The following is a 66,544-nucleotide window of genomic DNA, read 5'->3' as shown; positions in this document are numbered from 1 at the left end:
ACCCTCTCGAACTGGGTGAATACCAGTATATTAAGAACAAAAGAAAAGACTGTCAGGTCAGATCCATGATGCACCTAACCAAGTGTTCTGTTTCCAGTAAGGGGAGCAGAAATACTCTTTAAGGAAAACATGCCAGTCTGATCATTTCACATGATCCATTCCCTTCCTACTCTGTAAGCATACCAGTGCCATTCACTGCCTTTTATGTTTTCAGAAAATGTTTAAAACATTGTCTGAAAACTAATATAAACACACAGAGATACAAATATGTATATGTGTATGTGTGTGTGTATTAAAGGGAAATCACAACAGAACTTAAAAAGTATGTTGCAAACAAAACGACACAACATTCTTAGATGGTGTCTCTTATTGTTACATTAGTGTTTCACTACCCTAAAATATAGAACATAATCTTAAAATCCAACTTGTTTTTTTTCTGCAAATAAAACTTATTTCTTCTTCCTGAGTGTATACTGACTGTACAGCAATTGCACCCTCTCATCTTAAATATCTTTTCAAGATCTTAATAACAAAAGAAAAAAACAACACAAAAGAAAATCATCCTAAAGAATTCTAAAAATTCCAAAAAATATGTATTAAGGGTATCTGTTTAATTTATGAGAAAGATTATTTTAGTTAGAAAGAGAATGGCAACGTAAGTGTAGCATAATAAAAAATACATCTGTGCATAAAATCTTTATTTACCTTCATTTGTGAGGTTAGAAGTACTCTTCGAAGACCATCAGCATTACTTCCTCTCTTATGACACAGTTTCTGGGTTTTTGGTTCTGTAAACAAAGAGAAGTGAAAAACTGTTTAGCCTCAATAATATTGTCTAGACATTAAACAACATGCTGGAAACAACCAGAGGCATTTGGTTAACATTATAAACATATATATAACATATAAACAAATATAACATTATTCTCTCTCCAATCCAAAGCACAACTATTACGATTTGGTATTTACGGACATTTAGGAATGCACACTACACAGCCAATAATTTACCACACCTTATCTCTAGCATCAGAATGTTATTTACACTCTACATTTAAATGATGTTTGTAATATAACTTATTAAAAGCGATGTAACAAACAAGATTTTCAAATCCTCCAAGTTAAGCTATACTTTTAAATAGATTTTTTAACCAGCATTTTGGAGTTCAGACACTAAACAACACCAAGAAGCACAAGTGTGTTCTGCTACTAGACTTTTGTCATAATTAAATAGTTACTTTAACAACGATGTGCAGGCCTTTTCCTTTCCCAAACTAATTTAAATAAATTTTTGTGAAAATCTAGGCATTTTCTCAACATGTCAAAAGAAATGTATCTTATCATATTCAGGAAAACATTTTGAGTATCATTAAGATCAGTTAATGAATTTACCTGTTGATAAAGGAGTAAACCCCAAAACTTCAGGTATTCCATCACTATTTTTTCTTTGCATGATGGGTGTACTATGTAAGCAAACGGATTCAGAATTTCCAGGATCTTCACTAAGTGGAAATGGAGACATGTCAAAAGTCATCTTAATATCCTCTTGGGTGGACGGAGAATTTTGTGCACTTCCAACAAGTGCTACATCATTTTCTTCCACAGAAGACAAAAAACATCCTGACTTTTCCACTCTGCATCTTCTGCATTGGACTGCTTGGGATCTGGAGATGCTACTTGTTGCCAAGGTGGAAGCACTGGAGAATCTGGTGAACTATAATTGACATAATAATCTTCTTCCTCCTCCTCCTTATCCCGTTCTAGTGTTGAAGGAGTAAGCATCTTGCTTTCAGATGGAGTTTTATTGGAATCTATGTCACTTTTAATATTTATAGAATTTCCTATAGTACTTACAGACTTATCACACATTTCCTTGGTTTGTATTTTTGTAGGATCTGCCACAGAAGCAGGAGAATCCTTTGTAGGCACAACAGGTCTTTCATCTTCCAGGCTTGACAAATTTAAATCTTTAGCTGCTTTTACTACTTCTTTAGGTTTCTCTCCAGACAATACCGTGGAGCTGAAATTCTCAGCTGCCTTTTCCAGCTCAGCAGGATGATTCTTAGGCAATTTCTTGAAATGTTCATACTCTTCTTTGGCATGAAGCCATATCTGAACTTGTTGCTGGCTTGGAGCACACTTGCATGGCATTATAACTATTTTTTTGTCTTCACTAGTTTTATGGCTATTACTTTCTCTTTTATTAACAGTAGAGTGACCGTAATGAGGAGGTGACCCTGGTCTAGGACCTTCTGTCATTGCTGAAAACGCAGTCTTCCAGAGTCGTAGGCCTTCTAATGAGAAGTCTCCCTCAAACTCAAGCAGGTCATTTGGAAGTCTAGTTTCTACTGTAGAAGCCGTCCTCCAATCTCCCTGAAAAGAAAATAGTTTGAATTATTGCTTTGCTCTAAACTGAATTGCAGGCAGTCCTTAAGATAATAGACAAGCAGAGTCCTGCTAACTAGTCTTTTCACAATGCAATTCCTGTGGACAGTATCTCTCTTTTACAAATCAAGCAGGCAGACTTCCACTAACTACAAAAATATCAAACGATAAAAAAAGAAAGTGTCGTGAATGAACATGGGTATTTGCAGGAGAAGTACAATAATTTTCAGCTTCAAATATAGATATATCAGATGGAATCTTTCATGCATCTGTGCCACATAACAGCATAAATTTGTTTACAGGAATAAATTAAATTTAATGTAATCACAAGCATATGTAGACAGAAATGCCTTTAACACAGTACCTTGGCTTTTCTGGAGCATCGGAAGGATTACTGCAAAATGGTTCCTGATAAATTGTTTCTGAGAGATCATGATCCAGCAAAGTTGCCATGATTTCTTCACGGCTGGGTGGGGACATGAGCGGCTTAAGAATGTGAGCAGTACGAGGTGTAAAACTTCCATTCTTTGATTGTGAGGGAGAACTGGTAGACCTTGGTGAACTATCTGGAGTTGGAGTTAATGCCTCGTTGTTTCTCGAAACATATAATTCTAAATCCTCAGAGGCTGCGTCTATAAGTTCACCATCAGGAGAAGACAATATGGATGCAAAGGAGGTATTAACAGAATCAAGTGGTTGACAGGGTTCAAAAGTGGTTTCTTTTCTCATGTGGCTCTGAATCCAGTCTGAGCTGGTTGGCTGAGGAAGGTTAAGAAATCTCTCCTTATTTACCGTACTTCTATTCAATTTGAACTTTTCATTTAAACAAACCTCTGTCTCTTGCGTACAAGAGGTATCGACAGAGTTAGATCTAGAAGCTGAAGGATGAACATTTTTCCTCCATTGGCTATGGCAGTGGTTCTCGTTATTATCCAGTGACGTTTTCTCAAAAAGCTCAGGGCTCAGAGAACCAGATCTTATCCACTTACTTGTGCTTGACGAATGCTGTTTTTCTTCATCAGATTTTTGGTCATTATGATACAGAAAGTCATTTTCTGTTGTTTGTCCAGAACCAAGATCTTGAACTGCATCACTCAAAAATTTCTGGGGCAAATTTTGATCTGCTGGGACAAACTGGCTTGCAGAGTAAAAACTACAAAATCCAGTTTGCCCTATAGTATTAATATCAAAGTTGTAATTATGGTCTGGAGACAAGCTATCTTCTAGCGAGTAACAGCTTTCAAAACCAGGGTCTGAAAAAAAAATGGGGCTGTCATCAGAAACAGAATGATCGATGCGACTAGAGACCTGCTGGCTTAAGGACTCCATTTTGGAAAGTTTTGCTGATTTTTCTTTAGGTTTTGTATTCCTGGGAGCACGTGCTTTTCTAGGCGATGTGACTGTCCGTGACCTTTTGACTGCTTTATTCTGTTCCACGGGGCACGGCGTACTTCTGTTCAGCTGTGTTTTAACCGGTAATGTTCTTGTGTAACATTTGCATTCTGAGCTTTCTGCTGCCTCTTCTGGAGCAACTCTTTCAGAACAGCGAGGCCAGACTGTCCTTCACTGAACACTGACGGGGCCACTATAGTCCTGTTTTTATACTGAGAGATGGGTTTTGGCTGCATGGTTGTTTCTGAAAGAGGTTTCTGTTTTACCGTTTCAGGTTTAAAATGTGACATGTCGAAAATAAATCCTCTCTGGTTTTGATCCCAATTTAACTGTTTCACTGGACTCTTCAAAGAGGTTACAAAACAGTTCTTAGGCAACTGAAGAGGCCCAGGGCTTTCCTCAGATGACTTAAGAATAGAAGAACAAGGATCAGAATGCTTGGAAGCCTCTGGTAAACAAAAAATCTGCTGTTGATTATTGTCTTTACAATGCAAATAGTTAGTGGCATGCAACTGATCCATCTTTGTTGCGTCCAAAGAGTCACGAGCTTCATTTAATTTTCCAGCTGACGGTAAATACCTATTTTGCAAATTTTTTATCTCTTCTGCTTTTACAGAAGTCTTATCTTTAGAGATGCGCACATTCTGTGTTACCTGAGTTGAGTGATTAGATGGGTCAAATATGTTTTTAATGAGAGCAGGTTCCTTCATTCTAAATACAGCATTTTGAGTCCTAGGCCTTTGAGAGCTCATTTTTGGTACTTCCCTTCCAGATGCTGGAGGAGTAGACACGAGAGATGAATGAGGATCTTCTCGAGGAGCAGGTAAACACTGTGCATCTATAGGCTTATCAATTTCCATCAATGAATGAAAACAGCCTGACGAATTACCTTGTGCATCAGCTCCTGAAGGGAGCTGTGCCGATGGTAGATATCCTGCTGGATAGCCAGGAATAGGACCATCTTTCGGATTATGAAGTGGCTGTGCGCTGTAAGAAATCTCAGGTAGATCTTGACGTTTCAGCACAAACTTCACTTCTGTGGTAGAGTGAGTGTTTCCTTTTTCATCTTTAAATACCATGCGCTTTCTTGAGGACACTTTTTCTGTTGTTTTCTGTCTTTGCTTTGTTCTAGGTTTCTTCTTTCCATCATCTGCTGTTTTATCAGCCTGATTCATCTTTTTCTTTTTCTTGGTTGATACAGTGGGGCCAGCAAATTTCTTTTTACATTTCTTAACCTGAGTTTTTGCTCTACTATTTTTTCCTACACTAGAATTAACAGCCTTGCTGTTGTACATATTAGGGACTCTAGTATGTAAAGCTTCTCTATCCATGTTGGTCAAGATTTCTTCTGCTTTTGGATCAGTGGGAGACCAGCAACGAGGTGGGGATGTGTTTACTGGGCTTGTGCTTCTCTCAGAAAGAAAACCTAATTTAGACATAACATCACTATAGTTATAGTCACAGTCTTCAGCTTCAGCATTATATGACGGTGAAGGAGGAGAAAGAATTGTATGAGTCCTTTTCCTGAAAGATAAAGTTCTTTTAATATTTTTACTACCTGTTTTTTGCGGTTTTCCAGCTTTTTTCTTGGTGGACTTATGTTTTGCTTTCCTTTTGTGACTTTTCTTTGGTGTTAGTGGATAAATAGGATATTTGGTTGCAGGAGAGTCAGGAACTTTTGGCCAAAAGTCTTTTAAAGGTGCAAGCTTTCTATATAAATTCATCTTTTCCTCTGTGAGTACTACTCTTTCCTCACTAGAATCTACTTTCCCTAGTTTAACAAGCATATTTTTTCTCCCTCTAAATCTATTGATGATAATATATTTAATAATAACAGGTGGCAATTTTTTAGAAAGTCTTCTACGTTTTCGAGACTTCTGAGACCCATCCAAACTTTCAACACTTTCTATTGGTTGAGGTAGATTAATTTTTGAGTTGTGTGCGACAAAGCTTGATTCACTGTCTTCAGTCTCATAATTTACCTTCCGTTTAGTTCGAAGTGTGTATTTATTCCCACATAATCCAAATGACTGCTCAGTTTCAAGAGATCCATCTCCAATCTGGCAGTCATTACAATTAGCAGTACTTGTAGGCATTTTGTTTTCAAAAGCCTCAAGAGGAACTTGGACTAAGTCACTAGGTAAAGCACTGTCCTTATCAGGAATATTACTACAAGCATTACCTTGTGTATAGCAGCTTTCCTTCACTGATACAACATCATTTACAGTTGCAGGCTCCTGATGATTGATAAAACTATGTTTCTTTTTATTCAGCTTCAGCCTGGACTGTTTGTTGCCTTGCTGTAATTTATATGTTACAGGAGCTAACTTTTGTGGTCGGCTGAGACAATTAGAAAGAACAACACTAGGAAAGAACATATAATGTGCTGCTTGTTGACTGAGGCTTGGCTTTTCTGCCTTATGCTCCTGAAATTCTTCATACCTAATTTTAAGCTTATTAAGGCCACCTTCATCAGTGTTATTTTCAAGTGCATGTACCACAGTTCGACTGCCTCCTGAACAAGACACCAATTCACAATTTTCTGTAACTGTTGCTGGAAAAAAACTATTTATACTTGCACTGCTGGATTTTTCATTTACTTCAGAGGACATTTTACCTTTGGAGTGGCCAGAGTGGCCCAAATCAGAAAAGTTAAAAGAGTTTTTATTCAACATGCTGTCACCAATGTGGCGGCCCACATGCATAAAAGAGACATCCTTTTCAGCTTTTCTGATGCTAGTATACTTCCTGCTAGGTATTTGTCTGCTCACTGATGAAATATCATCTTCATACTCAAAAATATTATTTTCACATGAAGGAACTGGGAGGGTATCTTTCTTGTTACTCTCTTTATGTGAGTTTTCTGCATGGGTACTATTGCTGAATGATGTTGGGTACTTTGCTGTGTAAGTGCTTTCTTTTGTAAGAGAATGGACTGAAAGTTCAGGTCTTGTTTCCGTGTTTGGTTGCGAGAGGTCTTCTACTAAATCTTCATTATTCAAAACGTGGTTAGAAAGGGCACTTGTGTGTTTACACTGAAAAGTAATTTTAGCAGAAGACGGGGGTTCTAGTGTAGCAGCATCTTTGTGAAAGATTGAGGTCTTTACAGACATTTTGCTTGTTGCAATGACGGAGGAGTGAGTTCGAGAACTTTCATTATTCAAAGGATTGTCTGAAATGGAAGACAAGCAATTTTACTCTAGTTTTCCTGTAAAAAAAAAAGAACACCTAAGGTATTAACCCTTTTAATGATATTTTCATGAAAGCCCTCCCCTACAAAAACAAACAAACCCACCAAAACCTCTTCTAACGCATATTCCATTTATGATCATGACAACTACAGATCCCAAGTACATGAGTTGCTTTATCAAAATCACATCATTAGTACATTTCTGTCTCAGATATTCTGTCAATTACTCATAAATGGTGGACTTATATATATTTGGCAAAGATTTCATGCTGGCTTTCTGAAAGAAGGTTTCTAAAATCATTTTCCAAAAACCAAATACAAAGAGATTGACTTTTAGAAAAGCTTGTATCCTGCTTTGTCCCTGAGAAGTATGCATACTTACTGGCTCTAAAAAACAAGGGAATGTACTTAGATGATTTTCTCCATATAGAAAAGTCGTTTCACAGAAAGCTGAAGCATGAGCTTATAACACAGCAAGGGCTTTGGATCAACTATCCTGTGGTTGATCCATTCAGGCGTTTATGTGAAGAGCTTGTACTATTAGTTAGATTATAAATTCATATTCACACATTAACTTTCCCATACAGGTCTACAACCAGCATGTGCTGTGATAATTGTCTGTGCAGACTCATGACATGAACTAGGACTATTTCTCCTCTCTTTCATTTTTACTTTCACCACATTTACTGCAGGGTAAGTGCGTGCAGGCAGACGGTAAGTAACAAATTAACATCTGCTTTGCAGTATGTATGCTTGTTCATAACTATAGTCAACACGAAGTAACTACAAAGAGTTTATTCCACTGCAGAGGCAGATACCACAGAGCTCCTGGCACATGGCAGTTTGTTGATGTGTCCACAACTCTAGCTGAAATGTTGAAGGGGAACAGGAGTTAATGAAACATGCTGTATGATTTGGAAGCATGAGCTGCAAACTGTCATACTAGATGGGAGACCCTTTGAGTGTTTGCCTTTTTTTTTTTTTAGTCTAAACTAATTTGTGGATTATTTTAGATTCATAGTGCCTTCATCTTTGCAATTTATTTGTAGCTGGGTGAGAAAATAAAAGGAAGTTTCAATCTGTTTCTAATAACACTTCCTAATGCATACACAGAGTCACTGAGCTGTTAAACAGGCAGCAGGAGATGCAGCCTGTGATTCTTGAGAGTAGGAGGAAGTATCCACACAAAGAACGAGGATGACTAATTGAAGACCAAGAAAATGGGAGTTCAGTGAAATGCCAAATGAACATTTGCAAGACACCTGACTATTCAGACACACATGAAAACCACAAAAATACTATTAATCAATCAGATGTTACGGACACTGAGATTCATGTGTGGATAAACATTTTTAAAATTCAGATGAACTGGACTGAGATCTGTTCTGAGTATGTCCTGTTTTACAAAGTTTATATATAGTAGAAGTTACTTTGTATCTGATTAAATGAGCAGTAATAAACTTAAAGTGGACATTCTTTTCCTGCATGTGAATATTCAAAATACTTAGACTATTCTACAATTTAAACAATGATTTAAGATACAATTTCATTAGCCAGAAACATCCCTTTTTACAGTAAGTTAAAGTATAGCAAATAAGGAAATCACAATTGTGCACTTTGCAAAACCAATCATATGAGTAAGTACATCAATTAATGTATTAATCCTACTATTATACCTATAAAAGCAACGGAAAAAAGCCAACTATGCTTTAAACAGTGAACATGAAAGAATGGTTGTGGTTGCCTACGTACTAAGATCATATAGGTCACCTTCTTCAATACAGAATTGCTTATAGGTATATTAAGGTATATTTTGTGTACTGATACATGATGTTTATTATTTTGTCAAATAGTTTCAAGAGACACAAATACATAACTTCTGTAGCAGATTATATCCTTCCCCTAAGAGCAAATGCAGCAATAGGATATTAGGTACACGCATGTGTGCCAACAAGATTTTTACACTAAACAGTTTTTACTATGGATTAAGGAAAGTTTCTACCAAAAGCGTTGTTAACCACAAATTTCAGATTTTAAAGACAATGAAATATGAGAATACAACGTCTCTGAAACAAAGAAAATCAATTACTGTTGATTATACCAAGAACAAAAATGAACTTAATACTAGGACAACTCTGGATACAGACATATTCTACCCCCACCCCAGGATATGTACATTTTACATTGTTTCACTCAGAATTTTATAAATATGAAAGTAGGTAGCTTGGCTAATGAAACAAATACTATTAGTTATGTATTTGCCTAATCTCAAAGCGTGCATTCTAGTAACCAAGGTTATTTCGAACAAAGACAGCCTGTTAGAAAGAGATGGCAAGACCTATCTCTACAAATTAATTTTTTTTTTTAATATTTTAATAGACTTTTGAAAGGCAGTTTCTTCTGCAGCAGCCTTCTACTGCATAGTTTTAACTCATGCAATCCCAGGATGTGAACATGCAATCTGCTGAATGTAACACAGGCTCAAACAAAGGCTCACTGTATTTTAGTATGGGTGGCAAAATACTTGCAAAGCAAAGTTAACCATCTAAATTTACACAATAATAAATTTACTATATACAATAAAATCCCAGCAGGATAAATGATCCTACGGAATCATTAATTTTAGCACCATATTTGTAGAACAAGTAGTAACAGAAAAATACCCCTTGCAACAAAGAACTTCTCCTTAAAACTTACTAAACAATACCCTTTTTGAACCATTTATACAATAGGAAATGCAGATTCTGTTAATTCACTGTAGATGATGGGATTACAATACTGTTGACTGATAAGGAAGATGTTAAGGGCCTTCTTCTGCAATAGACTGCAATACATTTCCTTCCAGCTGAGACAACAATCGAAGACGCTTAGGACTTTCAAGAATTAGCAAATTGATCTGAAAGCAAACTATGACCCAGTTAGTGATTCAATTCCAAAGCCATTTTTCTATTTACTTACCACCATTTTCATCTGCAGTCCCATCTAACTGAGGTATAGAGAGATTAGTTAGGAGCATATTGCTACCACTCCACTCCATTTCTTCCTCTGAAGATGAATCCTCTTCTGTTGAACTTCGATGCATATTTTTGCCAGCTGACCTAAAGAAAATGAAGGAATTAATTAATGCAGAATACTTCAAGTAGAAAATACCTAAAGCCACAGGGACCTCAACAATCAAAAAGATGCGATTGTATATTATGGTTTTTGGCAAGCAAAGTTGAAACAAACAAAAAAAACTATTATATTCTCACTACGATAACTCAAAATATTATTATTTTAACAGGCAACGAAAGTAGTAAAAATTCTAAAATTCTACAGACAGAGAACAGCAGTAAATCACTAGGTTAAGAAGTTAGGGGATTTCGATGCTTGATTGATTTTGCTTCAATTTCACTGAAATTTAATTTTATTGCTGAAACTTGAGGACTAAAGCAACTGTCCAACATGCTTTTCAGTTTAGCTCTTAGGAAATGGCTTTTTTTTCTTTTTTTAAAGGAAATCTCTGTCTCATGGCCTAGCTTAATTAAAGCACAATCACCAAAGAATGTTCTAGTTTCCATCCCTCCTTGAATATTCTGAAGTTGCTGTTGCTAATACTTCAGCCACTCTACATTAACTGCTCCAAGCTGCTGTTTATACAGTCATAAATCTGCTGGAGAAAAAGAATAAATCTACAAATACAACTTCTGATGATTTTTTCCAGGTTTTTAGGTGCAGTTACTATATAATGGGGAAAAAACTAAAACAGAAAAACCTCCCAAAACAAACCCATAAGTAAATTACCACTTTAGAAGCACTGGAGTAATTTGATTTCTTCTCCTTTAAAATAAATCATGAGATAGACTTAATTCTTTGAAGTGGCAAGTTATCCTGTGGTTACAAGAAGTGAGTCCAGATAAATCTTTAGGAACTTTTTGTTTGTCTGTTTCTGTTTTTTTGTAAGATAAAATAAATCTATCCTAGTAAAGAATTTTTTCAACTGATGAGCAGCTTGACATATATAAAAATATTATTGTGTAGTACCTTAGAAGGTGTAAATACCAAGGTTTTGAAGTCATTTAGGTTAGTGTGCTTTCTCAGTGCTAATTTATCTATTTTTGAAGAACTCTTATCTGTGGAGTACAACTACGATCATGAATTATATCGCATCATAACACCACAGACATCTGAATGGGCTCAGCAATGAACCATCTTGGGATGAAGCCATGTTTACTAGTTCAGGAGCAATAAGCTCAAAGTCTGGAAGCAGCATGGGTTGGAGGAGAGACCTCAGTAACAAGGATAGATGGGTTCACAGTGGCCATGAACTTAAGTCAATTTAGTTTTCCCTCTTCTATGTTCTCAAAACAGAAAACATGGAAAAGTACAGTGCAAGACGTTCAGGCTATACGTGCAAGTGAATATCAAACTGAGGGGAGCAACCAATACTCTGGAGAGTAGGGCTGTTATCCCAAAGGTCTCAGCAGGTTGTGGAATAAACTGACAGAAACCTCAAACACTGCATCAAAGACAAATCCAGTGTCCACACAAATTAGATGAAATAACTCCATACACTGCTACGGGCAGGGAGCGACCTAGCTACGAAACGGTTTTGTGGAAAAGGATGTAAAAGCCCTGGGGTCTGAGTGTGCAGTGTGCCTTTGTAGTAAAGGTGCAAGACTGCAAGACTGTAGCCAGTATCAGCAGCTGTGAGGCTGCATCTGGAGTATTGGGCTCAGTTTTGGGCTCCCCACTACTAGGCTGACACTGACGAAACTGGTGCAAATCCAACTGAGGGCCACCAAGGTGAATGGAGGCTGGAGCACATGATTTATAAGGAAGGGCTAAGGGAATAGGATTTGGTTCAGCCTTGAGAAAAAACTAAGTTCTTGTTGCACTCATCAGAGGCTCAGTGGGTAGATGTAAAGAAAAAAACAGATTCAGAGGCCCATGGTGGTATGATAAGGGAAGTGGACACAGGGCTGCCTCAGGGAACGTCATGTATAAGGGAGAAAATTCTTCACCATGAGGGTGTTCGAACACTGGAACATGTTGTCCATAGAGGCTATTGCAACCTCTATCCTTGGAGATATTCAAAATTCACAACCAGAAAAGGTCCTAGGCAGCTGATCTGGTCAAAGCTGCTTTGACCACAGCACTGGACTAGGTAACATTTAGATGTTTCTTCCAGCTGGGATTATGCTATGATCCTGTTGCACAAAGCAAATCTTTGTCAATATTAGTAAACCAAGTCAGGCTTGAGATGACTTCTGCAAGAACAACTTGGATCTCTCTCTGCATTCAAGCCTAGCATTTAGATTCCAGGAAAACTTGTCTAACCAGCATGACACCACCATATGGCTCTTCGTGTCTCGCTGGCTTTTATCTCCCATCACAAGCCACATCCAAGCTGTTTAATTAGTCACTAGGTGTTGTGACAACCCATTATCTCAATGTATTATTTGATATAATGGAAGATTTGTGGATTTCCAATAACAAAAAGTCATAGTATGTATGCATGCATTAAGAAGCAGCACAAATAGAATGAACCATGAGCAGAATCGGTTGATCCATCGTCAGACTCAAACTGGTTCTTCATGCATGACCAGAATCATACAGGGGCTGAGTTACCCATGCTCTCTTCTGAAGTCAGTCCAAATTCTGAAGAGATCACACTGAAGGCAAAGCTTGTAACTCCCTCTAGATATCAGCTGACTCTGTGTTGAAGCACTTGCTATGTACATTCTCCCTAGTGCTTTCTGTCTGAGATGAAGATGTATGCATATCACAAGCAAGTTACTCATGGGCCAACTCATCCTTCTGATGAGTTTTTAAGTTGGATTCTTATCGTATAAAAACAGTTAATTGCTTCAGGATCTACTTGACTACAGAAATTGTACAGTCATGCCTATAGAGAGCCGTGCCCAAGCTAATATATTCTGCAAGATACAGGCTAGTTTTACACAAATACTGCCACTAAACTGAAGACTAATGTTAAGTGTTTTAGATTCTGGAAATTTCAACTTTCCAGAGTACTGAGGGAAAAAAAAAAAAAAGAAAGGTAAAGGTCAAATAGGAAAAGTTACTTTAGAGATGAAGTATCTCTAGAACTAGGAGACTAATGATCTAACTGGATTCTGTTACAACTTTTCTGCATGCCTTCACAAATAAAAAGATTCAATATTTCTATGCCTCTCTTGCTCTCTGAATCATAGTATAATTGTGATTTTCTATTAAAAAAATATCAAAATGTTACATCTGTTAGTTTGTCATCTCTCAAATAGAATTATAAATACCAGAAGGTCTGCCTAAAGCATGAGTGAAGAGAACTGGATATAGCTTCTTTCAACAGTCATCAGTGTAGACTACAAAATGTCATTACACCTGAGAAGGTGTTCCAAGAATCTTGGCACTTAAAAATATTCAAGCTGCTGACCTTTAGCAGTCCAACAAGTGAGCAACATTCATGTTTCAATTTAAAGCTTTGAGCATGGAAACAAATGGGTGTTCTGAGAAGAACAACCCATTCTGGGTCAGGTCAGTCTTTGCACGAATGTTCATTAAACATTCACTTTAATGAAAGTTAAGGCACATGCACGAAATACACCTTACATTTGTCCTATATTCATGGTGTGACTTTAAAAAGAGGTTACAACTAAAATTTTCGTATCTGGACTTGTAGAAAAAAACCCACACTACTCAATTTTTCCTCAAACAGCAAGCTAGAAGCTTACGTCTAGTCCAAACCTAAACACTTTCACCTATATCTGCGATATGAAACTGGTGAGTCACAGCATCAGCTGCACAACTGCACTCGGTCCCAAGATCTGCATACTTGTTTTCAATGCTTTCAACCGAGACACCTCTACAGTTCACAGTAGCACACTTGAAAAATGGGGGGGGGGGAGGAGCGGGAAAGAAGAGGAGGAAGAAAGGATGTGGCAGAAAAGAACACATTAAGAAAAGAAAAATCACATATATACCTCCTTTTTTTGGCCCAGGCTCTCTCAATGCTACTGTCCCACCTTTGCGACATTACAAGCTAAGTTCCATTTCCTCTTTCTCTCGCTGTGGCTCATTTTCTTCATCATCACTGTTCATGAGAATTTCGAACAGCTTCCAAGAGAATGATGGTGAGAGAGTGTTTTGTGATGTCCCATCTGATAGCCATCACTCTCCAAACCAGCCATATAGATCAATCATGGCCTCATCAGCACTACTGTTCACTGCAGAAAGAGTCCCCAAACACAATTTATATTTTTTTCTACTTGTAAATGACTAGTTATACTCTCCTGGTAAAACAAAACAAAACCCTCCACATTTAAAATCTACTAGCTTGCTACTGTCCAAAGCAAGGTGGGCTACAGAAACAAAGCACTTTTCATACCTGTCTATTTTTACAGTTTTACATTTGTTGTGTTTTCTAGTTCTTTATCTAGAATACTGACAATCTTTATTTTATTTCTGCCCTTCTGTTCCAACTGTAGTAGGATTTAATGAAGCACTTCTCTTGGCCTCCACCCTCCTATACCTCCCTTGTTCAGTAAAGCCTCACTCTCCCTTTTCATTTCAGCATGCGTGCCAGCTTCTGAAGCATCCTTGCCTTCTCTTGCTCTCTCCATTTCAATGGCTGCGCTAAGCTTTGTTGGGCACTTCTCTGTGTTGCTTGAAGACTTCAATCACTGCATCTCATGAAGGATGGTGCTGATTTTTACTGACTGGTCCTTCTTTCCTTTCTGTTATTGCTTAACTTCATCTCCCCCTTTCTTGCTACTACAACCTACTCTATTTCTGTGTTCCTTTATTTCACACAAAAGTTCATCTGATTTCCAGTCATCCCGTTATATCTTATTTTTTGATTTGCTTTGTCTGAACTGAGTTTATACTAACTCATGCATGTTTTCTCATTCTTCTTTTTATTTCTTAAGCATCATTCCAAGTCATAATTTTTCTATCACTCTCCTCCTGCTTACCTTTGATTTGACCTCATCATCAATTTATGGTCTCCAGTCTATTAGGCATCTTTGTTACTTCTCTCTCCTTTTCCTCTGGCTGAAGACTACAATGTCTATTTTCTTTCTCAGGAAATATAATGATTTACAGTGATCCTGAGAATCATATAGGTCTCAGTATCTGTGAGGAAGGCATTTTCCAAGCTTTACAAAGGCTTCACAAGACACCACACTATCATTTAGAATGGAAAACATAGCCTTGGCTGGAGTTTCTGAATAAAACTTCACTTTCTTTTCTTGCCTTCTTTGCCCTTCATAAGGCCTGTCATTAACCTCCAAACTTGACTTCCCATTAATGTAAACATTATTATAGATTTCACACCAGCAGAAGTAGTGTGTTTCACAGCCCCTATGGCACTTTGACTCTACAAGGCATAGTAAAGACTAGTCCATGCTATGAAGGAACATGAGAAACTGATGGTAACATGAGACACCAGCCATTAGTAGCCACATGATAAAAAGATAAAAGGAAAGAAAAAGAAACAAAAAAATAAGGCATAAGATTTCCATCTGATTCCCTACCCACTGGAAAAAAATGCTCCTTTCAACAGCCCTATTTGGTTGAGCACTCAAACACACAGACACAGGACACATCCATATAATTTTAGCCATTTCTCAACCTCTCGAAATAACCTTTTCACTACAAAAATCAGTGCGTATGTTTGTCAGCTTCCATGTACCTTCTAGAATATACATAGAATAGCATGACTATGTACCTTTTGTTTCCCCTATAGTATTTCTACCTGAAGTAACTTTCCATGCAAGTTCCTTTGTAGTGCTATTCTATTATCGTTTTCCCCTCATGCCAACTCATGTTTGTTTGCTGTCATGGTCTCTCTCCTTCTCTTTAATATTTTATTGTTCTCATTTCTTTGCTTTCAACCATGCTTTTGTATCCATACATTTTGGGAAATATTTCTTTCTTGTAATTTGCCTCTCATTATCAGCCTACTATAGCCCAGTATCCCCAGACAGCAGAATTCTAAAGACAGCCCATGAGCATGTTCTCTACCATTACTGTGAAAAAGACATGGTAACTGAAAGAATATCACTGACAGACAGTCAAAATCCTGTTTAGTCTAATAGTTTTAGTCCTACAATCCAAGGAGCATAAGGAAGAGTACTACCCTCCAGAGAGGCTGCGTTGAGCTGACCCGTCAAGAGGACAGGCTTACTTAACCAGTAAAGCACAGTAGCTTCTACAAACACACTGTACCGGTGACATTATTAGAAAATAAGATGTTTTGTGGTGGCGGAGGTGAAGTTTCTATTCGCTTGACAAATTCTGTGAGATAAAATACTTCCTTTCACAACCAGTAGGGTAAGAGAGCACAATGAAGACTGTGGAACAATAAAAACAGCCCAGAAGAAAAGACATTTCAATTATACTCACTAAAAACTGTAGTCTGACTCAAGTCTTTGAGACAAATGATGAGAACTCTGACTATTCTCCACAATGTTTAAAATTGCTTCTTCATTAATAAGTGCTTCCTCTTCTTTATCAGTATGCATCCTATTAGATTCTTTAAAGGAAAAACAAAAAGCAAAAGGATAAACTTCAGTCACAGACATCAATACAGTATGAAAGCAAACCACTTAAAATGGATTTTTACTATTCAAGTATGTTCCATTATTTGCTGTAGCAATTTTTAAAACGCTTACTCTAACAACAAAATAAAAGTGAAACTAACTCTTCAGAGGTTTTTTCATACTTGACAATGCAAATCTCCTTAGCTTCTGCTAATAGCATATACAGCCAAAGCATGACATAGATTTACGCCTAAGCAATTATGCTATTAAAAATACTCACCTTTGTTCATCTTTTATCTTTATGCACTTCTACCATATTAGCTGGTGTACACTGAAAGGCTTCAGGAGAAAGTACCTCAGAATGTAGTGTTAGCTCAGCAGAGAACTCCTCTGATCCATTACTGTAGTCCACTGATCCTGAACAACGTTCTAGTTAATTGAAAACCAATTTTTAAATGCATATTTAAGGTTTACACAGAATACTATAGTTTATGGCAAATGGCTAAGCACTTACACAGAGAAGTCATTTTGCTTGAGGATTTCTTTAAGTCTCTTCTGAAAATATTTTCACTCTCTGTTGCTGGCACAAATCCACGGTCTTTAAAATTTAAAAAAGATATGTAGTCACTTTTACTTGGGCCTACAACACAGAGGGAGGCTAAAATTCCTAATTCTACTAGGAAATAGCTCAAAGTGGAAGTGTCCGCTAATTTTAAAGTGTCAAATTTGAGGGCTGATTTTTCAAGTGTATTTAAAAACTTGAAAATACTTCATCTACTCCCACTGATCTCATTTTCAACTGCAAGTATTAACAGCATCTAAAAATCATGTGGCAATTACATCAAGGTGAGGCATCCAAGAAAAGAACTACTTAATCAGTGAACAATTTTGAAAATTCTGGTTTATGAAAGCCTGAATAGAATTACAGAGAAACACAGGAACAAAAAGCGATCAGAAAGCAGTTTGCCTCAGCCAGAAACCTATCTTTTTCCTTCTTGCAGTCCTCGACTTGCTTGCCAAATATCATTCATATTTTAAAGAAACAAGGCCTAGGTTCTACAGAGAATAGTCTTGTTCATTATACAATTAATTTGCAGAGCACAGTCTTCCCTGTGCAATGAATTTTACATAAAAATAAGGAATTTCTCTATCCTTTCTATGATTTTCATCTAACATCACCTTAGCTTTATTTCAAAGGAACTGGCCTTATGCATAAACTACCATAGAAAGCTTCAGATAAGAGATTAATTTTGCCAGTATTTAAACATTTAAATATTTTCCATCCAGAGCACACAATCTTAATTGTCCATCACCATTTTATCCTGCAAAATGCTCTGCAGCTAGCTGAATCAGATGCTTTTAGGCAAAGTTTTGTATCTTACTTTTAAATTCTGGAATACAACATCCTGGTCAATCAGTAAACTTGGAGCAGCAAAACAGTACACCTAAAAAGCTTTGAAATTTGACACACTGCTTTCAGTTCTAGCTCCTGCTTGTTTCTCATTCAAATTTTTTGATAAACAGCTGCATAATATATGTTTGGTGATGTTTTTTATTTTATTTTTTTACCTTGTGAATCTGGTGTCTTAATCTGAGAAGATTCACATTTCTCTCTCCGTCGCTGCTTCTCATCTTCCATATAGCTTGCAAACCAGGGTTTCTGCCAATCTGGGCTGAAGTACACAATAACACATGAAGAGAAGTCCTGTCAACATGTTGAAATGCATTCTTTCCCCCAGATTTAAAAAAAAAAAAAAAAAAAAAAAAAAGACTTTCCACCTCTTTTGTCATTCTAACCTGTTATTATTTTTACTGCGATTCTTGCCTTACTCAAGGATTCAGTGTTATGCAAGTTATGGCATAAAACTCCTAATTGCTTCTAGAAAATTCTTTAGGTTTTGCTGGTCTTCTCACCAAATTCGTCTGTGTATGTATATGTACTCGTACTTGATATCGGTATTTTACTCATAGGTCTAAAGCCTTCTGTTATACATTAACAAAACCCTTTTTGTGTTGCTCTGAAAATAAACTATATTCAAAATCTGTTTTCTTCTTTATTTTTTTTTAACTTTAGAAATGTTATACATTAGCAGATCACTAATACTGAAATCTGGAATCTGGACTGTGCTTAACTAAACTGACCTAACAAAGAGATGACAATACAGTTGTTTTAAAATATTTTATGGGCAAAGTTATTGATACTTCACCTTCAATATCCAGTTGATTTTAAAATGTCAGCAGCTACTGCATCCACCTCCAATTCACAGGTACTTTGTGGCTCAACACCTTTCAACATTAAAGAACTGTGACAACATAAATAACGTCAGTTAATTTTATCAGTATGTTGATTTTAAAACATTCATCATCACTGTTTTTTAACTAACATCTAAAGTATTTCACAGGGGATGAGGATGAGTAAATGAATACAGAATTACCAGTTCTCATCCTCACCTGTGAAGTCCTAAATTAATGGTTATATCCCAATCTAATTAGTGGGGGAATTTTGTCTCTTCAGTTTAAAGGATTACACTTTTTCTTTGGTGGAGAAGAGAAAGAAGTGGTAAACAATACTAAATACTACAAGCATTTATAATACGTTCTCCTCATCAAATACAGTATGAAATGGTCTGTAGAACTCTCAGCCAACAGCCACCTGTGTTAGCATAACCTTATATCCAGAAGAAGTATCAGGAAGAACTTTCCTTCCTTGTTCACAGTTCAGAGCAATCAAAACAGTGTAGAGACTTCCTACTAAGGGAAGTGAAGCAAAAAATGTTTTATTTTCACACCTACTTTTATTTAGAGGGTGGGGCGTGTGCCTGGGGAAAGCCTAGTAAATATGACCTGAGTATTAGCATCCCAACATAAGCACAACTAGGGATAACTGAGCTTGGTAAAGACTTAAAATACAAGAAACAGATTTAGCTTATTGTATAGTGATCTGATCATCTTCCTTTTCAGTGACATATCTGTTAAGGTCAGTGGCCTTCCACCTGTTGCTGTCAGTGAGCTAATTTTAAAAAGTCCATGGAGAAGGCTAAGAAAGAGAAACCTCTCAGGTTTATGTCAAAGTCTGTTTACCCTTGCAAACTTTTAGGGAAACAGAGAAAATCCTTCTAATGCTATCTACAAACTAAAAAAGGCTATTCTTTAATTAAAATACGATAATCTTTAAGATCCTCTGTCTAGGTTAATTATCTCATTACTTACAACATCTGCATGTATTCTCTAACAACAACAACACAGGCTCAAGAATTTCAGTGTAAGAATCTAAGATATAATTCATCAGTATTTCCAATCCTCTCTGTAAGCTCTGAAATAGAAGGAAGTATAGTGCAAAGAGGCAGCAGGTGTATTTAAAAGCCAGATAGCCTGCCGCCTTCTCTGAAAATGAAGTATTAAGCTATCTAGAAACTGAAAGAAAGGTAAAATGAAACTGCTTAGGACATACCGCATATGTTTTAAGAGCAAAATTCTGACGACTTCTCAGAAAACAGCCATGCAAAGACCTGCCTACAGTCCATGATGTAAGGTGAATTGCCAAATGAAGGAATACTTCCAAACACGTGCAACATTTCTTTTGTCTCACTTTCTTCTGGCCCCAGCTTTCCAGGGTTCCCCCAGGAGAACAATCCTTCCTCTACAAACTGAGGTCCTACTGCCCAAAGGGCAAAGGCTAAGAATTGTCTTCAAAAGAAGAAAAGGGTGTTGGGGGAGTGGGATAAATTAAGAGGGCTATCTATAGATAAGGTCATTCTATATAGACACATAGGAGCAGCCTCACATTCACAAGCCTTGGTCCTAATGAGGGACCTTAACCACTCCAGTATCTGTTGGAGGGACAACACAGCAGGACATAAGCAATCCAGCAGGTTCCTGGAATGCGTCGGTGATAACTTCCAAGTGACAGAGGAGCCAACAAGGAGAGCTGCCATGCTGGGCCTTGTTCTCACCAACAAGGCTCCGTGGGGATTGTGAAGCTCAAGTGCAGTCTTGGCTGCAGTGACTGTGAAATGGAGGAGGTTAAAGACCCTTAGGGCATGCATGGATGAACAAGGAGCTCCTAGCCAAACTCAAACAGAAATAGGAGGCCTACAGAGGGTGGAAGCAAGGACAGGCAGCCTGGGAGGGATACAGAGAAATTGTCCGAGCAGCCAGGGATCAGGTTAGGAAAGCTAAAGCCCTGATAGAACTAAATCTGTCTAGGGATGTCAATGGCAACAAAAAGGCTTCTGTAAGTACATCAGCGATAAAAGGAAAACTAGGGAAAATGTGGGCCCTCACTGGAAGGAAACAGAAAACCTGGTTACCCACAATATGGAAAAGACTGAGGTACTCAATGACTTTTCTGCCTCAGTCTTCACTGGCAAGTGCTCTAGCTTTGCCCAAGATTTCAAGTGCTCAAGCTTTCACCCAAGCTGCAGAAGGCAAAGGCAGAGACTAGGAGAATGAAGAACTGCCCACTGTAGAAGAACACCAGCTTTGGGACCATCTAAAGAACCTGAAGGTTCACACGTCCACGGGACCAGATGAGATGCATCCAAGGGTCCTGAGGGAACTGGTGGATGAAGTTGCTAAGCCACTCTCCATTGTATTTGAGAAGTCAGGGCAGTCCAGTGAACTTCCCACTGACTGTAAAAGGGGAAAATAGGAAGACCAGGGAACTACAGGTGAGTCAGTCTCACCTCTGTGCCTGGCAAGACTGTGGAGCAGATCCTTCTGGAAACTATGCTATGGCAGATGGAAAACCAAGAGGTGATTGGTGACAGCCAACATGGCTTCACTAAGGGCAAGTTGTGCCTGAAAATCTGATGGCCTTCTACAACATGGCTACACTGATGGTGGATAAGGAAAAAGCAACTGACCTCACCTATGTGGACTTGTGCAACGTTTGACATTGTCCTGTGTGACACCCTTGTCTCCAAATTGGAGAGACTTGGATTTGATGGATGGACCGTTATCCATCTGATTTGATGGACCACCTGGTGGATAAGGAATTGGATGCATGGTCACACTCAAAGAGTTGTGGTTAATGGCTTGATGTCCAGGTGGAGATCAGTGATGAGTGGTGTTCCTCAGGGGTCAGTATTGGGACCAGCACTGTTCAACACCTTTGTTGTTGGCATGAACAGTGGGATTGAGTGCACCCTCAGCAAGTTTGCTGATAACCCCAAGCAGTGTGGTGCAGTCAACATGCTGGAAGGAAGGGATGCCATTCACAAGGACCATGACAGGCTTGAGAGGTGGGCCTGTGCAAAACTCACAAAGTTCTACAACGCCCAATGCAAAGTCCTGCACGGGGCCGGGGCAATCCCAAGCACAAATACAGGCTGGTCAGAAAATGGATTGAGAACATGCCTGCAGAGAAGCACTCATGAGGGTGTGGGAGATGCTTGATGAGAAACATAACATGAGCCAGCAATGTGCACTTGCAGCCCAGAAAGCCAACCTAGGAACTACATAAAGATTAAGAAAGGCACTGGAAAACAAATTCTTTTCCTAGTAAGACTGTTAGATCACACTATTATGTAGAGGGAAAACTGAAATTGTTAGGCTATAACTACTTTATTACTCCTGTATTATATTTATCAACCTATGAAGAAATTATTATCAGTTGAAATATCAACTGCTATTTTTGCATAATGAAGAAATAGCTTCCTGCATTGCTGGGGGAGAACACTGAGACCTTCTAAGTAAATAAGAAAATTATTTTTAAACATAAAAGAATGAAGTTCTGAACAGTTCATCTTTTTCTATTTTATTTAAGTCTCATTTCTATGCACTTACAGCTTGGTAGCTTGTTTAGGCAAAGAACTGCATGACAAGATGGAAATAAAACCAGTGTTAGAGTTTTAAGCAGAAAATTAAACAAGTCTTAAGTAATCTTTAAATATTGGCATTTAGGGTGTAAAGACAGAGATGCACTGAAAGGAGATATATAGTATTTGGTCATTGATTCTGTCCATGTATCACAGTAATGCAAAGCTCTAGTTTGGTTGGTCACCTGATGCATAATGTGACTTCTCGGGTAAGGAAAAAAATATTCTTCTCCAGTAGGCTGATGGTTGTTTTCTGTGCTAACCTCAACCTGTCTTACAGCAGACTCAGCTTCCAAGAATCATCCTTGCTCTCCTCTTGTATCACATTATAACAAGGGAAATGCTATTGGGAACTGAAACCCTGTATTATACATACTACAAAAATGAGAAACAGAACCAAAATGAAGGATAAGAAAAAAGGAATAGGTATCATGAAAGTAAATTTTAGAAATTGGTAGACACTTAATATTTTGAAAGAACATCATTTAAAAGCTGAGAGAAAAAGTTTGCAGAATAATTTCTGGGCAGCCATACTTTTAAAATTTGTGATGTCAAGTTTTGCGGTTGCCTTAGTACCATAAATGTAATATTGCAAATTTATTGCATTTTTCTTTGGTTTTGGTTTTGCTCTGTTAGAGGAAAAGAATGCAGAGCAGGACATTTCTTATTTTAAACATCAAAAGCAGTCCAGCATAAGCAGTGCAGCACCTATGTAGAAGTCATTAATGACTGTAAGATACATATTAACATATGATCACCAATCCCTCCAGTCAGCAGTATTGGTTCAGATCTTTTGTGATAATTAAAAAATAGATCATAGAACTCCTAAATCAAGCAGCTCAGACTTCTACCTGAAGCAGGACTGCCCATGCCCTATGCATACATAAGGACTATCCATTGCCCATCATTTTCCCTTCCCTCCCCAGTCACATTATGAATTGAGAAACGAGTCCACAATATGATCAGAATGCACACTTTTCATGTCACATGTCACTGCATCTCCCCAATACTCCTAAATCAAATCACATATCCTGAGCAGCTATAAGGCTGCAATTACCAGGTGAGAAGACAGCATGAAAATGCCAGAAAATATCCAGTCTCCTAATTTTTCGCCAGTTGAACACATGAACTACTTTAGATGATTAGCAATTATGACTTGGAAGATTCTCAAAGTGATCTGTTCATCACAGATTGCCCTATGGATACATAAGACCAATCATTGGGCTTATACCATATGAAAAAGACAATGTCAATGTAATCTCAAAATCATGGTTTGAGAATCTCACTACTAAAACAAGGTTAGAAAATAGATTTACCATGTCCCAGCCAACACTTTTCATATCATCTAGGTTTCATTTTGTAAAACAGAACGTAGATAGAATTGTTCACAAGACACAACCTGTAATACACATGTACGAAAGGCAGGCTTAACCGAGGAGGAGCACAGGATTGGAGGCAACCTATCTGTACAAGAATGAAGTTTACTCTGATGAGAAGCAAGATAAATCATGGGTGCTAAACATTGTGTTGCCATGTCTAGACTACTAGAGATATTCAAATTAATTCATTTAAAATTCCCTTTTATACCTGCAGACTATGCTGAAAAATGGAAATACAAATCCATTGTACCTTTGTAACTAAGCTCCAAATCAATTGCCAGGGAAGCTCATGGAGCAGATTATCTTGAGTGTCATCACACGGCACTTACAGGGTAACCAGGCGATCAGGCCCAGGCAGCATGGGTTTATGAAAGGCAGGTCCGCTTGACGAACCTGACCTCTTCTATGACAAAGTGACATGCTTAGTGGATGAGGGAAAGGCTGTGGATGTGGTCTACCTTGATTTCAGTAAGGCTTTTGACACCGTTTCCCACAACATTCTCCTGAAGAAACTGGCTGCTCATGGCTTGGACTGGCGTACGCTTCGTTGGGCTAAAAACTGGCTGGATGGCTGGGCCCAAAGAGTCGTGGTGAATGGATCAAATCCAGTTGGAGGCCGGTCACTAGTGGCGTCCCCAAGGCTCAGTGCTGGGGCCAGTCCTCTTTCATATCTTTATCGATGATCTGGATGAGGGGATCGAGTGCACCCTCAGTAAGTTTGCAGATGACACCAAGTTAGGTGCGTGTGTCAACCTGCTCGAGGGCAGGAAGGCTCTGCAGGAGGATCTGGATAGGCTGGAGCGATGGGCTGAGGCCAACTGTACGAAGCTCAACAAGGCCAAGTGCCGGGTCCTGCACCTGGGGTGCAACAACCCCAAGCAGAGCTACAGGCTGGGAGATGAGTGGTTGGAAAGCTGCCTGGCAGAGAAGGACCTGGGAGTATTGGTGGATAGTTGGCTGAATATGAGCCAGCAGTGTGCTCAGGTGGCCAAGAAGGCCAACAGCATCCTGGCTTGTATAAGAAGCAGTGTGGCCAGCATGTCTAGGAGAAGTGATTGTCCCCCTGTACTCGGCTCTGGTGAGGCCGCACCTCAAGTACTGTGTTCAGTTTTGGGCCCCTCGCTACAGAAGGACATGGAGTGCTCGAGAGAGTCCAGAGAAGGACAACAAAGCTGGTGAGGGGTCTGGAGAACAAGTCTTACAAGGAGCGGCTGAGGGAGCTGGGTCGTTCAGCCTGGAGAAGAGGAGGCTCAGGGGCAACCTTATCACTCTTGTAGGTACACTAAAGGAGGCTGTAGCGAGGTAGGGTTGGTCTATTCTCCCACATGCCTGGTGACAGGACGAGGGGGAATGGGCTAAAGTTGCACCAGGGGAGGTTTAGGTTGGATATTAGGAAAAACTTCTTTACCGAAAGGGTTGTTAGGCATTGGATGGGCTGCCCAGGGAAGTGGTTGAGTCACCGTCCCTGAAGGTCTTTAAGAGACGTTTAGATGTAGAGCTCAGTGATATGGTTTAGTGAAGGACTTGTTAGTGTTAGGTCAGAGGTTGGACTGGGTGATCTTGGAGGTCTCTTCCAACCTAGACGATTCTGTGATTCTGTAATTATTTTGAGACGAGGCAGAGAGGCTAAAGAGAATGATCCTAATTTCTGAGGAAAGTAGAAGCTTGTTGGCACTATCCACTGCCATAATAACAATGTAGGATGAAAGCTGAGCTCACTGTACTCAAAGAAAGTACCAAGGTTTGATTCCTCAGGTGCTGAGACACTGAACTAAAGCAAGAATTGACACAGTATTAAAAAACTACCCACTACAGTTTACTAGATCAAAGCCCTCAAAAACCTTGAAGAATGGACATCAAGGTCAGTAACTTAATTCACCAATATTAATGACAGGCTAGGGAAATGAGTTCTGTGATGACTGTCTCAGGTATTTATAATGTTAAACTGAGGATAGCAGACATAAAATGAATCCCACAGAGGACCTGAGATGTCACTCAACTGCACTGACAAGGACTCTACCCTTTCACATAGTAATTTTATTATTTCATATTCTGTTCATGGAAGAAAAACTTTCTTTGTCTGCAGCTGTTCCAATGACTTGAATAATATACGTATTTTGCTAAAAGCCAAGTGGCTAAATAAAAACATGTACATTCTGACAAGTGAGAAAAGCAATTATGACAGCCAGAAAACTAGTAGAAATCTTTAACATTATATAACTGCTAGACTGCACAATAGTGTTATTTGTCAGATCTCTCCACTTCCACATAAAATAGAGTTCAGTAGCAGATCTGGGATTTAAAAAGAAAGCTTTTCTCAAAAAACATCCTGCCAATTGTTCTGCTTTTAACACACCATGTCCAAGTGGTAGACTTGACTGTCAGATCACTCCAAGCCTGATGTTTACCAGAAAGTCCTCACTGGAACCCATGGAAGTGCTTCATCATTTATTATCAGCTACCTGACGGATAAACATAAATGTGTCCCATATGAAGAATTCCTCTTGTCAAAGCTGTTGGATAGCACTGTCAGGTTCAGGTGACTACTGCCTATTTTTTGGTGGGCTTTGCAGGTTCCGTTCTGATAACCCTGGCACGTATCATACCTAAAAACCTTACAACATCAGAGATTCCTGGGCACTACTGGCTTTGGACATCGGTCTACTTCATAACAGTATTACTCAGAGAGATAATCAGAGAACTTGGTATCACCTGCAGCAAGGACTTGGCAGATACATGTTAGAATTTATCTCTAAGACTGATTCTGAATGTATGCAATACCAAGAATAATGATTCTAAACAGATATCCCCATCATTAATACAAGGCAGCCCTATAAATTTTGTGGTCTCAAACAGCATTTGACTCAGTTTTCCCCTTTTGCTTTTTCTTGAAAGACCAGCTAACAACCTAAAATACGTATAGGTGTGACAGATTCATGAGATCTTCTAATATGATCCAAATGAAGAGCAAAGACTTAAGAGTTCAGTACTGACATGTAAACTCCAAGTATGGCTGCAAGCATTCAAATGGTGAAATACAGTAAGTAAAAACTTTGTGCTCAACAATTCACAAAGCACTTAAATATTTAACTTGAACTCTTCAAGATGACTGAATAATAACACGAAGGGACTGTGCTGGCAGTGCACAACAAAGTACATACTAATACAGCTGTTGATATAGCTATACACAGAAAACTAATGTTTGGAGTATAGAACATACTTTGTTAAGGAAGAACAGAAGAAAAGGCAGGACACCTTTACATGTATCCAGCAGTAATGTAGAATACAAGAATAAAACGGCATGGAAAAAACCTGAGTCACAATCATTTTAGGTAACAACTACAAGGGTTTTCTGGGATAGACATCTCCTATACCATCTGGGTCAGATCTATCCCTCAGCAAGGTTGATCATAATGCTTACGGGCCCACTAAACTAATGCAGATGGAAGTTTTCAGAATTTTAAAGGAAATGAAGTAGGAAGGCAAACTGAAATTGAGACAAACTACAATATGGCTATAATGACAAGAACACTGTTTTAAGTTGATGTCTCCCATAATTAATCCAGGAGAAATTAGGCAAATAATTTTGTATACATTTAGAATAAAGCAAAATCATGAACAGAAAAGAGATTAGGTTTGTTACTTTGCAGTGACATGTACATCCTATAGCACATGGAAGACAGTCATGCTAGAAAACCCTTAATAAAATAATTAATTTTCTAGACAAAGGAATGTTTGACACAGTATCAAATGGGAAGCAATTTAAGTTGGAGGAGATGTAAATTAGTTCCTAAATTATTAAAGCAAGTAAAAAGCTGGCTAAAGGCGAAATTCCTACTGGTTATACAAAAAAGACAGCAGGGTTGATAAAAAAATTCTTAGCATGGAATATGGATCAGTTTATGGGACTGAGTTTATTTCTCATCTCATTAATATCGTTGTCAGGAAATCCAGAAACGTACTAATGAAATATGCTGATAAGACAGTCTGGTAGATATACTGGATACATTGCCAGATCATAGTATCATAAAACAAGAACTGAATAACTGAGAACTAGAATAAGAGAAATACGATGAAATTAAAAAATGGGATACAAGACCCTATGTGAACTTATCAGAGATTCCAACTAGAATATTACCACTTGGAAAAAAAAAAGGAAGAGGAGAAACATCTTGTACTAATGAATCCTAAAACGACTGAGAGACAAAGTGACATGGTAAATGAGACTATAAAAGATGTCAGGGAGAGAACTACCAGTATCATTGCATAACGCACTAAAGAGAATTTGTTTGGTATTGTGGTGGTTTTACCCTGCTGGGCAGCTGAACTCCACCACAACCACTCTCTCACTCCCTCTGCTCAAAGAAAAAAGAGGGAGAAAATATGATGGAAAGGGCTCAGTGGCTGAGATAAGGACAGGGAGATCACTCACCAATTATCATCACAGGCAAAACACATTCAGCATAGGGAGATTAATATAATTTATTGCTAGTAGGCTAGAACAGTGAGAAACTAAAAACAAACTAAGAACACCTTCCCCCCATTCACCCTCTTCTACATCCGCCCCCAATGTGGCGCAGGGAAATGGGGAATGGGGGCTGTGGTCAGTCCCTAACGCTTCGTTTCCAATGCTCCTTCACGGTCACTCTCTGCCCTTGGCTCCAGTGTGGGGTCTTCAAGATGCCTCCAACGTGGGCCCATGCTGTGGGGTGCTGTCCTTCAGGAACAAACTGCTCCTCCATGTGCTGCAGCGTGGAGATCTGCTCCATGTGGGACCCATGGGCTGCAGGGGGACAGCCTGCTCCACCAGGGGCCTCTCCACAGGCCGCAGGGGAACTGCTGCTGTGTGCCTGGAGCACCTCCTGCCCTCCTGCTGCACTGACCTGGGGGTCTGCAGGGCTGGTTCTCACTCCTCTCTCCCAGCTGCAGTATTTTTCCCCTTTCTTCAATCTGCTCTCCCAGAGGCCCACACAGCGTCACTCCCTGTGACTCGGCTCTGGCAAGCAGCAGGTCCCTCTTGAAGCCATCTGGAGCTGGCTCTGATCTGACATGCGGCAGCTGCTCTGCTCTGCTCACAGAGGCCACCCCTGCAGCCCCCTGCCTCCAAGACCTTGCCACATAAACCCTGGACAGGTAATAGTGTGTAGTATGCAGGCTTCACATTTGAACAAACTCCTACTGGCAAAAGAACAAACGGGCAGGCTTGATATTTGCCCCATTACCGTTAACATCCCACTGTTGAAGTGTGTGTGAGAGCTGGAGATAGGATGGCACAAGTGAGGTGTTGCACCCCTGGCTGTATACACAAAAGCATGGAAGCAGGGGGAAAGAAGGCTTGTGTGTAGAGCCATGAACATGAGAGCCTGGAGAGGAGACACCCATGGCTCCTACAGCACTGGGCACATCCCTCTTTGGGTGTGACAGCCAAGGGAGAGCTATTTGTTTCTTTTTCTGCTTTCCCCAGTATGCATCAAGTAACATCAGATAATTCTGGCCTACGTTATGATCCACCTCTGTACCCCAAAAAGGTCAAGTAATTTGGCTCACATAACCTAGCCAGATAAAGGTTGAAACGTGCTATGAATGAAGTAACAAGCCCAGAACACGAGAAGTAATAGCCCAAGAAAAAATGGCTATTACTTGAGCACAAATAAAACCATGAGACAACACTATCAGATTAATGTTGTTTCAAAATCTCCTTAAAGTAGGAGTAGCAGTATCATAGAAACGGACACTACATTGCACAAACTCAAGTTTTTAACACACTAGAAAGATAAGAAATCTGGTTTAAAGGACTTGCTTTCTTCTGTGGAAGTGAATGATCCCAGCTGAACCTGATAAGCTGCTCAGGGAAGAATGACAGGAACTACCCAAGACTAAGACTACTAGATGACAGAGTATTTAAAAGGACATGTCAAACATTAAAAAGTAGCTTAAAATGGACTTGTTACGGGTAAACTACACAAATTTGGGTTGCAGCAGATACTGGCTGTTTCCCTCCCTCCTCCCTCCCTCTCTCTCAACTGCAAAAAACAAATACATGCTTTTTCTTACAGAAGCAAAGCCGTTAAAAGCTGTAGACTACCAACGTCTAGAAAAAATTAAGAGCATGGCAGACAAGCATGAGAATTCTAAGCAGAGATTCTTACATAGCTACTATCTGAAATGGACAAATTACAACAGTGGCAGTACACTATTCATCTTAGTTAAGGGTGATTACAAAAACAGAATCTGTGAACTGATGCGTAAGTATTCGCTGTAACTTTTAAACTGATTTAGCTTTTCATCAGAAGTCGTTAGCTAGAAACATATTTTCTAAGAAACAGAAAACTGAATCTGCCTTATATATTGTTATTGTTAACTCCCAGTTAGATTTTCCCCACTATTTACCAAGGATACAAAGTCTCAGATGGACAAAATACTAAGAAACAAAATAATGATCATCTGTGTCACCTTAGTGCCTTTTTAAAAACAAAAACAAAAAACAAAAACAAACCAACATATAAACCCTGTATATAGGGTTCCTTTAAATGTGAGACTGGAACCCTGTAGTACATAGAAGTTGCTACTAATGAGCAAATACAGTGTATGTTAAAAAAAATTAGGCACACTGACCTTGGTATTTCATCTTCATCCCATTCAATGAAAGATGTGCTGTTTGAATTTTCTGCAAAATGAATTCTATGATGTTTACTTGCACCTGATATATCACCTAAAAGAAAAATAGTATGAGAAATTAATTAACGTATGCTTCAGTAATGTTTTAATTTTTTTTACAAATATAATTACATAATTTCAACTATTATTTAATATTATCAGCCAAAATGCTTCTGAAGAATGAACTGCACTGCATGATACTGGCTTCAGAATAACTACACTACCATTGAAATGACTTGGCTTTCTTAATTGCATGTGGACACACACAAGAAGAGAAAAGTTTTCTCATACACCAACTTTATTAGAATTGAATTTGCTGTCATCTGCTCATATCTTAAGCTAAATTCTAGCTTTTATTTTTGAGTACGTTAGTATATCATTGCTTAGTCTTAAGTAAAATTCAGGATTCCCAAGTGTCTGGGTCCTCAGGTCAGATCCCAATGGAAATTACAGGCCAAAGTAAACACTAAATTCTGCTTCACGCTTTTCCTCTTTCTTATCCATGAGCTGAAAGAGAATACAATACATTCCAGAAGTAGAGGCATGGTAGAAGTTAAGTGGAAAACTACAATGAAGGCAGACGTTGTCTGACCTACAAATACAGAAAACACTCGCTTGGAGGTTTCAGTGTAAGGAAGTGTGCTCCAAGGTCATCCTGGAGAAGTCCCCTTTGAAGATTTACCCCTCCCTTGTGGTCTCCTTCTGAACCTTCGCTCTTCAGATGAAGGAAAGACAATATACACAGGATGTGGCACAGGAAAGAAAAAAGCCTGGAATGGGGTTGGAGAGGAAACTGGAGGAGAAAACCTGAGAAATTACTCAGTCTCCCACTTCAACATAAAAGACCTGCTTGAACCTTGAATTTTCTCAGCTATATCAGCTTATATCTGTGTATTCCTGTTACTACAAATTTACCAGCTGAACTCTCTCAGACTTCAAAACTGTCTACTCATCTAAGTGACAAAAATAGCACTGGAAACAGGCTTTTGATGCTGCCTACTTACATTTAGGAACAGATTTATTATGGATGTTTCTATTCCTCATCAAACTGATTTTTAGATCATCGTCTGCAAGGGAGGAAAAATAAATATGCTGCATGTATTTAGGTAAAGGCTTATATTGCCATCTAGGACACACAGTTCAGCCTGGCCTGCATGGCACAAACTACAGTTGACTAAAATGAATGTACACACCCAAGACACAGAAATTATCAAGCAGGCAGGTAAGCGTGCCAGTCATAAACAGAGACCATGCCTTCTTCACCAGTCTGACAGGTCTGGGCTGGGAAGGGATGGCTCTTCTTAGGTCTGCAGTGCAAGGACTGGCCTCTCAACAGCACTGCCTATAGGCTGTAGCAGAGACAAACCCCTTTGTTGCTCAGCCGCTCTGCTAGGGGTAGTAGATAGCAATCCTCTGCCTGGGGGCTACAGCCAACTGAGGCAGGCTACAAGCACGATGTGGAGACATTCAAAGCAATATTAATCCTGTGAGGAGCACTGCTTCTATTATCTGATCAAGCGAGGACAAGGTAGTCTGTTTCTTGTTTTTATCCTCTTGGATTCTCCCCTGTAAGAAGTTAAGGTCCGATGGTTTCAGCCCCTGCTACTACTCTTCCATGCTCTCCTCCCTATTCAAGGCCTAGGTCTCTCATTCTTAAATAAACGATGAATGAGAATATAAACAGCTTACATCTCTATCACCTATCATGTGAAAGGGAAAGGAAGAAGGCCTATGGAAAACCAATGTGAGCAACTATTTAATAAGTTGGATTATGTGTCTCCAGAATGTCATCCAAAACCTTGGATGTTTGGAAGACGACAGGTAGTGATTATACTTCCTCAGGACTGAAGGTCCTGAAAATGCTGTGCTGAGCTTTTGATTTTCTACAGTTATGACACCACAAAAAAAGCGTGCCTACTGCTGTGTATGGAAAGAGTATTTTTCTTTAGATGTTATGAAACTCCACGGAGTAATCTATTGCTGTCTATATATAATACATAAGAATAATGGGAAGAATTAAAGTCAGCATGATTCATTTCCTGTTTTTACAGAAAGGTACTTTACTGTCTTTTAAATCTTGCTTTAGCTGTAAGAACAATTATGATTTCACAAAACAACATTTATTTTTCTAAATGTAAGTACCAAAGACATAATGTTTTTCCTACTGCTACACCCCTTTATACTGAAGCATTTAGATAAAATTATGGATATTCTTACCAATCTTTTGTTTTAAAAATTAGCTTGGCATTTGGAATGTATACACTTGGATAAAACAAAAGATTGGTAAGAATATCCATAATTTTATCTAAATGCTTCAGTATAAAGGGGATGTAGCAGTAGGAAAAACATTATGTCTTTGGTACTTACATTTAGAAAAATAAATGTTGTTTTGTGAAATCATAATTGTTCTTACAGCTAAAGCAAGATTTTAAAAGAACAGTAAAGTACCTTTCTGTAAAAACAGGAAATGAATCATGCTGACTTTAATTCTTCCCATTATTCTTATGTATATATATATAGACAGCAATAGATTACTCCGTGGAGTTTCATAACATCTAAAGAAAAATACTCTTTCCATACACAGCAGTAGGCCACGCTTTTTTTGGTGGTGTCATAACTGTAGAAAATCAAAAGCTCAGCCACAGCATTTTCAGGACCTTCAGTCCTGAGGAAGTATAATCACTACCTGTCGTCTTCCAAACATCCAAGGTTTTGGATGACATTCTGGAGACACATAATCCAACTTATTAAATAGTTGCTCACATTGGTTTTCCATAGGCCTTCTTCCTTTCCCTTTCACATGATAGGTGATAGAGATGTAAGCTGTTTATATTCTCATTCATCGTTTATTTAAGAATGAGAGACCTAGGCCTTGAATAGGGAGGAGAGCATGGAAGAGTAGTAGCAGGGGCTGAAACCATCGGACCTTAACTTCTTACAGGGGAGAATCCAAGAGGATAAAAACAAGAAACAGACTACCTTGTCCTCGCTTGATCAGATAATAGAAGCAGTGCTCCTCACAGGATTAATATTGCTTTGAATGTCTCCACATCGTGCTTGTAGCCTGCCTCAGTTGGCTGTAGCCCCCAGGCAGAGGATTGCTATCTACTACCCCTAGCAGAGCGGCTGAGCAACAAAGGGGTTTGTCTCTGCTACAGCCTATAGGCAGTGCTGTTGAGAGGCCAGTCCTTGCACTGCAGACCTAAGAAGAGCCATCCCTTCCCAGCCCAGACCTGTCAGACTGGTGAAGAAGGCATGGTCTCTGTTTATGACTGGCACGCTTACCTGCCTGCTTGATAATTTCTGTGTCTTGGGTGTGTACATTCATTTTAGTCAACTGTAGTTTGTGCCATGCAGGCCAGGCTGAACTGTGTGTCCTAGATGGCAATATAAGCCTTTACCTAAATACATGCAGCATATTTATTTTTCCTCCCTTGCAGACGATGATCTAAAAATCAGTTTGATGAGGAATAGAAACATCCATAATAAATCTGTTCCTAAATGTAAGTAGGCAGCATCAAAAGCCTGTTTCCAGTGCTATTTTTGTCACTTAGATGAGTAGACAGTTTTGAAGTCTGAGAGAGTTCAGCTGGTAAATTTGTAGTAACAGGAATACACAGATATAAGCTGATATAGCTGAGAAAATTCAAGGTTCAAGCAGGTCTTTTATGTTGAAGTGGGAGACTGAGTAATTTCTCAGGTTTTCTCCTCCAGTTTCCTCTCCAACCCCATTCCAGGGCTTTTTTCTTTCCTGTGCCACATCCTGTGTATATTGTCTTTCCTTCATCTGAAGAGCGAAGGTTCAGAAGGAGACCACAAGGGAGGTGGTAAATCTTCAAAGGGGACTTCTCCAGGATGACCTTGGAGCACACTTCCTTACACTGAAACCTCCAAGCGAGTGTTTTCTGTATTTGTAGGTCAGACAACGTCTGCCTTCATTGTAGTTTTCCACTTAACTTCTACCATGCCTCTACTTCTGGAATGTATTGTATTCTCTTTCAGCTCATGGATAAGAAAGAGGAAAAGCGTGAAGCAGAATTTAGTGTTTACTTTGGCCTGTAATTTCCATTGGGATCTGACCTGAGGACCCAGACACTTGGGAATCCTGAATTTTACTTAAGACTAAGCAATGATATACTAACGTACTCAAAAAATAAAAGCTAGAATTTAGCTTAAGATATGAGCAGATGACAGCAAATTCAATTCTAATAAAGTTGGTGTATTGAGAAAACTTTTCTCTTCTTGTGTGTGTCCACATGCAATTAAGAAAGCCAAGTCATTTCAATGGTAGTGTAGTTATTCTGAAGCCAGTATCATGCAGTGCAGTTCATTCTTCAGAAGCATTTTGGCTGATAATATTAAATAATAGTTGAAATTATGTAATTATATTTGTAAAAAAAATTAAAACATTACTGAAGCATACGTTAATTAATTTCTCATACTATTTTTCTTTTAGGTGATATATCAGGTGCAAGTAAACATCATAGAATTCATTTTGCAGAAAATTCAAACAGCACATCTTTCATTGAATGGGATGAAGATGAAATACCAAGGTCAGTGTGCCTAATTTTTTTTAACATACACTGTATTTGCTCATTAGTAGCAACTTCTATGTACTACAGGGTTCCAGTCTCACATTTAAAGGAACCCTATATACAGGGTTTTATATGTTGGTTTTTGTTTTTGTTTTTTGTTTTTGTTTTTTAAAAAGGCACTAAGGTGACACAGATGATCATTATTTTGTTTCTTAGTATTTTGTCCATCTGAGACTTTGTATCCTTGGTAAATAGTGGGGAAAATCTAACTGGGAGTTAACAATAACAATATATAAGGCAGATTCAGTTTTCTGTTTCTTAGAAAATATGTTTCTAGCTAACGACTTCTGATGAAAAGCTAAATCAGTTTAAAAGTTACAGCGAATACTTACGCATCAGTTCACAGATTCTGTTTTTGTAATCACCCTTAACTAAGATGAATAGTGTACTGCCACTGTTGTAATTTGTCCATTTCAGATAGTAGCTATGTAAGAATCTCTGCTTAGAATTCTCATGCTTGTCTGCCATGCTCTTAATTTTTTCTAGACGTTTGGTAGTCTACAGCTTTTAACGGCTTTGCTTCTGTAAGAAAAAGCATGTATTTGTTTTTTGCAGTTGAGAGAGAGGAGGGAGGGAGGGAGGGAAACAGCCAGTATCTGCTGCAACCCAAATTTGTGTAGTTTACCCGTAACAAGTCCATTTTTAAGCTACTTTTTAATGTTTGACATGTCCTTTTAAATACTCTGTCATCTAGTAGTCTTAGTCTTTGGGTAGTTCCTGTCATTCTTCCCTGAGCAGCTTATCAGGTTCAGCTGGGATCATTCACTTCCACAGAAGAAAGCAAGTCCTTTAAACCAGATTTCTTATCTTTCTAGTGTGTTAAAAACTTGAGTTTGTGCAATGTAGTGTCCGTTTCTATGATACTGCTACTCCTACTTTAAGGAGATTTTGAAACAACATTAATCTGATAGTTGTCTCATGGTTTTATTTGTGCTCAAGTAATAGCCATTTTTTTCTTGGGCTATTACTTCTCGTGTTCTGGGCTTGTTACTTCATTCATAGCACGTTTCAACCTTTATCTGGCTAGGTTATGTGAGCCAAATTACTTGACCTTTTTGGGGGTACAGAGGTGGATCATAACGTAGGCCAGAATTATCTGATGTTACTTGATGCATACTGGGGAAAGCAGAAAAAGAAAACAAATAGCTCTCCCTTGGCTGTCACACCCAAAGAGGGATGTGCCCAGTGCTGTAGGAGCCATGGGTGTCTCCTCTCCAGGCTCTCATGTTCATGGCTCTACACACAAGCCTTCTTTCCCCCTGCTTCCATGCTTTTGTGTATACAGCCAGGGGTGCAACACCTCACTTGTGCCATCCTATCTCCAGCTCTCACACACACTTCAACAGTGGGATGTTAACGGTAATGGGGCAAATATCAAGCCTGCCCGTTTGTTCTTTTGCCAGTAGGAGTTTGTTCAAATGTGAAGCCTGCATACTACACACTATTACCTGTCCAGGGTTTATGTGGCAAGGTCTTGGAGGCAGGGGGCTGCAGGGGTGGCCTCTGTGAGCAGAGCAGAGCAGCTGCCGCATGTCAGATCAGAGCCAGCTCCAGATGGCTTCAAGAGGGACCTGCTACTTGCCAGAGCCGAGTCACAGGGAGTGACGCTGTGTGGGCCTCTGGGAGAGCAGATTGAAGAAAGGGGAAAAATACTGCAGCTGGGAGAGAGGAGTGAGAACCAGCCCTGCAGACCCCCAGGTCAGTGCAGCAGGAGGGCAGGAGGTGCTCCAGGCACACAGCAGCAGTTCCCCTGCGGCCTGTGGAGAGGCCCCTGGTGGAGCAGGCTGTCCCCCTGCAGCCCATGGGTCCCACATGGAGCAGATCTCCACGCTGCAGCACATGGAGGAGCAGTTTGTTCCTGAAGGACAGCACCCCACAGCATGGGCCCACGTTGGAGGCATCTTGAAGACCCCACACTGGAGCCAAGGGCAGAGAGTGACCGTGAAGGAGCATTGGAAACGAAGCGTTAGGGACTGACCACAGCCCCCATTCCCCATTTCCCTGCGCCACATTGGGGGCGGATGTAGAAGAGGGTGAATGGGGGGAAGGTGTTCTTAGTTTGTTTTTAGTTTCTCACTGTTCTAGCCTACTAGCAATAAATTATATTAATCTCCCTATGCTGAATGTGTTTTGCCTGTGATGATAATTGGTGAGTGATCTCCCTGTCCTTATCTCAGCCACTGAGCCCTTTCCATCATATTTTCTCCCTCTTTTTTTCTTTGAGCAGAGGGAGTGAGAGAGTGGTTGTGGTGGAGTTCAGCTGCCCAGCAGGGTAAAACCACCACAATACCAAACAAATTCTCTTTAGTGCGTTATGCAATGATACTGGTAGTTCTCTCCCTGACATCTTTTATAGTCTCATTTACCATGTCACTTTGTCTCTCAGTCGTTTTAGGATTCATTAGTACAAGATGTTTCTCCTCTTCCTTTTTTTTTTCCAAGTGGTAATATTCTAGTTGGAATCTCTGATAAGTTCACATAGGGTCTTGTATCCCATTTTTTAATTTCATCGTATTTCTCTTATTCTAGTTCTCAGTTATTCAGTTCTTGTTTTATGATACTATGATCTGGCAATGTATCCAGTATATCTACCAGACTGTCTTATCAGCATATTTCATTAGTACGTTTCTGGATTTCCTGACAACGATATTAATGAGATGAGAAATAAACTCAGTCCCATAAACTGATCCATATTCCATGCTAAGAATTTTTTTATCAACCCTGCTGTCTTTTTTGTATAACCAGTAGGAATTTCGCCTTTAGCCAGCTTTTTACTTGCTTTAATAATTTAGGAACTAATTTACATCTCCTCCAACTTAAATTGCTTCCCATTTGATACTGTGTCAAACATTCCTTTGTCTAGAAAATTAATTATTTTATTAAGGGTTTTCTAGCATGACTGTCTTCCATGTGCTATAGGATGTACATGTCACTGCAAAGTAACAAACCTAATCTCTTTTCTGTTCATGATTTTGCTTTATTCTAAATGTATACAAAATTATTTGCCTAATTTCTCCTGGATTAATTATGGGAGACATCAACTTAAAACAGTGTTCTTGTCATTATAGCCATATTGTAGTTTGTCTCAATTTCAGTTTGCCTTCCTACTTCATTTCCTTTAAAATTCTGAAAACTTCCATCTGCATTAGTTTAGTGGGCCCGTAAGCATTATGATCAACCTTGCTGAGGGATAGATCTGACCCAGATGGTATAGGAGATGTCTATCCCAGAAAACCCTTGTAGTTGTTACCTAAAATGATTGTGACTCAGGTTTTTTCCATGCCGTTTTATTCTTGTATTCTACATTACTGCTGGATACATGTAAAGGTGTCCTGCCTTTTCTTCTGTTCTTCCTTAACAAAGTATGTTCTATACTCCAAACATTAGTTTTCTGTGTATAGCTATATCAACAGCTGTATTAGTATGTACTTTGTTGTGCACTGCCAGCACAGTCCCTTCGTGTTATTATTCAGTCATCTTGAAGAGTTCAAGTTAAATATTTAAGTGCTTTGTGAATTGTTGAGCACAAAGTTTTTACTTACTGTATTTCACCATTTGAATGCTTGCAGCCATACTTGGAGTTTACATGTCAGTACTGAACTCTTAAGTCTTTGCTCTTCATTTGTATCATATTAGAAGATCTCATGAATCTGTCACACCTATACGTATTTTAGGTTGTTAGCTGGTCTTTCAAGAAAAAGCAAAAGGGGAAAACTGAGTCAAATGCTGTTTGAGACCACAAAATTTATAGGGCTGCCTTGTATTAATGATGGGGATATCTGTTTAGAATCATTATTCTTGGTATTGCATACATTCAGAATCAGTCTTAGAGATAAATTCTAACGTGTATCTGCCAAGTCCTTGCTGCAGGTGATACCAAGTTCTCTGATTATCTCTCTGAGTAATTCTGTTATGAAGTAGACAGATGTCCAAAGCCAGTAGTGCCCAGGAATCTCTGATGTTGTAAGGTTTTTAGATATGATACGTGCCAGGGTTATCAGAACGGAACCTGCAAAGCCCACCAAAAAATAGGCAGTAGTCACCTGAACCTGACAGTGCTATCCAACAGCTTTGACAAGAGGAATTCTTCATATGGGACACATTTATGTTTATCCGTCAGGTAGCTGATAATAAATGATGAAACACTTCCATGGGTTCCAGTGAGGACTTTCTGGTAAACATCAGGCTTGGAGTGATCTGACAGTCAAGTCTACCACTTGGACATGGTGTGTTAAAAGCAGAACAATTGGCGGGATGTTTTTTGAGAAAAGCTTTCTTTTTTAAATCCCAGATCTGCTACTGAACTCTATTTTATGTGGAAGTGGAGAGATCTGACAAATAACACTATTGTGCAGTCTAGCAGTTATATAATGTTAAAGATTTCTACTAGTTTTCTGGCTGTCATAATTGCTTTTCTCACTTGTCAGAATGTACATGTTTTTATTTAGCCACTTGGCTTTTAGCAAAATACGTATATTATTCAAGTCATTGGAACAGCTGCAGACAAAGAAAGTTTTTCTTCCATGAACAGAATATGAAATAATAAAATTACTATGTGAAAGGGTAGAGTCCTTGTCAGTGCAGTTGAGTGACATCTCAGGTCCTCTGTGGGATTCATTTTATGTCTGCTATCCTCAGTTTAACATTATAAATACCTGAGACAGTCATCACAGAACTCATTTCCCTAGCCTGTCATTAATATTGGTGAATTAAGTTACTGACCTTGATGTCCATTCTTCAAGGTTTTTGAGGGCTTTGATCTAGTAAACTGTAGTGGGTAGTTTTTTAATACTGTGTCAATTCTTGCTTTAGTTCAATGTCTCAGCACCTGAGGAATCAAACCTTGGTACTTTCTTTGAGTACAGTGAGCTCAGCTTTCATCCTACATTGTTATTATGGCAGTGGATAGTGCCAACAAGCTTCTACTTTCCTCAGAAATTAGGATCATTCTCTTTAGCCTCTCTGCCTCGTCTCAAAATAATTACAGAATCACAGAATCGTCTAGGTTGGAAGAGACCTCCAAGATCACCCAGTCCAACCTCTGACCTAACACTAACAAGTCCTTCACTAAACCATATCACTGAGCTCTACATCTAAACGTCTCTTAAAGACCTTCAGGGACGGTGACTCAACCACTTCCCTGGGCAGCCCATCCCAATGCCTAACAACCCTTTTGGTAAAGAAGTTTTTCCTAATATCCAACCTAAACCTCCCCTGGTGCAACTTTAGCCCATTCCCCCTCGTCCTGTCACCAGGCATGTGGGAGAATAGACCAACTCCTACCTCGCCACAGCCTCCTTTAGTGTACCTACAAAGAGTGATAAGGTTGCCCCTGAGCCTCCTCTTCTCCAGGCTGAACGACCCCAGCTCCCTCAGCCGCTCCTCATAAGACTTGTTCTCCAGACCCCTCACCAGCTTTGTTGTCCTTCTCTGGACTCTCTCGAGCACCTCCATGTCCTTCTTGTAGTGAGGGGCCCAAAACCTAACACAGTACTTGAGGTGCGGCCTCACCAGAGCCGAGTACAGGGGGACAATCGCTTCCCTAGCCCTGCTGGCCACACTGCTTCTTATACAAGCCAGGATGCTGTTGGCCTTCTTGGCCACCTGAGCACACTGCTGGCTCATATTCAGCCAACTATCCACCAATACTCCCAGGTCCTTCTCTGCCAGGCAGCTTTCCAACCACTCATCTCCCAGCCTGTAGCGCTGCTTGGGGTTGTTGCACCCCAGGTGCAGGACCCGGCACTTGGCCTTGTTGAGCTTCGTACAGTTGGCCTCAGCCCATCGGTCCAGCCTATCCAGATCCTCCTGCAGAGCCTTCCTGCCCTCGAGCAGGTTGACACACGCACCTAACTTGGTGTCATCTGCAAACTTACTGAGGGTGCACTCGATCCCCTCATCCAGATCATCGATAAAGATATGAAAGAGGACTGGCCCCAGCACTGAGCCTTGGGGGACGCCACTAGTGACCGGCCTCCAACTGGATTTGACTCCATTCACCACGACTCTTTGGGCCCAGCCATCCAGCCAGTTTTTAGCCCAACGAAGCGTACGCCAGTCCAAGCCATGAGCAGCCAGTTTCTTCAGGAGAATGTTGTGGGAAACGGTGTCAAAAGCCTTACTGAAATCAAGGTAGACCACATCCACAGCCTTTCCCTCATCCACTAAGCATGTCACTTTGTCATAGAAGGAGATCAGGTTCGTCAAGCAGGACCTGCCTTTCATAAACCCATGCTGCCTGGGCCTGATCGCCTGGTTACCCTGTAAGTGCCGTGTGATGACACTCAAGATAATCTGCTCCATGAGCTTCCCTGGCAATTGATTTGGAGCTTAGTTACAAAGGTACAATGGATTTGTATTTCCATTTTTCAGCATAGTCTGCAGGTATAAAAGGGAATTTTAAATGAATTAATTTGAATATCTCTAGTAGTCTAGACATGGCAACACAATGTTTAGCACCCATGATTTATCTTGCTTCTCATCAGAGTAAACTTCATTCTTGTACAGATAGGTTGCCTCCAATCCTGTGCTCCTCCTCGGTTAAGCCTGCCTTTCATACATGTGTATTACAGGTTGTGTCTTGTGAACAATTCTATCTACGTTCTGTTTTACAAAATGAAACCTAGATGATATGAAAAGTGTTGGCTGGGACATGGTAAATCTTATTTTCTAACCTTGTTTTAGTAGCGAGATTCTCAAACCATGATTTTGAGATTACATTGACATTGTCTTTTTCATATGGTATAAGCCCAATGATTGGTCTTATGTATCCATAGGGCAATCTGTGATGAACAGATCACTTTGAGAATCTTCCAAGTCGTAATTGCTAATCATCTAAAGTAGTTCATGTGTTCAACTGGCGAAAATTAGGAGACTGGATATTTTCTGGCATTTTCATGCTGTCTTCTCACCTGGTAATTGCAGCCTTATAGCTGCTCAGGATATGTGATTTGATTTAGGAGTATTGGGAGATGCAGTGACATGTGACATGAAAAGTGTGCATTCTGATCATATTGTGGACTCGTTTCTCAATTCATAATGTGACTGGGAGGGAAGGGAAATGATGGCAATGGGTAGTCCTTATGTATGCATTAGGGCATGGGCAGTCTGCTTCAGGTAGAAGTCTGAGCTGCTTTGATTTAGGAGTTCTATGATCTATTTTTTTAATTATCACAAAAGATCTGAACCAATACTGCTGACTGGAGGGATTGGTGATCATATGTTAATATGTATCTTACAGTCATTAATGAATTCTACATAGGTGCTGCACTGCTTCTGCTGGACTGCTTTTTGATGTTTAAAATAAAGAAATGTCCTGCTCTGCATTCTTTTCCTCTAACAGAGCAAAAACCAAAACCAAAAGAAAAATGCAATAAATTTGCAATATTACATTTATGGTACTAAGGCAACCGCAAAACTTGACATCACAAATTTTAAAAGTATGGCTGCCCAGAAATTATTCTGCAAACTTTTTCTCTCAGCTTTTAAATGATGTTCTTTCAAAATATTAAGTGTCTACCAATTTCTAAAAATTTACTTTCATGATACCTATTCCTTTTTTCTTATCCTTCATTTTGGTTCTGTTTCTCATTTTTGTAGTATGTATAATACAGGGTTTCAGTTCCCAATAGCATTTCCCTTGTTATAATGTGATACAAGAGGAGAGCAAGGATGATTCTTGGAAGCTGAGTCTGCTGTAGACAGGTTGAGGTTATCACAGAAAACACCATCAGCCTACTGGAGAAGAATATTTTTTCCTTACCCGAGAAGTCACATTATGCATCAGGTGACCAACCAAACTAGAGCTTTGCATTACTGTGATACATGGACAGAATCAATGACCAAATAACTATATATCTCCTTTCAGTGCTCTCTGTCTTTACACCCATAAATGCCAATATTTTAAGATTACTTAAGACTTGTTTAATTTTCTGCTTAAAACTCTAACACTGGTTTTATTTCCATCTTGTCATGCAGTTCTTTGCCTAAACAAAGCTACCAAGCTGTAAGTGCATAGAAATGAGACTTAAATAAAATAGAAAAGATGAACTGTTTCAGAACTTCATTCTTTTATGTTTAAAAATAATTTTCTTATTTACTTAGAAGGTCTCAGTGTTCTCCCCAGCAATGCAGGAAGCTATTTCTGCATTATGCAAAATGCAGTTGATATTTCAACTGATAATATTTCTTCATAGGTTGATAAATATATACAGGAGTAATAAAGTAGTTATAGCCTAACAATTTCAGTTTTCCCTCTACATAATAGTGTGATCTAACAGTCTTACTAGGAAAAGAATTTGTTTTCCAGTGCCTTTCTTAATCTTTATGTAGTTCCTAGGTTGGCTTTCTGGGCTGCAAGTGCACATTGCTGGCTCATGTTATGTTTCTCATCAAGCATCTCCCACACCCTCATGAGTGCTTCTCTGCAGGCATGTTCTCAATCCATTTTCTGACCAGCCTGTATTTGTGCTTGGGATTGCCCCGGCCCCGGTGCAGGACTTTGCATTGGGCGTTGTAGAACTTTGTGAGTTTTGCACAGGCCCACCTCTCAAGCCTGTCATGGTCCTTGTGAATGGCATCCCTTCCTTCCAGCATGTTGACTGCACCACACTGCTTGGGGTTATCAGCAAACTTGCTGAGGGTGCACTCAATCCCACTGTTCATGCCAACAACAAAGGTGTTAAACAGTGCTGGTCCCAATACTGACCCCTGAGGAACACCACTCATCACTGATCTCCACCTGGACATCAAGCCATTAACCACAACTCTTTGAGTGTGACCATGCATCCAATTCCTTATCCACCAGGTGGTCCATCAAATCAGATGGATAACGGTCCATCCATCAAATCCAAGTCTCTCCAATTTGGAGACAAGGGTGTCACACAGGACAATGTCAAACGTTGCACAAGTCCACATAGGTGAGGTCAGTTGCTTTTTCCTTATCCACCATCAGTGTAGCCATGTTGTAGAAGGCCATCAGATTTTTCAGGCACAACTTGCCCTTAGTGAAGCCATGTTGGCTGTCACCAATCACCTCTTGGTTTTCCATCTGCCATAGCATAGTTTCCAGAAGGATCTGCTCCACAGTCTTGCCAGGCACAGAGGTGAGACTGACTCACCTGTAGTTCCCTGGTTCTTCCTATTTTCCCCTTTTACAGTCAGTGGGAAGTTCACTGGACTGCCCTGACTTCTCAAATACAATGGAGAGTGGCTTAGCAACTTCATCCACCAGTTCCCTCAGGACCCTTGGATGCATCTCATCTGGTCCCGTGGACGTGTGAACCTTCAGGTTCTTTAGATGGTCCCAAAGCTGGTGTTCTTCTACAGTGGGCAGTTCTTCATTCTCCTAGTCTCTGCCTTTGCCTTCTGCAGCTTGGGTGAAAGCTTGAGCACTTGAAATCTTGGGCAAAGCTAGAGCACTTGCCAGTGAAGACTGAGGCAGAAAAGTCATTGAGTACCTCAGTCTTTTCCATATTGTGGGTAACCAGGTTTTCTGTTTCCTTCCAGTGAGGGCCCACATTTTCCCTAGTTTTCCTTTTATCGCTGATGTACTTACAGAAGCCTTTTTTGTTGCCATTGACATCCCTAGACAGATTTAGTTCTATCAGGGCTTTAGCTTTCCTAACCTGATCCCTGGCTGTTCGGACAATTTCTCTGTATCCCTCCCAGGCTGCCTGTCCTTGCTTCCACCCTCTGTAGGCCTCCTATTTCTGTTTGAGTTTGGCTAGGAGCTCCTTGTTCATCCATGCATGCCCTAAGGGTCTTTAACTCCTCCATTTCAGAGTCACTGCAGCCAAGACTGCACTTGAGCTTCACATTCCCCACGAGCCTTGTTGGTGAGAACAAGGCCCAGCATGGCAGCTCTCCTTGTTGGCTCCTCTGTCACTTGGAAGTTATCACCGACGCATTCCAGGAACCTGCTGGATTGCTTATGTCCTGCTGTGTTGTCCCTCCAACAGATACTGGAGTGGTTAAGGTCCCTCATTAGGACCAAGGCTTGTGAATGTGAGGCTGCTCCTATGTGTCTATAGAAGACCTTATCTATAGATAGCCCTCTTAATTTATCCCACTCCCCACACCCTTTTCTTCTTTTGAAGACAATATCTTAGCCTTTGCCCTTTGGGCAGTAGGACCTCAGTTTGTAGAGGAAAGGATTGTTCTCCTGGGGGAACCCTGGAAAGCTGGGGGCCAGAAGAAAGTGAGACAAAAGAAATGTTGCACGTGTTTGGAAGTATTCCTTCATTTGGCAATTCACTTACATCATGGACTGTAGGCAGGTCTTTGCATGGGCTGTTTTCTGAGAAGTCGTCAGAATTTTGCTCTTAAAACATATGCGGTATGTCTAAGCAGTTTAATTTTACCTTTCTTTCAGTTTTCTAGATAGCTTAATACTTCATTTTCAGAGAAGGCGGCAGGGCTATCTGGCTTTTAAATACACCTGCTGCCTCTTTGCACTATACTTCCTTCTATTCAGAGCTTACAGAGAGGATTGGAAATACTGATGAATTATATCTTAGATTCTACACTGAAATTCTTGAGCCTGTGTTGTTGTTGTTAGAGAATACATGCAGATGTTGTAAGTAATGAGATAATTAACCTAGACAGAGGATCTTAAAGATTATCGTATTTTAATTAAAGAATAGCCTTTTTTAGTTGTAGATAGCATTAGAAGGATTTTCTCTGTTTCCCTAAAAGTTTGCCAAGGGTAAACAGACTTTGACATAAACCTGAGAGGTTTCTCTTTCTTAGCCTTCTCCATGGACTTTTTAAATTTAGCTCACTGACAGCAACAGGTGGAAGGCCACTGACCTTAACAGATATGTCACTGAAAAGGAAGATGATCAGATCACTATACAATAAGCTTAAATCTGTTTCTTGTATTTTAAGTCTTTACCAAGCTAGTTATCCCTAGTTGTGCTTATGTTTGGGATGCTAATACTCAGGTCATATTTACTAGGCTTTCCCCAGGCACACGCCCCACCCTCTAAATAAAAAGTAGGTTGTGAAAAATAAAACATTTTTTGCTTCACTTCCCTTAGTAGGAAGTCTTACACTGTTTTGATTGCTCTGAACTGTGAACAGGGAAGGAAAGTTCTTCCTGATACTTCTTCTGGATATAAGGTTATGCTAACACAGGTGGTCTATTGGCTGAGAGTTCTACAGACCATTTCATACTGTATTTGATGAGGAGAACGTTATTATAAATGCTGTAGTATTTAGTATTGTTTACCACTTCTTTCTCTTCTTCCCACCAAAGAAAAAGTGTAATCCCTTTAAACTGAAGAGACAAATTCCCCATCTAATTAGATTGGGATATAACCATTAATTTAAGACTTCACAGGTGAGGATGAGAACTGGTAATTCTGTATTCATTTACTCATCCTCATCCCCTGTGAAATACTTTAGATGTTAGTTAAAAAACAGTGATGATGAATGTTTTAAAATCAACATACTGATAAAATTAACTGACGTTATTTATGTTGTCACAGTTCTTTAATGTTGAAAGGTGTTGAGCCACAAAGTACCTGTGAATTGGAGGTGGATGCAGTAGCTGCTGACATTTTAAATCAACTGGATATTGAAGGTGAAGTATCAATAACTTTGCCCATAAAATATTTTAAAACAACTGTATTGTCATCTCTTTGTTAGGTTCAGTTTAGTTAAGCCACAGTCCAGATTCCAGATTTCAGTATTAGTGATCTGCTAATGTATAACATTTCTAAAGTTAAAAAAAAAATAAAGAAGAAAACAGATTTTGAATATAGTTTATTTTCAGAGCAACACAAAAAGGGTTTTGTTAATGTATAACAGAAGGCTTTAGACCTATGAGTAAAATACCGATATCAAGTACGAGTACATATACATACACAGACGAATTTGGTGAGAAGACCAGCAAAACCTAAAGAATTTTCTAGAAGCAATTAGGAGTTTTATGCCATAACTTGCATAACACTGAATCCTTGAGTAAGGCAAGAATCGCAGTAAAAATAATAACAGGTTAGAATGACAAAAGAGGTGGAAAGTCTTTTTTTTTTTTTTTTTTTTTTTTTTTTTAAATCTGGGGGAAAGAATGCATTTCAACATGTTGACAGACTTCTCTTCATGTGTTATTGTGTACTTCAGCCCAGATTGGCAGAAACCCTGGTTTGCAAGCTATATGGGAAGATGAGAAGCAGCGACGGAGAGAGAAATGTGAATCTTCTCAGATTAAGACACCAGATTCACAAGGTAAAAAAATAAAAATAAAAACATCACCAAACATATATTATGCAGCTGTTTATCAAAAAATTTGAATGAGAAACAAGCAGGAGCTAGAACTGAAAGCAGTGTGTCAAATTTCAAAGCTTTTTAGGTGTACTGTTTTGCTGCTCCAAGTTTACTGATTGACCAGGATGTGTATTCCAGATTTAAAAGTAAGATACAAAACTTTGCCTAAAAGCATCTTGATTCAGCTAGCTGCAGAGCATTTTGCAGGATAAATGGTGATGACAATTAAGATTGTGTGCTCTGGATGGAAAATATTTAAATGTTTAAATACTGGCAAAATTAAATCTCTTATCCTGAAGCTTTCTATGGTAGTTTATGCATAAGGCCAGTTCCTTTGAAATAAAGCTAAGGTGATGTTAGATGAAAATCATAGAAGGATAGAGAAATCCCTTATTTTTATGTAAAATTCATTGCACAGGGAAGACTGTGCTCTGCAAATTAATTGTATAATGAACAAGACTATTCTCTGTAGAACCTAGGCCTTGTTTCTTTTAAAATATGAATGATATTTGGCAAGCAAGTCAGAGGACTGCAAGAAGGAAAAAGATAGGTTTCTGGCTGAGGCAAACTGCTTTCTGATCGCTTTTTGTTCCTGTGTTTCTCTGTAATTCTATTCAGGCTTCATAAACCAGAATTTTCAAAATTGTTCACTGATTAAGTAGTCTTTTCTTGGATGCTCACCTTGATGTAATTGCCACATGATTTTTAGATGCTGTTAATACTTGCAGTTGAAAATGAGATCAGTGGGAGTAGATGAAGTATTTTCAAGTTTTTAAATACACTTGAAAAATCAGCCCTCAAATTTGACGCTTAAAATTAGCGGACACTTCCACTTTGAGCTATTTCCTAGTAGAATTAGGAATTTTAGCCTCCCTCTGTGTTGGTAGGCCCAAGTAAAAGTGACTAACATATCTTTTTTAAATTTTAAAGACCGTGGATTTGTGCCAGCAACAGAGAGTGAAAAATATTTTCAGAAGAGACTTAAAGAAATCCTCAAGCAAAATGACTTCTCTGTGTAAGTGCTTAGCCATTTGCCATAAACTATAGTATTCTGTGTAAACCTTAAATATGCATTTAAAAATTGGTTTTCAATTAACTAGAACGTTGTCAGGATCAGTGGACTACAGTAATGGATCAGAGGAGTTCTCTGCTGAGCTAACACTACATTCTGAGGTACTTTCTCCTGAAGCCTTTCAGTGTACACCAGCTAATATGGTAGAAGTGCATAAAGATAAAAAGATGAACAAAGGTGAGTATTTTTAATAGCATAATTGCTTAGGCGTAAATCTATGTCATGCTTTGGCTGTATATGCTATTAGCAGAAGCTAAGGAAGATTTGATTGTCAAGTATGAAAAAACCTCTGAAGAGTAGTTTCACTTTTATTTTGTTGTTAGAGTAAGCGTTTTAAAAATTGCTACAGCAAATAATGGAAACATACTTGAATAGTAAAATCCATTTTAAGTGGTTTGCTTTCATACTGTATTGATGTCTGTGACTGAAGTTTTATCCTTTTGCTTTTTGTTTTTCCTTTAAAGAATCTAATAGGATGCATACTGATAAAGAAGAGGAAGCACTTATTAATGAAGAAGCAATTTTAAACATTGTGGAGAATAGTCAGAGTTTTCATCATTTGTCTCAAAGACTGAGTCAGACTACAGTTTTTAGTGAGTATAATTGAAATGTCTTTTCTTCTGGGCTGTTTTTATTGTTCCACAGTCTTCATTGTGCTCTCTTACCCTACTGGTTGTGAAAGGAAGTATTTTATCTCACAGAATTTGTCAAGCGAATAGAAACTTCACCTCCGCCACCACAAAAACATCTTATTTTCTAATAATGTCACCGGTACAGTGTGTTTGTAGAAGCTACTGTGCTTTACTGGTTAAGTAAGCCTGTCCTCTTGACGGGTCAGCTCAACGCAGCCTCTTGGAGGGTAGTACTCTTCCTTATGCTCCTTGGATTGTAGGACTAAAACTATTAGACTAAACAGGATTTTGACTGTCTGTCAGTGATATTCTTGCAGTTACCATGTCTTTTTCACAGTAATGGTAGAGAACATGCTCATGGGCTGTCTTTAGAATTTCTGCTGTCTGGGGATACTGGGCTATAGTAGGCTGATAATGAGAGGCAAATTACAGAAGAAATATTTCCCAAAATGTATGGATACAAAAGAATGGTTGAAAGCAAAGAAATGAGAACAATAAAATATTAAAGAGAAGGAGAGAGACCATGACAGCAAACAAACATGAGTGGCATGAGGGGAAAACGATAATAGAATAGCACTACAAAGGAACTTGCATGGAAAGTTACTTCAGGTAGAAATACTATAGGGGAAACAAAAGGTACATAGTTCATGCTATTCTATGTATATTCTAAGAAGGTACATGGAAGCTGACAAACATATGCACTGATTTTTGTAGTGAAAAGGTTATTTCGAGAGGTTGAGAAATGGCTAAAATTATATGGATGTGTCCTGTGTCTGTGTGTTTGAGTTGCTCAACCAAATAGGGCTGTTGAAAGGAGCATTTTTTTCCAGTGGGTAGGGAATCAGATGGAAATCTTATGCCTTATTTTTTTGTTTCTTTTTCTTTCCTTTTATCTTTTTATCATGTGGCTACTAATGGCTGGTGTCTCATGTTACCATCAGTTTCTCATGTTCCTTCATAGCATGGACTAGTCTTTACTATGCCTTTGTAGAGTCAAAGTGCCATAGGGGCTGTGAAACACACTACTTCTGCTGGTGTGAAATCTATAATAATGTTTACATTAATGGGAAGTCAAGTTTGGAGGTTAATGACAGGCCTTATGAAGGGCAAAGAAGGCAAGAAAAGAAAGTGAAGTTTTATTCAGAACTCCAGCCAAGGCTATGTTTTCCATTCTAAATGATAGTGTGGTGTCTTGTGAAGCCTTTGTAAAGCTTGGAAAATGCCTTCCTCACAGATACTGAGACCTATATGATTCTCAGGATCACTGTAAATCATTATATTTCCTGAGGAAAGAAAATAGACATTGTAGTTCTTCAGCCAGAGGAAAAGGAGAGAGGAGTAACAAAGATGCCTAATAGACTGGAGACCATAAATTGATGATGAGGTCAAATCAAAGGTAAGCAGGAGGAGAGTGATAGAAAAATTATGACTTGGAATGATGCTTAAGAAATAAAAATGAAGAATGAGAAAACATGCATGAGTTAGTATAAACTCAGTTCAGACAAAGCAAATCAAAAATAAGATATAAGGGATGAATGAAATCAGATGAACTTTTGGTGTGAAGTAAAGGAACACAGAAATAGAGTAGGTTGTAGTAGCAAGAAAGGGGAGATGAAGTTAAGCAATAACAAAAGGAAAGAAGGACCAGTCAGTAAAAATCAGCACCATCCTTCATGAGATGCAGTGATTGAAAGTCTTCAAGCAACACAGAGAAGTGCCCAACAAAGCTTAGCGCAGCCATTGAAATGGAGAGAGCAAGAGAAGGCAAGGATGCTTCAGAAGCTGGCACGCATGCTGAAATGAAAGGGGAGAGTGAGGCTTTACTGAACAAGGGGAGGTATAGGAGGGTGGAGGCCAAGAGAAGTGTTTCCATTAAATCCTACTACAGTTGAAACAGAAGGGCAGAAATAAAATAAAGATTGTCAGTATTCTAGATAAAGGACTAGAAAACACAACAAATGGTAAAACTGTAAAAATAAGACAAGTATGAAAAGTGCTTTGTTTCTGTAGCCACCTTGCTTTGGACAGTAGCAAGCTAGTAGATTTTTAAATGTGGAGGGTTTTGTTTTGTTTTACCAGGAGAGTATAACTAGTCATTTACAAGTAGAAAAAAATATAAATTGTGTTTTGGGGACTCTTTCTGCAGTGAACAGTAGTGCTGATGAGGCCATGATTGATCTATTGGCTGGTTTGGAGAGTGATGGCTATCAGATGGGACATCACAAAACACTCTCTCACCATCATTCTCTTGGAAGCTGTCGAAATTCTCAGAACAGTGATGATGAAGAAAATGAGCCACAGCGCGAGAAAGAGGAAATGGAACTTAGCTTGGTAATGTCGCAAAGGTGGGACAGTAGCATTGAAGAGCCTGGGCCAAAAAGGAGGTATATATGTGATTTTCTTTTCTTAATGTGTTCTTTTCTGCCACATCCTTTCTTCCTCCTCTTCTTTCCCCTCCCCCCCCCCCATTTTCAAGTGTGCTAATGTGAACTGTAGAGGTGTCTCTGTTGAAAGCATTGAAAAAAATTATGCAGATCTTGGGACCGAGTGCAGTTGTGCAGCTGATGCTGTGACTCACCAGTTTCATATCGCAGATATAGGTGAAATGTTTAGGTTTGACTAGACGTAAGCTTCTAGCTTGCTGTTTGAGGAAAAATTGAGTAGTGTGGGTTTTTTTCTACAAGTCCAGATACGAAAATTTTAGTTGTAACCTCTTTTTAAAGTCACACCATGAATATAGGACAAATGTAAGGTGTATTTCGTGCATGTGCCTTAACTTTCATTAAAGTGAATGTTTAAGGAACATTCTTGCAAAGACTGACCTGACCCAGAATGGGTGTTCTTCTCAGAACACCCATTTGTTTCCATGCTCAAAGCTTAGATTGAAACATGAATGTTGCTCACTTTGTTGGACTGCTAAAGGTCAGCAGCTTGAATATTTTTAAGGCCAAGATTCTTGGAACACCTTCTCAGGTTGTAATGACATTTTGTAGTCTACACTGATGACTGTTGAAAGAAGCTATATCCAGTTTCTCTTCACTCATGCTTTAGGCAGACCTTCTGGTATTTATAATTCTATTTGAGAGATGACAAACTTAACAGATGTAACATTTTGATATTTTTTAATAGAAAATCACAATTATACTATGATTCAGAGAGCAAGAGAGGCATAGAAATATTGAATCTTTTATTTTGTGAAGGCATGCAGAAAAGTTGTAACAGAATCCAGTTAGATCATTAGTCTCCTAGTTCTAGAGATACTTCATCTCTAAAGTAACTTTTCCTATTTGACCTTTACTTTCTTTTTTTTTTTTTCCTCAGTACTCTGGAAAGTTGAAATTTCCAGAATCTAAAACACTTAACATTAGTCTTCAGTTTAGTGGCAGTATTTGTGTAAAACTAGCCTGTATATTGCAGAATATATTAGCTTGGGCACGGCTCTCTATAGGCATGACTGTACAATTTCTGTAGTCAAGTAGATCCTGAAGCAATTAACTGTTTTTATACGATAAAGAATCCAACTTAAAAACTCATCAGGCATGATGAGTTGGCCCATGAGTAACTTGCTTGTGTATGCCTACATCTTCATCTCAGACAGAAAGCACTAGGGAGAATGTACATAGCAAGTGCTTCCACACAGAGTCAGCTGATATCTAGAGGGAGTTACAAGCTTTGCTTCAGTGTGATCTCTTCAGAATTTGGACTGACTTCAGAAGAGAGCATGGGTATCTCAGCCCCCTGTATGATTCTGGTCATGCATGAAGAACCAGTTTGAGTCTGACGATGGATCCAACCCGATTCTGCTCATGGTTCATTCTATTTGTGCTGCTTCTTAATGCATGCATACATACTATGACTTTTTGTTATTGGAAATCCACAAATCTTCCATTATATCAAATAATACATTGAGATAATGGGTTGTCACAACACCCTAGTGACTAAATTAAACAGCTTGGATTTGACTTGTGATGGGAGATAAAAGCCCAGCGAGACACGAAGAGCCATATGGTGGTGTCATGCTGTGTTAGACAAGTTTTCCTGGAATCTAAATGCTAGGCTTGAATGCAGAGAGATCCAAGTTGTTCTTTGCAGAAGTCATCTCAAGCCTGACTTGGTTTACTAATATTGACAAAGATTTGCTTTGTGCACAGGATCATAGCATAATCCCAGCTGGAAGAAACATCTAAATGTTACCTAGTCCAGTGCTGTGGTCAAAGCAGCTTTGACCAGATCAGCTGCCTAGGACCTTTTCTGGTTGAATTTTGAATATCTCCAAGGATAGAGGTTGCATAGCCTCTATGGACAACATGTTCCAGTGTTCAAACACCCTCATGGTGAAGAATTTTCTCCTTATACATGACGTTCCCTGAGGCAGCCCTGTGTCCACTTCCCCTTATCATACCACCATGGGCCTCTGAATCTGTTTTTTTCTTTACATCTACCCACTGAGCCTCTGATGAGTGCAACAAGAACTTAGTTTTTTCTCAAGGCTGAACAAATCCTATTCCCTTAGCCCTTCCTTATAAATCATGTGCTCCAGCCTCCATTCACCTTGGTGGCCCTCAGTTGGATTTGCACCAGTTTCGTCAGTGTCAGCCTAGTAGTGGGGAGCCCAAAACTGAGCCCAATACTCCAGATGCAGCCTCACAGCTGCTGATACTGGCTACAGTCTTGCAGTCTTGCACCTTTACTACAAAGGCACACTGCACACTCAGACCCCAGGGCTTTTACATCCTTTTCCACAAAACCGTTTCGTAGCTAGGTCGCTCCCTGCCCGTAGCAGTGTATGGAGTTATTTCATCTAATTTGTGTGACACTGGATTTGTCTTTGATGCAGTGTTTGAGGTTTCTGTCAGTTTATTCCGCAACCTGCTGAGACCCTTTGGGATAACAGCCCTACTCTCCAGAGTATTGGTTGCTCCCCTCAGTTTGATATTCACTTGCACGTATAGCTGAACGTCTTTGCACTGTACTTTTCCATGTTTTCTGTTTTGAGAACATAGAAGAGGGAAAACTAAATTGACTTAGTTCATGGCCACTGTGAACCCATCTATCCTTGTTACTGAGGTCTCTCCTCCAACCCATGCTGCTTCCAGACTTTGAGCTTATTGCTCCTGAACTAATAAACATGGCTTCATCCAAGATGGTTCATTGCTGAGCCCATTCAGATGTCTGTGGTGTTATGATGCATATAATTCATGATCTAGTTGTACTCCACAGATAAGAGTTCTTCAAAAATAGATAAATTAGCACTGAGAAAGCACACTAACCTAAATGACTTCAAAACCTTGGTATTTACACCTTCTAAGGTACTACACAATAATATTTTTATATATGTCAAGCTGCTCATCAGTTGAAAAAATTCTTTACTAGGATAGATTTATTTTTATCTTACAAAAAAAACAGAAACAGACAAACAAAAAGTTCCTAAAGATTTATCTGGACTCACTTCTTGTAACCACAGGATAACTTGCCACTTCAAAGAATTAAGTCTATCTCATGATTTATTTTAAAGGAGAAGAAATCAAATTACTCAGTGCTTCTAAAGTGGTAATTTACTTATGGGTTTGTTTTGGGAGGTTTTCTGTTTTATTTTTTTCCCCATTATATAGTAACTGCACCTTAAAAACCTGGAAAAAATCATCAGAAGTTTGTATTTGTAGATTTATTCTTTTTTCTCCAGCAGATTTATGACTGTATAAACAGCAGCTTGGAGCAGTTAATGTAGAGTGGCTGAAGTATTAGCAACAGCAACTTCAGAATATTCAAGGAGGGATGGAAACAAACATTTCTTTGGTGATTGTGCTTTAATTAAGCCTGCCATGAGACAGAGATTCCTTTAAAAAAAAAAAAAAAGCCATTTCCTAAGAGCTAAACTGAAAAGCATGTTGGACAGTTGCTTTAGTCCTCAAGTTTCAAGCAATAAAATTAAATTTCAGTGAAATTGAAGCAAAATCAAGCATCGAAATCCCCTAACTTCTTAACCTAGTGATTTCTGCTGTTCTTGTCTGTAGATTTTAGAATTTTTACTACTTTCGTTGCCTGTTAAAATAATAATATTTTGAGTTTCGTAGTGAGAAATATAATAGTTTTTTTGTTTGTTTCACTTTGCTTGCCCAAAAACCATATAACATCGCATCTTTTTGATTTTGAGGTTCCCTGTGGCTTTAGGTATTTTCTACTTGAAGTATTCTGCATAAATTAATTCCTTCATTTTCTTTAGGTCAGCTGGCAAAAATATGCATCGAAGTTCAACAGAAGAGGATTCATCTTCAGAGGAAGAAATGGAGTGGAGTGGTAGCAATATGCTCCTAACTAATCTCTCTATACCTCAGTTAGATGGGACTGCAGATGAAAATGGTGGTAAGTAAATAGAAAAATGGCTTTGGAATTGAATCACTAACTGGGTCATAGTTTGCTTTCAGATCAATTTGCTAATTCTTGAAAGTCCTAAGCGTCTTCGATTGTTGTCTCAGCTGGAAGGAAATGTATTGCAGTCTATTGCAGAAGAAGGCCCTTAACATCTTCCTTATCAGTCAACAGTATTGTAATCCCATCATCTACAGTGAATTAACAGAATCTGCATTTCCTATTGTATAAATGGTTCAAAAAGGGTATTGTTTAGTAAGTTTTAAGGAGAAGTTCTTTGTTGCAAGGGGTATTTTTCTGTTACTACTTGTTCTACAAATATGGTGCTAAAATTAATGATTCCGTAGGATCATTTATCCTGCTGGGATTTTATTGTATATAGTAAATTTATTATTGTGTAAATTTAGATGGTTAACTTTGCTTTGCAAGTATTTTGCCACCCATACTAAAATACAGTGAGCCTTTGTTTGAGCCTGTGTTACATTCAGCAGATTGCATGTTCACATCCTGGGATTGCATGAGTTAAAACTATGCAGTAGAAGGCTGCTGCAGAAGAAACTGCCTTTCAAAAGTCTATTAAAATATTAAAAAAAAAAATTAATTTGTAGAGATAGGTCTTGCCATCTCTTTCTAACAGGCTGTCTTTGTTCGAAATAACCTTGGTTACTAGAATGCACGCTTTGAGATTAGGCAAATACATAACTAATAGTATTTGTTTCATTAGCCAAGCTACCTACTTTCATATTTATAAAATTCTGAGTGAAACAATGTAAAATGTACATATCCTGGGGTGGGGGTAGAATATGTCTGTATCCAGAGTTGTCCTAGTATTAAGTTCATTTTTGTTCTTGGTATAATCAACAGTAATTGATTTTCTTTGTTTCAGAGACGTTGTATTACTCATATTTCATTGTCTTTAAAATCTGAAATTTGTGGTTAACAACGCTTTTGGTAGAAACTTTCCTTAATCCATAGTAAAAACTGTTTAGTGTAAAAATCTTGTTGGCACACATGCGTGTACCTAATATCCTATTGCTGCATTTGCTCTTAGGGGAAGGGATATAATCTGCTACAGAAGTTATGTATTTGTGTCTCTTGAAACTATTTGACAAAATAATAAACATCATGTATCAGTACACAAAATATACCTTAATATACCTATAAGCAATTCTGTATTGAAGAAGGTGACCTATATGATCTTAGTACGTAGGCAACCACAACCATTCTTTCATGTTCACTGTTTAAAGCATAGTTGGCTTTTTTCCGTTGCTTTTATAGGTATAATAGTAGGATTAATACATTAATTGATGTACTTACTCATATGATTGGTTTTGCAAAGTGCACAATTGTGATTTCCTTATTTGCTATACTTTGTAACTTACTGTAAAAAGGGATGTTTCTGGCTAATGAAATTGTATCTTAAATCATTGTTTAAATTGTAGAATAGTCTAAGTATTTTGAATATTCACATGCAGGAAAAGAATGTCCACTTTAAGTTTATTACTGCTCATTTAATCAGATACAAAGTAACTTCTACTATATATAAACTTTGTAAAACAGGACATACTCAGAACAGATCTCAGTCCAGTTCATCTGAATTTTAAAAATGTTTATCCACACATGAATCTCAGTGTCCGTAACATCTGATTGATTAATAGTATTTTTGTGGTTTTCATGTGTGTCTGAATAGTCAGGTGTCTTGCAAATGTTCATTTGGCATTTCACTGAACTCCCATTTTCTTGGTCTTCAATTAGTCATCCTCGTTCTTTGTGTGGATACTTCCTCCTACTCTCAAGAATCACAGGCTGCATCTCCTGCTGCCTGTTTAACAGCTCAGTGACTCTGTGTATGCATTAGGAAGTGTTATTAGAAACAGATTGAAACTTCCTTTTATTTTCTCACCCAGCTACAAATAAATTGCAAAGATGAAGGCACTATGAATCTAAAATAATCCACAAATTAGTTTAGACTAAAAAAAAAAAAAGGCAAACACTCAAAGGGTCTCCCATCTAGTATGACAGTTTGCAGCTCATGCTTCCAAATCATACAGCATGTTTCATTAACTCCTGTTCCCCTTCAACATTTCAGCTAGAGTTGTGGACACATCAACAAACTGCCATGTGCCAGGAGCTCTGTGGTATCTGCCTCTGCAGTGGAATAAACTCTTTGTAGTTACTTCGTGTTGACTATAGTTATGAACAAGCATACATACTGCAAAGCAGATGTTAATTTGTTACTTACCGTCTGCCTGCACGCACTTACCCTGCAGTAAATGTGGTGAAAGTAAAAATGAAAGAGAGGAGAAATAGTCCTAGTTCATGTCATGAGTCTGCACAGACAATTATCACAGCACATGCTGGTTGTAGACCTGTATGGGAAAGTTAATGTGTGAATATGAATTTATAATCTAACTAATAGTACAAGCTCTTCACATAAACGCCTGAATGGATCAACCACAGGATAGTTGATCCAAAGCCCTTGCTGTGTTATAAGCTCATGCTTCAGCTTTCTGTGAAACGACTTTTCTATATGGAGAAAATCATCTAAGTACATTCCCTTGTTTTTTAGAGCCAGTAAGTATGCATACTTCTCAGGGACAAAGCAGGATACAAGCTTTTCTAAAAGTCAATCTCTTTGTATTTGGTTTTTGGAAAATGATTTTAGAAACCTTCTTTCAGAAAGCCAGCATGAAATCTTTGCCAAATATATATAAGTCCACCATTTATGAGTAATTGACAGAATATCTGAGACAGAAATGTACTAATGATGTGATTTTGATAAAGCAACTCATGTACTTGGGATCTGTAGTTGTCATGATCATAAATGGAATATGCGTTAGAAGAGGTTTTGGTGGGTTTGTTTGTTTTTGTAGGGGAGGGCTTTCATGAAAATATCATTAAAAGGGTTAATACCTTAGGTGTTCTTTTTTTTTTACAGGAAAACTAGAGTAAAATTGCTTGTCTTCCATTTCAGACAATCCTTTGAATAATGAAAGTTCTCGAACTCACTCCTCCGTCATTGCAACAAGCAAAATGTCTGTAAAGACCTCAATCTTTCACAAAGATGCTGCTACACTAGAACCCCCGTCTTCTGCTAAAATTACTTTTCAGTGTAAACACACAAGTGCCCTTTCTAACCACGTTTTGAATAATGAAGATTTAGTAGAAGACCTCTCGCAACCAAACACGGAAACAAGACCTGAACTTTCAGTCCATTCTCTTACAAAAGAAAGCACTTACACAGCAAAGTACCCAACATCATTCAGCAATAGTACCCATGCAGAAAACTCACATAAAGAGAGTAACAAGAAAGATACCCTCCCAGTTCCTTCATGTGAAAATAATATTTTTGAGTATGAAGATGATATTTCATCAGTGAGCAGACAAATACCTAGCAGGAAGTATACTAGCATCAGAAAAGCTGAAAAGGATGTCTCTTTTATGCATGTGGGCCGCCACATTGGTGACAGCATGTTGAATAAAAACTCTTTTAACTTTTCTGATTTGGGCCACTCTGGCCACTCCAAAGGTAAAATGTCCTCTGAAGTAAATGAAAAATCCAGCAGTGCAAGTATAAATAGTTTTTTTCCAGCAACAGTTACAGAAAATTGTGAATTGGTGTCTTGTTCAGGAGGCAGTCGAACTGTGGTACATGCACTTGAAAATAACACTGATGAAGGTGGCCTTAATAAGCTTAAAATTAGGTATGAAGAATTTCAGGAGCATAAGGCAGAAAAGCCAAGCCTCAGTCAACAAGCAGCACATTATATGTTCTTTCCTAGTGTTGTTCTTTCTAATTGTCTCAGCCGACCACAAAAGTTAGCTCCTGTAACATATAAATTACAGCAAGGCAACAAACAGTCCAGGCTGAAGCTGAATAAAAAGAAACATAGTTTTATCAATCATCAGGAGCCTGCAACTGTAAATGATGTTGTATCAGTGAAGGAAAGCTGCTATACACAAGGTAATGCTTGTAGTAATATTCCTGATAAGGACAGTGCTTTACCTAGTGACTTAGTCCAAGTTCCTCTTGAGGCTTTTGAAAACAAAATGCCTACAAGTACTGCTAATTGTAATGACTGCCAGATTGGAGATGGATCTCTTGAAACTGAGCAGTCATTTGGATTATGTGGGAATAAATACACACTTCGAACTAAACGGAAGGTAAATTATGAGACTGAAGACAGTGAATCAAGCTTTGTCGCACACAACTCAAAAATTAATCTACCTCAACCAATAGAAAGTGTTGAAAGTTTGGATGGGTCTCAGAAGTCTCGAAAACGTAGAAGACTTTCTAAAAAATTGCCACCTGTTATTATTAAATATATTATCATCAATAGATTTAGAGGGAGAAAAAATATGCTTGTTAAACTAGGGAAAGTAGATTCTAGTGAGGAAAGAGTAGTACTCACAGAGGAAAAGATGAATTTATATAGAAAGCTTGCACCTTTAAAAGACTTTTGGCCAAAAGTTCCTGACTCTCCTGCAACCAAATATCCTATTTATCCACTAACACCAAAGAAAAGTCACAAAAGGAAAGCAAAACATAAGTCCACCAAGAAAAAAGCTGGAAAACCGCAAAAAACAGGTAGTAAAAATATTAAAAGAACTTTATCTTTCAGGAAAAGGACTCATACAATTCTTTCTCCTCCTTCACCGTCATATAATGCTGAAGCTGAAGACTGTGACTATAACTATAGTGATGTTATGTCTAAATTAGGTTTTCTTTCTGAGAGAAGCACAAGCCCAGTAAACACATCCCCACCTCGTTGCTGGTCTCCCACTGATCCAAAAGCAGAAGAAATCTTGACCAACATGGATAGAGAAGCTTTACATACTAGAGTCCCTAATATGTACAACAGCAAGGCTGTTAATTCTAGTGTAGGAAAAAATAGTAGAGCAAAAACTCAGGTTAAGAAATGTAAAAAGAAATTTGCTGGCCCCACTGTATCAACCAAGAAAAAGAAAAAGATGAATCAGGCTGATAAAACAGCAGATGATGGAAAGAAGAAACCTAGAACAAAGCAAAGACAGAAAACAACAGAAAAAGTGTCCTCAAGAAAGCGCATGGTATTTAAAGATGAAAAAGGAAACACTCACTCTACCACAGAAGTGAAGTTTGTGCTGAAACGTCAAGATCTACCTGAGATTTCTTACAGCGCACAGCCACTTCATAATCCGAAAGATGGTCCTATTCCTGGCTATCCAGCAGGATATCTACCATCGGCACAGCTCCCTTCAGGAGCTGATGCACAAGGTAATTCGTCAGGCTGTTTTCATTCATTGATGGAAATTGATAAGCCTGTAGATGCACAGTGTTTACCTGCTCCTCGAGAAGATCCTCATTCATCTCTCGTGTCTACTCCTCCAGCATCTGGAAGGGAAGTACCAAAAATGAGCTCTCAAAGGCCTAGGACTCAAAATGCTGTATTTAGAATGAAGGAACCTGCTCTCATTAAAAACATATTTGACCCATCTAATCACTCAACTCAGGTAACACAGAATGTGCGCATCTCTAAAGATAAGACTTCTGTAAAAGCAGAAGAGATAAAAAATTTGCAAAATAGGTATTTACCGTCAGCTGGAAAATTAAATGAAGCTCGTGACTCTTTGGATGCAACAAAGATGGATCAGTTGCATGCCACTAACTATTTGCATTGTAAAGACAATAATCAACAGCAGATTTTTTGTTTACCAGAGGCTTCCAAGCATTCTGATCCTTGTTCTTCTATTCTTAAGTCATCTGAGGAAAGCCCTGGGCCTCTTCAGTTGCCTAAGAACTGTTTTGTAACCTCTTTGAAGAGTCCAGTGAAACAGTTAAATTGGGATCAAAACCAGAGAGGATTTATTTTCGACATGTCACATTTTAAACCTGAAACGGTAAAACAGAAACCTCTTTCAGAAACAACCATGCAGCCAAAACCCATCTCTCAGTATAAAAACAGGACTATAGTGGCCCCGTCAGTGTTCAGTGAAGGACAGTCTGGCCTCGCTGTTCTGAAAGAGTTGCTCCAGAAGAGGCAGCAGAAAGCTCAGAATGCAAATGTTACACAAGAATCATTACCGGTTAAAACACAGCTGAGCAGAAGTACGCCGTGCCCCGTGGAACAGAATAAAGCAGTCAAAAGGTCACGGACAGTCACATCGCCTAGAAAAGCACGTGCTCCCAGGAATACAAAACCTAAAGAAAAATCAGCAAAACTTTCCAAAATGGAGTCCTTAAGCCAGCAGGTCTCTAGTCGCATCGATCATTCTGTTTCTGATGACAGCCCCATTTTTTTTTCAGACCCTGGTTTTGAAAGCTGTTACTCGCTAGAAGATAGCTTGTCTCCAGACCATAATTACAACTTTGATATTAATACTATAGGGCAAACTGGATTTTGTAGTTTTTACTCTGCAAGCCAGTTTGTCCCAGCAGATCAAAATTTGCCCCAGAAATTTTTGAGTGATGCAGTTCAAGATCTTGGTTCTGGACAAACAACAGAAAATGACTTTCTGTATCATAATGACCAAAAATCTGATGAAGAAAAACAGCATTCGTCAAGCACAAGTAAGTGGATAAGATCTGGTTCTCTGAGCCCTGAGCTTTTTGAGAAAACGTCACTGGATAATAACGAGAACCACTGCCATAGCCAATGGAGGAAAAATGTTCATCCTTCAGCTTCTAGATCTAACTCTGTCGATACCTCTTGTACGCAAGAGACAGAGGTTTGTTTAAATGAAAAGTTCAAATTGAATAGAAGTACGGTAAATAAGGAGAGATTTCTTAACCTTCCTCAGCCAACCAGCTCAGACTGGATTCAGAGCCACATGAGAAAAGAAACCACTTTTGAACCCTGTCAACCACTTGATTCTGTTAATACCTCCTTTGCATCCATATTGTCTTCTCCTGATGGTGAACTTATAGACGCAGCCTCAGAGGATTTAGAATTATATGTTTCGAGAAACAACGAGGCATTAACTCCAACTCCAGATAGTTCACCAAGGTCTACCAGTTCTCCCTCACAATCAAAGAATGGAAGTTTTACACCTCGTACTGCTCACATTCTTAAGCCGCTCATGTCCCCACCCAGCCGTGAAGAAATCATGGCAACTTTGCTGGATCATGATCTCTCAGAAACAATTTATCAGGAACCATTTTGCAGTAATCCTTCCGATGCTCCAGAAAAGCCAAGGTACTGTGTTAAAGGCATTTCTGTCTACATATGCTTGTGATTACATTAAATTTAATTTATTCCTGTAAACAAATTTATGCTGTTATGTGGCACAGATGCATGAAAGATTCCATCTGATATATCTATATTTGAAGCTGAAAATTATTGTACTTCTCCTGCAAATACCCATTTTCATTCACGACACTTTCTTTTTTTATCGTTTGATATTTTTGTAGTTAGTGGAAGTCTGCCTGCTTGATTTGTAAAAGAGAGATACTGTCCACAGGAATTGCATTGTGAAAAGACTAGTTAGCAGGACTCTGCTTGTCTATTATCTTAAGGACTGCCTGCAATTCAGTTTAGAGCAAAGCAATAATTCAAACTATTTTCTTTTCAGGGAGATTGGAGGACGGCTTCTCACAGTAGAAACTAGACTTCCAAATGACCTGCTTGAGTTTGAGGGAGACTTCTCATTAGAAGGCCTACGACTCTGGAAGACTGCGTTTTCAGCAATGACAGAAGGTCCTAGACCAGGGTCACCTCCTCATTACGGTCACTCTACTGTTAATAAAAGAGAAAGTAATAGCCATAAAACTAGTGAAGACAAAAAAATAGTTATAATGCCATGCAAGTGTGCTCCAAGCCAGCAACAAGTTCAGATATGGCTTCATGCCAAAGAAGAGTATGAACATTTCAAGAAATTGCCTAAGAATCATCCTGCTGAGCTGGAAAAGGCAGCTGAGAATTTCAGCTCCACGGTATTGTCTGGAGAGAAACCTAAAGAAGTAGTAAAAGCAGCTAAAGATTTAAATTTGTCAAGCCTGGAAGATGAAAGACCTGTTGTGCCTACAAAGGATTCTCCTGCTTCTGTGGCAGATCCTACAAAAATACAAACCAAGGAAATGTGTGATAAGTCTGTAAGTACTATAGGAAATTCTATAAATATTAAAAGTGACATAGATTCCAATAAAACTCCATCTGAAAGCAAGATGCTTACTCCTTCAACACTAGAACGGGATAAGGAGGAGGAGGAAGAAGATTATTATGTCAATTATAGTTCACCAGATTCTCCAGTGCTTCCACCTTGGCAACAAGTAGCATCTCCAGATCCCAAGCAGTCCAATGCAGAAGATGCAGAGTGGAAAAGTCAGGATGTTATTTTGTCTTCTGTGGAAGAAAATGATGTAGCACTTGTTGGAAGTGCACAAAATTCTCCGTCCACCCAAGAGGATATTAAGATGACTTTTGACATGTCTCCATTTCCACTTAGTGAAGATCCTGGAAATTCTGAATCCGTTTGCTTACATAGTACACCCATCATGCAAAGAAAAAATAGTGATGGAATACCTGAAGTTTTGGGGTTTACTCCTTTATCAACAGGTAAATTCATTAACTGATCTTAATGATACTCAAAATGTTTTCCTGAATATGATAAGATACATTTCTTTTGACATGTTGAGAAAATGCCTAGATTTTCACAAAAATTTATTTAAATTAGTTTGGGAAAGGAAAAGGCCTGCACATCGTTGTTAAAGTAACTATTTAATTATGACAAAAGTCTAGTAGCAGAACACACTTGTGCTTCTTGGTGTTGTTTAGTGTCTGAACTCCAAAATGCTGGTTAAAAAATCTATTTAAAAGTATAGCTTAACTTGGAGGATTTGAAAATCTTGTTTGTTACATCGCTTTTAATAAGTTATATTACAAACATCATTTAAATGTAGAGTGTAAATAACATTCTGATGCTAGAGATAAGGTGTGGTAAATTATTGGCTGTGTACTGTGCATTCCTAAATGTCCGTAAATACCAAATCGTAATAGTTGTGCTTTGGATTGGAGAGAGAATAATGTTATATTTGTTTATATGTTATATATATGTTTATAATGTTAACCAAATGCCTCTGGTTGTTTCCAGCATGTTGTTTAATGTCTAGACAATATTATTGAGGCTAAACAGTTTTTCACTTCTCTTTGTTTACAGAACCAAAAACCCAGAAACTGTGTCATAAGAGAGGAAGTAATGCTGATGGTCTTCGAAGAGTACTTCTAACCTCACAAATGAAGGTAAATAAAGATTTTATGCACAGATGTATTTTTTATTATGCTACACTTACGTTGCCATTCTCTTTCTAACTAAAATAATCTTTCTCATAAATTAAACAGATACCCTTAATACATATTTTTTGGAATTTTTAGAATTCTTTAGGATGATTTTCTTTTGTGTTGTTTTTTTCTTTTGTTATTAAGATCTTGAAAAGATATTTAAGATGAGAGGGTGCAATTGCTGTACAGTCAGTATACACTCAGGAAGAAGAAATAAGTTTTATTTGCAGAAAAAAAAACAAGTTGGATTTTAAGATTATGTTCTATATTTTAGGGTAGTGAAACACTAATGTAACAATAAGAGACACCATCTAAGAATGTTGTGTCGTTTTGTTTGCAACATACTTTTTAAGTTCTGTTGTGATTTCCCTTTAATACACACACACATACACATATACATATTTGTATCTCTGTGTGTTTATATTAGTTTTCAGACAATGTTTTAAACATTTTCTGAAAACATAAAAGGCAGTGAATGGCACTGGTATGCTTACAGAGTAGGAAGGGAATGGATCATGTGAAATGATCAGACTGGCATGTTTTCCTTAAAGAGTATTTCTGCTCCCCTTACTGGAAACAGAACACTTGGTTAGGTGCATCATGGATCTGACCTGACAGTCTTTTCTTTTGTTCTTAATATACTGGTATTCACCCAGTTCGAGAGGGTAAGTGTACCCTTAATTCAGTGCCATTATAAAGTGGTGACCAAAACAGGGTAATTTTAATATGAATTTTTGGTCAAGAGCTAATAGAGACTTGATGGTTCTGCTGTCCTCAGGTTTCTAAGAAAACTGACATGAATTTATTTAAAAAACAAAACGAACAAACAAAAACAGGTATTTTAAACTGCCTTTGGCTTTACTATGATGTTTCATTAACATTATTCCTAAAAAGGAGAAAGATACAACTTTTGTTTCCAGGCTGCAAAATGATAGGAATAGTGAAAGCTTTCTTTTAGTAGTTGTAGTGTAGCATTTTCATTTTAATTGATAAACCTGTATTTAATTTTGACACCATTGTGTATTTATTTAGCAACCTGCAATTTTTTCAATGTGTGTGTGTGTGTATGTTGCTTTTTTTGTTTTTCAATAGAATCAGTTTGCTGCCCTTGGTGCTCCAAAGATAGAGTCTTCTGAGATTGAAGGACCATCTTTAAATAACACTTACGGTTTTAAAGTCAGTGTGCAAAACCTGCAAGAAGCAAAATCTCTACATGAGGTAATTTACATTATGTGTTATTTTATAAAACAATAGTTCATCAAACTAGTTTTATAATGGCAGTATTTACAAATCCTTTCCTCCTGACTTATAAGTAGTCAGTGTGTGATGTCTGCAGCTTTAAGTAATTGCTGTACTAGTTTCAACTTGATCTCTACATGCTTTTATTTAATAGTATTGGACTAAATTTCAGAATATTTTGTTGAGTAGATGGTAAACCTTTCTTTAAACAAACACTAAGGGGAAGATCAGGAGGAGGAAATAGTAGGGTTTTCTATAAAGATATTACTGGAAAAAATAGTTGGTCGTAACTTCCACAGATCATTTCCTTAACAAGTCTTCTGACCTCATTCAGTCAGTAGTCCCTCCCTGTATCTCTCTCTACGTGGTAACTTCTGAATCTGTTGGCCATTGCTGCTGCATTTAACAGAGTGCTAGATACCTCAAAAAGTGTTTTGATATGTTTCATGTAAGTCAGAGCTTGGTCTGAGGAGAAAGATCAAAATTAATGCTGGAGAAAGGGATGGAATGTGAATACTGTACTGCTGTGTTTGGCTGCTGTCAGGCCAGCTGACTCACAGACAGTCCCTGTGCCCATGACTTGGAGTTAGCTGTCAACCAACTTACAGATGAGGTCGGGAGACAGTTTTATGTGCTGAGTAGCTAACGTAGGAGAAGCCACAAGAAACTAATGATATTGCAGGAAATGGAGATGTAGCTTGGTAGAGCAATTCTATTTCAGTGATGGCTCTAGTGATCTAGGACACAAACCCACAGCAAATCAGACTGTCCCC

General features: G+C 38.6%; 2 protein-coding genes across 2 annotated transcripts; one reads left to right on the top strand and one right to left on the bottom strand.

The window, feature by feature from the left end:
- Positions 1-705: 705 nt before the first annotated feature.
- On the bottom strand, positions 706-21,492 carry LOC118257129 (DNA polymerase zeta catalytic subunit-like; the record flags this gene model as incomplete). Its single annotated transcript, XM_035564778.2, is given in 11 exon segments — positions 706-788; positions 1,390-1,629; positions 1,632-2,348; positions 2,351-2,370; positions 2,747-3,846; positions 3,849-6,946; positions 9,923-10,062; positions 13,983-14,059; positions 16,841-16,914; positions 18,055-18,158; positions 21,356-21,492. Coding segments are annotated over 11 exon segments (5,790 nt in total), but the record flags the coding sequence as incomplete, so codon positions are not given.
- A 13,310-nt stretch (positions 21,493-34,802) lies between these two features.
- On the top strand, positions 34,803-65,766 carry LOC126913779 (DNA polymerase zeta catalytic subunit-like; the record flags this gene model as incomplete). The annotated part of the gene is made up of 12 exons (XM_050717009.1): positions 34,803-34,893; positions 46,425-46,519; positions 47,059-47,163; positions 48,133-48,217; positions 48,303-48,451; positions 48,739-48,867; positions 51,053-51,290; positions 55,130-55,269; positions 58,250-62,450; positions 62,827-63,809; positions 64,411-64,493; positions 65,625-65,766. Coding segments are annotated over exons 2-12 (6,343 nt in total), but the record flags the coding sequence as incomplete, so codon positions are not given.
- Between the last annotated feature and the right edge of the window lie 778 nt (positions 65,767-66,544).

This window comes from Cygnus atratus, unplaced genomic scaffold, assembly GCF_013377495.2.
Source record: "Cygnus atratus isolate AKBS03 ecotype Queensland, Australia unplaced genomic scaffold, CAtr_DNAZoo_HiC_assembly HiC_scaffold_84, whole genome shotgun sequence".
In the NCBI taxonomy this organism is placed as follows: domain Eukaryota; kingdom Metazoa; phylum Chordata; class Aves; order Anseriformes; family Anatidae; genus Cygnus; species Cygnus atratus.
This window is presented reverse-complemented; position numbering and strand designations above follow the sequence as displayed.